Source organism: Pristis pectinata, chromosome 31 (assembly GCF_009764475.1).
Source record: "Pristis pectinata isolate sPriPec2 chromosome 31, sPriPec2.1.pri, whole genome shotgun sequence".
NCBI classification, from domain to species: domain Eukaryota; kingdom Metazoa; phylum Chordata; class Chondrichthyes; order Rhinopristiformes; family Pristidae; genus Pristis; species Pristis pectinata.
In genome coordinates this window covers 7,353,636-7,425,724 of record NC_067435.1, presented here as the reverse complement: position 1 = coordinate 7,425,724, position 72,089 = coordinate 7,353,636, and the positions used below count along the sequence as shown (strand labels likewise).

General features: G+C 45.3%; 1 protein-coding gene across 1 annotated transcript; it reads right to left on the bottom strand.

Annotated features, from left to right (window-relative positions):
* Nucleotides 1-15,148: 15,148 nt before the first annotated feature.
* rab3da (RAB3D, member RAS oncogene family, a) lies at nt 15,149-68,268 on the bottom strand. The gene is made up of 5 exons (XM_052041981.1): nt 68,128-68,268; nt 46,251-46,478; nt 28,215-28,333; nt 23,578-23,702; nt 15,149-20,380 (listed from the first exon to the last, which is right to left on the bottom strand). The coding sequence occupies exons 2-5, from the start codon at nt 46,476-46,478 to the stop codon at nt 20,196-20,198; spliced, it is 657 nt and encodes a 218-aa protein (XP_051897941.1). The 5' UTR covers nt 68,128-68,268; the 3' UTR covers nt 15,149-20,195.
* Between the last annotated feature and the right edge of the window lie 3,821 nt (nt 68,269-72,089).

The following is a 72,089-nucleotide window of genomic DNA, read 5'->3' as shown; positions in this document are numbered from 1 at the left end:
CCTAAACTCCAGTGATCACAGGTCCAGTCTACTCAATCTCTCCTCACATGGTAAACCTGCCACCCCTGAAACAATTCCAGTGACTGCACTCCCTCCACGGTCATTATATCCAATTATAGATATAGTCACCAAAACTGTGCACAACACTCCCGGGGCAGTCTCACCAAGGCCCTATATCATGGCAGACAGGAATCTTTAGTCATGTCCTCAAATTCTCTCATAATTAACACCAACATACCGTTTGCCTTTCTCATCATCTCCTGCACCTGATGTGATGTGTGTACAAGGACAGTAATGAACATCAGCATTTCCCATTAACATACCCTGTGTTTCTGTCTGTCCACTAAGATGGATAACCAGATTTTTCCTCATTATATTCCATCTGTCCTGCTCTTGCCCACTCACTCAGCATGTCTATATTCCCCTGAAGCCTCTTTATATCCTCCTGACTCACAATCCCATCTGGTTGTGTATCAACAAACTTACAAATATGACATTTTGTCACCTTGTCATTGGTTGCCCAAGCACTTCTCCCCGTGGCGTGGCACGTTCCAGCCAACCTGAAAATGATCCGTTTGTTCTCGCTCCTTGCCTTATGTACAATAACCAGTTCTCAATCCACTTTAGTGTATTACCCCTAGATCCATGTTCTCTAATCTAATTTGCCAGCCTCCTGTGTGGGTCCTTATAGAAAGTCTTCCAAAAATACCAATGTGCCACATCCACTGGACCCCAGTTTTCTGTTTGATTTGTTGTACCTTGATCTTCAACCCTCTTCTTAAGACCACCAAAAGTGGTGCTGACGCACTGTAGGTGATGGTGAATTCCACCATTGATGTTTGCTTCTGCTGAGAGGTGGCTTCCAAGATATAGGAATTAGTATCAGGAGTGAGGCCTTGTTGTGCAGGAGGGGAAGATTGGTGGAGAACCTTTTCGACACATTAAGTGTAAGGCTCATTCTTACACGTGCCTCATTGAATGAGCCTCCAAATGTGTGCATGTGCAAGCAACCTCTACATGCTGCAGTTCAATGACTGAGGTTGGATTGACCTTGGATCTGGAGTGGGGACAACACTGGGTGAACAGTTCCTCATTTGTCCTGTAGATTAACTCCATTCCAGTGAGCAAGCTACTGGAGGTGAGATGCAACATTACAGTGAGAAAGGTTGAGGCAAGTGATGGGGCGATGACACAGTCTTGCACCGAGACGAATCTCTTATGACTGTGTTGGTTAACATCACCACGTGCACACCAGCGTGTGGCAAATGTAAGATAGAGAAACATTCTGAAGGAAGCCAAATTTGAGAAGAACGCTCCACAGCCCCTTTCAGATCTTTTGTGAGGTCAACAAAAAGGCCGTGGACAGTGGATGATGCTGTTGCTTACATTTCTCTCAGTTGCTGCAGAATGAAGATTATGCAGAGGGTTGTTAACACAGCCCAGTCCATCACACAAACCAGCCTCCCCTGCAGTGACTCTGTCTGCACTTCCCACTGCCTCAGGAAAACAGTCAGCACAATCAAAAACCTCTCCCACCCCGGTCATTCTCTCTTCTACCCTGTCCCATTGGACAAATACACACCATCAGGCTCAAGGACAACTTCTATCCTGTTGTTATAAGTCTCTTGAATAGACCTCTTGTACGATAAAGATGAACTCTTGATCTCTTAATCTACCTCGTCATGACCCTTGCATCTTATTTGTCTACCTGCATTGCACTTTCTCTGTAACTATGGCACTATTCTGCATTCTGTTAGTGCATTTCCCTTTGTACTACTTAGATGTACTTATGTTTGGAATGATCTGAATAAGATAAGATATCTTTTTTAGTCACATGTATATCGAAACACACAGTGAAATTCATCTTTTTGTGTAGAGTGTTCTGGGGGTAGCCTGCAAGTGTCGCCACGCTTCCAGTGCCAACATAGCGTGCCCACAACTTCCTAACCCTTACGTCTTTGGAATGTGGGAGGAAACCGGAGCACCTGGAGGAAACCCATGCAGACATGGGGAGAACGTACAAACTCCTTACAGACAGCAGCCAGAATTGAACCCAGGTCACTGGCACTATAATAGCGTTATGCTAACCGCAACACCACTGTGCCTGCAAAACAAAGTTTTTCACTGTATCTTAATACATGTGACAATAGTAAACCAATTAGCAATTAGCCAATTACCAATTTTGCCCCCATATGGATGGAAACCACACTGCAGTTTAGGGAGCAGGTGGATGAGGAAGGGCTGTGGCAGTGACTTTCTCCATTGCTGACTACCACTCTGTAGTTACCCTAGTCATATTTGCCTCCTTTCTTGAAGCTGGTCCCAGTCATTACATCTCTATGGTACCTTGGCGTGTCTTCCTCTTTCCACCTGTGAGAGCCGAAGATGCAAATTTGTGTCTTAACTTCCACTTTACCAAGTTTTAGAACTTCAGAAGGAATATCAAATACTCCTGAGACCCAGTTTTTCAGTTATCATGACCTTCTCCAACTTTGTGTCAGGTGGCAGCGAGGCTGGGGCGGATTGTTTCGTCATTTGTTTGCGGACCTAATGCGGGCAAATAGGATTAGTGTAGATGGACAAAAAGGCTGGCATGGACAGGATGGGCTGAAGGGCCCATTTCTATGCTGTGCAACTCTGGCTCTATGAAAGGAATCAAGGACACATGTTTCAAAGTCCCACTTGGGACTCCTTCCAAGTCTCTTTCTGGCAGGGTTGGGCTGGCTCTCCATCCATGATCAGCTCTCCTCCGTTCTAAGTCCTCGCAAGCAGATGGAGCCTTTGGTCTTTGGGTTGTAGCTGGTCTTAGCTGCTATCTACTACAGGGTTGAAGAGTTTTCTGAAAAAAACATTCTTTTCTCATTTCAGTTCCATTGCTGTGGGTTAAAGAATTACACAGATTTTGAAGGATCATACTATCAAATACAAAAGGGACGTTTGTACCCTAAGAGTTGTTGTCGAAACCCATTTTCTGCTGAATGTGATGGAATAGCCATATCAGAGGATATTATTTATACAAAGGTACAAGCTCGGTGTGAACTGTTGAGAAAGTCTAGAAAGATGGAATTGATATCCAGGTTTTTCATTGTTAAATTGTATGAAAAAAACATACCAATTTTACTATTTATATTTGTTTTAAGGGCTGTTTTTCTTATGTAACCTCAATGATCAAAAGGAACAGTTCTGTTATTGGTGGTGTTGCTATAGGAATCAGTATAATACAGGTAAGATGTGACAACTGCAGTCAACAAATGAAAGGGCTGTATCTCCCCCAACGTTATTGGTGAAATGACAGGGTTAAAGTTCCACCTTCCCACGTTGTCCTGCCGACAGCTGAATGGATTTCGATGCGGGGGGGGGGGGTCTCTGGGCTGGGCAGAGGGAGTTGAAGCTACATTTCAACATCTAAAAGCAAAACTAAAAGCAGGAGCCCATCTGTGAGGACCACAGACTCGGGCCCTGTAATTCTCAGTGTGGTGCACCCAACGGTGGCAGGGATAAGGTCCAGAGGACATTTGAATAGTCACGGCACAGAGAAAGAATGTGCAAGAGCTTTGGCGGGAAGTGACACCAGCAGTCAATTGTCCAACACCAGAACCTGTTTGGTGACCTCACCAGGCTGGCCAAGGCACATGTCCAACCACATACTGGGATGTGACTGCATGGAGCACTGCCACACTGTCCTTGACTGTAGTCAGCAGAAATCCCTGCCCATCTCCCTAATGGGGTACCTCGCCGCTCCTACCATCCCATTGGTCTGAGAGCCAGCATAGACTGGGTGGGCTGAATGGCTTCCCTCCATGTCACAAGAAAATACGAAATAAATAAATATCACGTCCCAGATAATATTCCCTGCAATGTTGGACCAGAGCAGGAGTAACAGAGCGTTCACAATGCAAGTGAGAATGTCTGCAGAAAACACAGGGCCGGAATTTGCTCTCTCGATTCCACTTGCTTTGAAGGGCAATTGAAACCCTTTTATTGGTGTAAATGCTACAGAGGTAGGAAGACCGGCACCCAGCCCCTCAGCAGACACGAGGAGCGGGTTCTGCCTGATGGAGTACTCAACAGTGTGCGGGAGACGGTGTCTGAAGGACAGCTGCCAGTAATGGGAGGGAGCACTTACATTTTGCTGCCAGCAAACATCGTAATGAATTGAAACACAACCTATTATTACCCAATCACGTCTCCTGATTCACACTTCAGTCAGTACCTTTTTCAGATTCATTCCCTTTGTTCCAGTCACAGATACTGGATCCAAACGATAGATAATTTTATAACTGGGGTGGTGAGGGGATGTGTTCCTGTGCTGCTTTATTTAATTCTGCGGAGGTGAGCTTCCAGCGAGTCTATCAGACTCCTCGAGAGGAAATTACAGTGACCAGTTGTCAGTTCAGATGGCCTCTCTGCATCAGGTAACTTGCCCAACTAAAAACAGGAAAATCTTATTTTTTTTGCCCAAATGTGGCCCCAGTATTGGTCTGAGGACCAGCAGAAACTGCATGAGCCAAATGGCTTCCTTCTGGGTCACAAGAAAATATGAAATAAATAAATAACATGTTCCAAATGACATTCCCTGCAATGTTATTTTTCCTTTTTTTAAATGCTCATAATAATCATCCCGTGCCATTGTCAGCACTGCCTAATAGCAGGGATTTGGAAAGAAAACCTGAAAATATTCAATACGTTAGCTATTGATGTCGATAAAGTCTAATTTCACAACTTGAATTCCCTGTTAGCATCATCTGGTAAAGCTTCTTAACAGCAGGCATCATCAACAAATTGTCATCATTAGTCTGCACATTTATCTCCATAAACAAGGACATCCTTTGCTTTTATCATTCTGAAGCTACTGGTCCCTCTCAACTGTATCACCGTTCCCGCAATTAAGGAATCTCCGAAACCCTTCTCTTGTTTGAGGTGATGGCTGGGAACTTGAGGGAGATGCAAAGGCTGAAGTGTCATTGCTGGAAGTTCTATCAGTGTCTTTATTTCCACTTCAGCTTTCTCTGCATCATCTCAATCCCTCTCACAAAACAGAGCTTTTTACTTGAAAATGATTTGGGGAACAATTTACAACGGTGTTCACTTTCCCTGTTGAGAAAAGTTAGGGAAGTCTATTTTTGTTTGGAGTTGGAAAAGATAAAGCAGCTCATTTTCTATCTGAACACTTGTAGGAATCCTACGTCTCAGCATCAGAAGCTCAGGTATGTCCTGTTTCATTGTTTTCTCACCTTTAATTGAAGGGCTGCAAATCAATGCACTGAGATACTGGTGAGTGATCCTTATGTGCAAGGCACCTTATCACCAAGATAAGTTCAGGAAATCCTCCCGACCAATGCCTGCCCCACTGCAACCCTGCAGATTGTTCCACAGACCCAGGAATCATTTGCCCAACAGTGAGACTGAGTAAGAACCACTTGACTTTTTATATTGAAGAGTCAGTTCTGCACCAAATCCCACCGCAGAAAAAGTACAGATTTTGATGGAGAATCAAAAGTATAAAAAGGTTAAAGAAACCTAGATATGAAAGAATTGTTCTTTAACAATTGATGTCATTTGGTTGATAATCAACAGATGACCCTGAAACAAAAATAATTCAAAGAAAGATAGTAAAATGTGACAAAGGCTCTGCACCCAACATATTATCCCAGCATCTGGAAGAGAAATGATAGTTAATCGTGGAAAATAAACATCAGGCCTAGCATTTATATTTATGTTTTAAATTTATTGGCTTCTTTTAACAGTGAATGCTACTTAATTTGAGATCATTAACATGGTTTCCTTTATTTTCTTTGTCTAGCTAATGGCCATGGTAACTTCACTGACATTATTCATCAACCTTTACCGCAATGTTATAGAAATTTAGAATATTAGTTTTCTATTGTAATTCCTTTGATATGTTAAATAATGTAAATAAAGGATTGATAATATAGATAAATAGAAACAGTAAGTTATAATAAAATCTCTGCAAAGGATTCTAACGCTATTAAAAACCACTCCAGCATCAGGCTAAATGTTTAATGCAACCTGTTTTCATTGCAACTCTCTTTTTTTATAAACCTTTTTTAAATATCAGGAGTAGTCCTTGTGACATTTATATGTTATTCATGAAGTTATTAAGGAAGTAATTTGTCATATCATTACTGAATGATTCAAGGAAATCAGCCTGCAGTGTATAACTAATAGCACTGCTCTATATTAGACACTTCATTAAAATAGAACCATGCCTTGCCAGTCCGGAGAATCATCATACTCTTTGTAGAATATCAGTGATTACCTATTTAGTAGTCTGCTTTTCTACAGACACCCACTTCAAAATTTTGACCAGATATAAACAAAGCACCAAGAATAAATACAAGGCAGTTCAAATGCAGAAAGTTATGATGACTCAATTGGGAAATGGTTATGTTCTCATTAAATATGATAGAATCTACAGAGCACTGCAGAGGGATGAGTGCACTCAGGAAGCTTTTGACTGAGTCTTTTCAGCTACACTTCTTTCAGTCTGCTCTTGCCACTTAACACTTCGAATGTAATTAAACTTCATATAGAAGTTGTATTGGATTGTCGCTACCAAGTCATGAATATGAATATTGCTGAGTGGAACATGATTTTAGTGCAGTTGGATAATACCACAGGTACATGTGGAATTATGGATGGCTGGGAATTATAATATGATCAGGAGATTCCAGTGTCACAAATTACATCGACTTTGGATCAATTCTTTTGTCATCCCAAGTAGAAATGAAATTATAGTCTTCTACCATCGATTATTATACGAGTATATTTCACCTAGTGTTTTCATAAATACCATGATTTTAATTTAAGCAGAAAGCACCTATTAATAAATAAATACAATTATATTATTTTATACTTATAAAAAGCTTTTCTAATAAATTTATTTCTGTATTAATTTGGAAGTTGACATGACACTTGTAGCTACAGTGAATTCTTTACTTTTTACACAGTCTAATGTCTGGGACCATGATCAAAAAAGGTTTAATTATTACAAAACTGACAATCGTCCTGGATATTAGACACAAAAAATAAGATGTTATTCAAAATTGCCATAGCTCTACCTTCCCCATGGATTTTGGATTCTACTCCATGTATGAAGGGATATAGAACAAAGAACATACAGCACAGGAACAGGCCCTTCAGTTCCACTCAGACTACGATGCCAAATTAAACTAATCCCATCTATCTGCATGTGGAGACACAAGAGACTGCAGATGCTGAAATCTGGAGCAAAAACAAACTGCTGGAGAATCTCAGTGGGTCGAGCAGCATCTCGGAGGGAAATGGACAGTTGAAGTTTCATATTAAGACCTTTCTTCTGTCCATTTCCCTCCACAGATACTGCTCGACCCGCTGAAATTCTCCAGCAGTTTGCTTCTTTTTCTCAATTCCCTGCCTGATAATAATGTGGGTTTTCCTCTCTCGATCATTTACAGTTCTGAGCCAATTTTTTGTTCTCTGTAAATGCCACTTTTACTGCATATTTTGGAGGAATAATACAGCCAATAAAAAAAAACTCCAGAATTAAAGCTGTTCACATCACACGATGCTTCAGTATCCTGGCCAACAGACCCTTGCTGCTCCCTACTGATATAAACAGAGACTACATCATCTGCTGCCGATTATTTACAGCAGAAAAGATTTGCATTTCTGTAGCATTTTTCTGAAGCTCAGGACGTCCCAAAGTACTTTCCAAATGTGGTCATTATTGTCACATCAGAAAGACGGCAGCCCTTGCTCACAGCAAGTTCCCAGAAGCAACAATACAATTAATGATTAGGTCAGGCTACCCTCGGGTCAGGAACGCCTGACTTGTGGACACCCCGACGTATAAGTGAGCTAAAGTAATCTTATTAAATTCAAAACTCTGACAGACATTCGTCTCTACGAATGGTAGAACTAGTTTCCTCTCTCTCTCAACTTTTAGTAACTGTTCTTTCTTATCAGCCTGATGCACTTTAGACACCATTCATTACAATACTGTGAAGGTGTGGGTTACTGTAGAGTGACTTTTGTGTATATTCCAATTTATGGACAAAATCGACTTATGGACGTCTGTAAAAACATTACCCATTCATCACCCAGGGGCGATTGTAATCTGTTTTGGATGTTGACTGAAGGGTATATATTGGCCAGGAAACCGGGGAGTACTGTCCTATTCTTGGAAGTACCACCTTGGGAAGTACGTCCTTATGGGAGAGCAGACAGCTTGAGTTTAACGTTGCTTGTGATTTTGAGATCTCACCTCCAACGGTGCAGCACTAAAGTGCCAGAAGAGATCTTTGTGATTAAATCTCTGGAGTCGGGCTCAGAACTGTGACCTCTTGACTCAGTGGAAGTGCAAGCTACTGAGCCACAGCTGACAATGTATTTTCTTTGTTCACCAGCATTATACTAGAGAATGTAAATTTCTTGAAGGATTCTGCTCCTTGTCCACTGTAAGTTTGAAGGAAGAGTTGTGGAAACCTGGAAATTAAACCCTGAAAGTTTATCCCCGTTTTTCTGGGATTTCAATGATTCTTCTGTCAGAATGTTATCCCTACTGCACAGTTTTCCCTTTCCGCTCCCCTTCCTGTAGACCCCCGCTAAGGTTTCAGGTTGAAATCACAGGCCATCAGTATGGACCTAGTCAGTGTATTTAAATTACACCAAAAATACACTTCCGGTCCATCTCCCTTCAACTTCGTGAGGTGTGACAGAAGATGTTGTCTGGAGCCAAGCAACCTCCCCCTGTCCAATAACGATTCCATAATTCCATAACATTTCATCCAAACCAGTTGGCCTCCTGCCCAATGCCAATGCTCTCCCGCCAGGAGGAGCCTTACGCAGAGAATTCCGATCTCCGTTCCTCTCCCACCATGTGAGACTGATCCCGGTTGTAAATCTTCCCGCCACCACCCTCAGTTTCCTCAGCATGGAGCAGAGACGGAAGCTGGGATCCTCCTTCCTGGGATTAATCAGCATCACAGAAGTTGGTGCACTTATCCTTCTCAACCAAACAGAACACCAGATGGAGCTTCCTCAAAGCTCCAGCCAGCCAGCACATCCCCTTTCCAAACTCTCCACGATGTGACTGCGTGATTAAAGATTAAAAACAAGAGCTTAAAGCCACACAGTTCTTCAACGGATCCACATGGTGCTTCAGTGTACGAAAAACTGAGAAACACACCGTAACATTCTCAGTGCATAACCAACAAGTGTTTGAGAGAACGATCTTCTGTTTATTCATCAGTTTACAATGGACATATTTCACAAAGTCACTGCACACATTCAACACAGGACATACCACTGTGCAATAAAAGTCTCCAACCCATCAGTTTGGAAGTGACCAGCAGTGTGGGAGTGCCATCACCAAAAGGGGATCAGCAGTTTGACAAAGTGGCTCACCACCCCTTCTCGAAGGTGACTAGGGTTGGGTGGTAAACGCTGGCCTCCCCAGTGACGTCCACACTGCATTAATAAAACACATTGGTATTTGATGAGCTCTTTGGAAAGTTCACCTGTCCTAAGGCAATGCAAAGTAACAGGAATCTGATTCTCAAAGGAAGGAGACGGAACCCATCACCTGACCCCCACCAACTCCCTCACAACCTCCACCCCAAACAGGGAAGCGTGGTAAAGTAAGATCGTCATAGAGTCGTAGAGTTATACAGCACGGAAACAGGACCTCGGCCCAACATCCGTGCCTATCAGCTCCCTACCTGAGCCAGTCCCATTGCCCACATGTGGCCCATATCCTTGTAATCCTTTCTTATCCATGTACCTGCCTAAATGTCTTTTAAACCTCTGGCAAGTGAAGACCTCAAATATAAAAATAAATAGTTTTTATTCGATAATTAAAATGGATGTGGAGACAGTAAAAAACTAATGTCTTTCCTGTGTGAGCACTGCAAAACTTCCCAAAACCTCTGGATGAGAGAACTATCTGGGTCAGGGATTGGGAGGAGGGGGCTGGAGGAATCTTTCATAAAAATATTGCAGCAAACAAGCTAAGTATTTCGAAGGTGGATTAAATGTAACATTTTCTTTAAAGCACCAAGTTGCTTGGACATATTCCTCTGAGAGAACTCCTGTCTATTTTCAACCAGTAACTAGTGAAGCGGTTCTTTAAATCTTGGTCGTGGCCAAGCTCATTAGATTTATCTCCCAATCAGAAAATTGCCCGAATATTTTGTGCTGATCGGTTACAAAGACACTTTCCATAGAGCTTAAAAAATGTTCCTATTCATTCACATTTCTCAAATTGTTGATACTATTTACTCAATCTTCTGGGTTAGGATTTAACGAGTCAACAGCAGTAAAAAGACCTTTATCCAAAACTAGCTTAAAATACAAAATAAACCATAGATGTCGGTGTAAACAGGCAAGGGTTCAAGGATTGCAGATTTGCACCAGCTGAGGTAAAAGGATTTTCTCCATGTGTTTTTCAATGTGACGTGGAGACCAGTGTTGATCGCCCGACACTGATCACTCTCGGGAGGCTGGTGTGGAGCCACTTCCTCAAACTGCTGCACCCCTTCTGGTGATGACACCCCCACACTGCCGTTCCCTGCCGCAGCAGGTGGGTCTGGAGACTTTTAAATTACAATGATAAGCTCTCTGCACTTCAAGTATTAGGCAAAACAAAAGGAGAATATGAAACCCTGGGAAAGTACGTTGATTTGTCCAAAAAAAATGGAAGAAATTGGCATGAGAAAATGGCATGTTCTAAGAATTGAGGGCTGCTTTTTGTCTTAATAAAAGTGTGCTCATTATTTAAGAATTATTCTATATATTTGCACCCAGGTGGGCTCAGTGTGCATGCCTCTCAGCCACAGCAGAGGATCCAGAGGTAATGTGACTGAGAAATTGCCCGATCAGGATGTTACCCGACAGAACCACCTGGTGGTGCTAAAGCAGAGGATCAGCTGGGCCTTGGATCTTTCTGCAGCAACAATCCCATAATCTGCAACCTGACCATTTGGAAATCCTGATGGTTCGGATCTGCCCCACCAGGTGACGTTTGGCGCACCCCCCGTTCACTCACCGCGGCCCAGTTCCCATGACCCCACCTGTCCATCCACACTCCAGGGCTGTGGTTCCTGGGCTCCCATTAAACTCACCTGGTTCTGTTTCCTTCACTTCCCTTAAACTTACGGGTCCACTGGAAGATTTGTTATTCTACTGTGTAACATTTAAAAATAAGTGACCTAAAAGTGCATTGCAGTATTATTAGAATAACATCCAATATCAGGAAAATTGGCCAGTCTGACACCACCAAAGTCCTGAATGTGCAGGATTAACGGAGTATTCCTCCACCTTTATCCCCTCCTTGCCCTTCAGACATCAACAATGGCCGCAGGTCTCTCCCATACCTTACCCCTGCTTGCTTATGTTACCCGCTATTGAAACAGCATTGGACTTGCGACACACAATCCCCACACCGTAATTCGTGAGGGAGTGCTACGTCGCCAGAGGATGAGACTTGAAACCAGGGCCTCGTCCTGAGAGGATGTCAAAGATCCCTTGGCACTCTGGTGAAGAACAGCGGGGGAGCCCTGAGCAAAGTACCGGTCGGTGAAGGTACAGAGCCAGACTTTGCACCGTATCCAGCCCCACTGCCCATGGGTCAGAATGCCCACCTCACCTAACTCAGATGCAGAGGACCATTCCCACCTCCTCAAGCATGGGAGGGTGAGGTCTCAGTGGAACTGGGCTGCAGGGCACCTGGTGCGGAGACCCCCAACCCCGGGAGGTCTTTGACAGAAGGAAAAGCTGGAGGTGGAGCTTTGGTCAAAGCTGTTATTAAAATTAAGTTTTTATACGGCTCAGAATTCCACCGAAATAATTAAAACATTAAAGTAAATGAATAAACAATATTACCTTCCATTTTGCCTCCTAATCCTGGCAAAGGTGTGGAGATGAAGGGTCTTGACCTGAAACATCGACTGTCCATCTCCCTCCACAGATGCTGCCCGACTCGCTGAGTTCCTCCAGCTGTTTGTTTTTTGCTCCAGATTCCAGCGTCTGTGGTCTCTTGTGTCTCCCAAGGTTTGGAGACACAACTTCCCAATGGAATGCAGGACAATCCCTGACCAGGCCTTGCCGCTGGAGTTCACATGGCTCACGGTGACCCCACCATCTGTCCCTCCATGAGGCTCAAATTTCCACCTTCGACAGCGCCTGCATCAAAGTCCAAGTTCCCTAGTGTAACGTTGGCTGCTCCAATGTCACCCAGCAAGATTCGGCTCAGTAAACTGTCATACTGGGTGTGGCTGCGTCCGTAGCACTCAGAACCATGGAAGTTTGCAGCACAGTAAGAGGCCATTCAGCCTGTCCTGTCCATGCTGGTCAGAGGTAAACCAGGTTAATTCTCACTTCCTGCATCCCTGCAGGTCACATAATGCATCCCTCAACTCTGTCTGTTTCCACCAGCCTTTTATAGAGTCATAGACCATGGAAGCAGGCCCTTCGGCCCAACTGGCCTATGCTGACCAAGATAGTCCCATTTCTCAGCATTTGGCCCATAACCTTCTAAACCTTTCCAATCCATGTACCTGTTCAATTACCTTTTAAAAGTTGCTATTGTACCTGCCTCAACCACTCCCTCTGGCAGCTCGTTCCACATACACACCACCCTTTGTGTAAAAAAGTTGCCCCTAAAGTTCCTATTAAATCTCCCCCCCACCCTCCACCTTAAACCTGTGCCCTTGATTCCCCAACCCTGGCAAAATGACTGAGTGCATTCACCCTTTCTATGTTTGACCAGTGAGTTCCACACACCCACCACTCGTTGACTCAACTTCCCTCTCATCCTTCCACCAATTAACCTTAACCTGTTCAGCCTGATTATCTCCCTGCTAAAGGAAACAGCTCCCCCCGTTTACCTTATCTTGGCCTCTCAGCTGTACACACCTCAATTCAATCACCCCTCAGTGTGGTCAAAGAAAACAAACCCAGCCCAGCCAGTTTCTCCTCATGACTACAATTCTCCAGTCCTTGAAACACCGTTGTAAATCTCATAACACAAAGTAAATGGGTTCATGTCCCCCTCGGGACCCACACACAAAATCTGCTGCTGTCCTGTTGTCAGAGGCGGTGCCTTTTGAATGAGACATTAAACAATTTCGGGCGGCGCAGTGGTGCAGCTGGTCGAGCCGCTGCCTCACAGCTCCAGTGACCCGAGTTCAATCCTGACCCCACCCCCCGTGCTGTGTGGAGTCTGCAAGTTCTCTCTGTCACCCCATGGGTTTCCTCCGGGTGCTCCAGTTTCCTCCCACATCCTAAAGACATGTGGGTTCATCGGCCTCTGCGAATTGCCCCTGGTGTGTCGGTGAGTGGGAGAATTGGTGGGGGGAATTGGGGAGAGGGAGATGATAGAAACATGGGGTCAATGAAATGGGTTGGGGTAGGATTAGTGTAAGTAGTGCACGATGGTCGGCACGGACTCGGTGGGCCAAAGGGCCTGTTTCCGTGCTGTACGACTCAATGAATCAATAGCGAAGGTCACCTCTCAAGCAGATGTGGCCCTGTTTTCCCAATGAATTGTAGAGTGCTCCCCACTGTCTGATCATCACTCACCCCTCAAACAGCATCACTGACAGACTACATCATCATTGACCTCTTTGCTACCTGTGGGATCTTGCTGTGCACAGCTGGCTTCCCCCCTTTTCCGACATCACAGCACATCGACATCTCCTCATGAGTTCCTGAAGTTCTGAGGGTGACATAAACTTTATAATATTCATCCCTTTAAATGGGGATTACCGGATTGTGCAAAGGGTTCGAACTCCAGATGACCTCCTTCCCTGAACCCCAGGGCAGATGTGATCAACGGACAACTCTCGGTCAATACACGTTTCTGTACTGCAGGCCCTCCCTGGGTTACCAATGCCTGACCTATGGACACCCTGTACACACGAGCGAGCTGCAACAATCGGGGGCTGGATGGAGACGAGCTGAGCCGGGAGCACTGAGCAGACTCACTGAGACTCGTGGCCGCTCTCCCTGCCCCTGCTCGCTCCCCCCCCCCGTCACTGCTGTTCCTGTGACCCTCTCCCACACACCTGTCACCATTCGTCTTCGACTTACAGACAGTTTGGGTAGCGAACAGTTCTCAGGAAGGGACCCCCTTGCTATAACCTGGGGACTCCCAGTATAAGGTCACGAGAACACCGATGTACCATTCATCCCAACAGGTCTACGTCCAGGTATCTGCTCCACACAAGCCTCCTTCCGAAACGCACGTAACTCCCCATCACCCTTGCCTCTCCCGGCTCTATCACCACGTTTCGAAACGCGGCTGTTGGTCAGTTGTCTTCGTCTGGAACAGACCGTCATATCAGCCCTGCCCCCACCGATGGCAAGGTTAAGGGAACCAAGTGGCAATGACAAAGGACTCAGATTGTGACACAGTTCCTGCACTGAATCACTCTGCACTGTGTGACCTCACTGTCCCTTCAGTCCATAAACTTACACGGTACCTTATGTGCTCACACCAGTACGTCAGACAGAATCACACCAGTACATCAAGGAGGGAAAGGTTAGTTGGAGAGCAAATCGTCACTGACACTCTAACCTATTTTCCCTGCTCCTGAAAGATACAAAAACATCCCCAACCAACCTTAACTACCTTAAGGCTTCTGATCAGCCTCACGTTGTTGCTGTGCAGACACTGGCGGACATGTTTCATACATTACAAATGTCCTTCATTGGCCTTCAAACTGCAGACATCCAGAAAGTGACAACATAAATACAAGTTTCGTGCTCTTTCCCTCTCGGCTCTTGTACATTGTGCAAGTGAAATGAATGGTAGTGCAGTGATTATTGGTGCTACCTCACAGTTGCAGAGACCCGAGTTCGATTCTGACCTCAGGTGCGACCTACGTTTGCAAGTTCTCTCTGTGATCGCTCTGGTTTCCTCTCACATCCCAAGAGCGTGTTGGTAGGTTAATTGGCGACTGCAAATTACCCCTTAGTGTAGGTGAATGGCCAAACGAATCAAAAGGTCATGTGCGTGTGAGAGAGAATGTGAAGGGAAATGAGCCAGGGAGTGAGACTAACAGGATTACTGCCCTGGAGCTGGCATGCACTTGATGGGCTGAATATCCTCCTACGGTGTATTTATAAGTACAACAGAGAAACAGTATTGCTTTTTAAATATCAATATTTATTTCTTTCCGGATGTTAAACACACAGACATCGCTCAACACAAGCCAAGGTCCCAATGAAACATTCAGGTACAAGATAGAAAGGTCCATATTCACAGCGTCTTTTTCTCTTCCCAATACAGACTTCCTTCTCCCAAATCTGGCGTGGAATTAACAAAATTTATCCCAGCAACACAGGAAAAGTCTCCTTGTGGAATTTTAAAATCTACGCATACAGTAGAGATATATTTGAAGCAAATCAGCACTTGGTACAGAGTATGGAAGGAAGGAGAGAAGCAGGAAGGAAGAACAAGAGAGACTCATTACACTTTGAGAGGATAAAAGCAGTGGAGCATGGATTGGAAGGGTGTTGGAGAAAGTACCTTCACCCAGGAGAGTAGGAGATGGATGGGGGCTTGAACTCACTCCCTGAAAGGGGTGGTGGTGAGAGAAATCATCATCAGGTTTAAAAAGTACCTGGATAAGTACCTGAAATATCGTAACACACAGAGCAACATACTGAGAGCTACAGTGGGATTAGCTTCAACAGATTTTCCCTTAGCTAGCATGCACACAATGGGATGAATGGCCTCCTCCTGAGGCACCAACATTGGTGGTGTTTGGTAATCCCAGAAGCATTTGTGTCAGTACAAGCAGGGGGTAGACTGTGGAAGGAAAATGCCCCCAGTGAAAGGTACAGTGCAGGAGGTGGCCTTTCTGCCATTTGTGTTAATACTATCCCATCACAAACACACTGCAGAGAGGCTTGATCTCCCAACAGACGATGAACAACTGACTTACCACCTCACAGTCAGCACAGTGCTGACTCGAAAACTAAGCTCTTGTCTTGCTGAGGAGTTACTGCAGCCAGAAGTAATTGCCACTGCTGCCTTTGGAAGGACACTGTGTATGAGCCAGCTTCTGCCACCCAGAACTCTGAGTGGGAATAAAAGGAGTCATATTTAATTCCTTTCCCTCCGTCCACTCTCCTGGTCACAGGTCACAAACAGAGCTGCCCAAGTCTTTGTTCCTTCCACTGACGACATTCAAAACCATGAACAGGGAGAGAGCCAAGTCAGTAGTGAGTTCTCGTCCTGGTCACAGTACTACGACGTACAGCAAGAGACCATTCATCCTCCTGTGCTGACCCTTCTTAAAAAAAAGCTATCCAATTAGATCCACTCCCCAACTCCTTCCTGCTCGCCCTACCGATATTCCTTTTTCAAGAATTTTCATTTGTTCAACGGCATTAATATTGAATTCTCCCACTTTAGGTAATCCCCACAAACGTCCCCTTCCCCCACCATACTTCTTTTCTGCCCTTTCCTAGCCTTTACTCTCTCTCTCTTCTTTTACCCATCCCCTGGTGGATCTGCTCTCCCGCACCTGCCCATCACTATCTCTTACCTGAATCTACCTATCACCACCTTGTGCCCACCCCGCCTCCCCTCTTTTGTCCACCTTTAACTGCTCTGCTTTTCCCTCCTATATACTGGGCTTCCCCTTTTCCTATCTTCAGTCCTAAAGAAGGGTCCTGACCAGAAACGTTGACAGCAGCTTTTCTCCACGGATGCTGCCCGGCCTGCTGAGTTCCTCCAGCATCGTCGTGTTTTTCATCTGGATTCCAGCCTCTGCAGTCCTTTGTTTCTCCATTTTCATTCATTTCCCTTTGCAAGTTATATTGAATGAGTTACACACGCACACACAGAGTGCTGGAAGAACTCAGCAGGTCAGGCAGCATCTATTGGAGGGACTCAGGAGCAAGTTTCTGCTCTCCTTTAGGGTGGCACCTCAGGGACTGACAATTTCCCCAAACATTTAAGAGATTTAAGAGACTCTTAGATAGACACATGAATGATAGAAAAATGGGGGACTATGTGGGAGGGAAGGGTTAGATAGATCTTAGAGCAGGATAAAATATCAGCACAACATTGTGGGCTGACGGGCCTGTACTGCGCTGTAGTGTTGTATGTTCTATTAACAATTATTCCATTTTATCTTGCTCAAGACTATGGGCACCTCAGCTGGCTTCTATGTCCCCCGCCCCTTGTACCTTCCCCCTCTTCTCCTTGTCTTCCCCTCCCCCTCCTTTCCTCCTCTGTCTCTCCCTCCCTCCCTCTACCCCTTGCTTCCCTCCTCAGCTCCCCTTCGCCCAGTTAGAGCCGCTGCCTCACAGAGGTTAGATCCTGACCTCTGATGGTGTCTGTGCCGAGTTTGCACATTTCCCTGTCACTGCATTGGTTTCCCCCCCCAAGGCGCTCCAGTTTCCTCCCACATCCCGGAGGCTTAATTATCTCCTGTAAGTTACCCCTTCAGTGTAGGTTAATGGCAAAAAGATTCAAAGGGAAGTTGCCGGGCATGCGTGAGAGAGAATCAGTTGCAGGGTACAGGGAAATAAGAGAACGGGAATGGACCTGTTGGGCCGAATGGTCTCTTTCTGTGTCATGAGATAATTAGTATGTTCACATGTAATGGGAATCATCAAAACCTAACCATCCCAAGTTCAAACAGATCACTACATGCTAATTGGTTGGGTGGCATCAACCTGGGCGAATGGCCTTTTACCAGTGTGACTCTCACCCAATTTTAAGCCTGAGTGATATTTGGCACAGTGTAGCATGAAGATGCGAGAAAGGACACCCATTGCGGGCTCCACCTCATTTGCCATTCAACAACACACACAATGGCACATCGCTGGCCACAAAGTCCTTTGGATTGACAAGACGATATGAAAGGTGCTGTGGAAATGCGTGTCCTTTCTTTAAGTGTCAATCAGCTCTCAAGGCCACAGAAGCTGAACTTAAACATCATAATACTGGCACTGGTCACTGCCTAGGCAAATAACCGGCAGGGTTATCCATGGTTATGTGCAGGTACCCGTGAGCAGTGGAGGTTGACGACAGCTGATACTGTTGGTGTTCACACTGCATCGCAAGGGGAATGGAACAAGCAAGGTGGCACCTTGCACAAAAAAAAAGTTCCTCTGAGAAAGAGAATTTGAACCCAATTCCATGCATCCCAGTCACAGGGCCAGCCTGAATCTTTGGGTGAATCTGCACATACTTTCCCTGCTTGCTTACATTCTGATAAGGTTGAAGAAGCCACCCTCGCACTCACTTCCTTTGATTATTTAGAGCAACGTGCACAGGTCTGGTCTCTGTCCATGCAACTGTTCTAGGAGAGATACAAAAGAGATTTACAAAGGGTGATTTTCCTTTGATTCCGTGCAAAAGGCAAGGACATTATCAGGACCGAGAAGATGAAGTAGCCAGGGAGACAGAGCTTATTCCTCTGGAAAAGAGAAGATTGAGCTGGGGTCAGTGGTAGAGGGGTGGTGATAAAAGGCCTTTGAGATTACAAAACATTTGTTTGGGTAGATGTGGGCAATACCATTCCACATGTGAGACTCGAAAATTTGGCGCCATTGAGATAAGAGCACTTATAAATCCAGAGAAACTCAGGAGAACCTCTGAACCTGGAAAGTGTGACCCTCCCTCCCACAGTGGTCAAAGAGAATAGCAGAGATACCTTTAAGGAGAAACAAGTGGGAGGAAATGTACAGATAGATCAAGTATGGAACTTAAACACTGGCACAGGGCAGTATTTAAGTTCCATACTGCCAGGACAAATTAACACTAACGTGGACTGGAGGGCTTGAGTTATAAGAAGAGAGTGGATAACCTGGGACTGTTTTCCCTGGAGCAAAGGAGGCTGAGGTGTGACCTTAACAGAGGGTTAAAAATTATGAGGGGCATAGATAGGGTAGTCAGTCTTTTTGCCAGGGTAGGGGAGTCTAAAACTAGAGGGCATAGGTTTAAGGTGGGAGGGGAAAGATTTAAAGAGGAGCTGAGGGGCAAGTTTTTCCACACAGAGGGTGGTGGCTATATGGAAGGAGCTGTCAGAGGAGGTGGTAGAGGCGGGTACAATTACAAACGTTTATAAGGCATTTGGAAAGGCACACGACCAGGAAAGTTTAGAAGGATATGGCCAAACGCGGACAAATGCAACTAGCATAGACAGGCATGTTTGGTCGGCATGGATGAGTTGAGCCGAAGGGCCTGTTTCCATGCTGTATAACTCTATGGAGGAAGAGCAGTGAAAGCTAGTGGGAGACAGACATGCACCCTTAACAGCAAGGAGTCATAGAAATAATGCACTTCCAGAGACGAGCTGACGTGGGTGTCACTGCCAGAAGGAGTATACCTCCTGGACGGAAATCAGAACCACATTCACAAAAGCCTTGATGCATAAAACACTGATTCGGCAAGTCCGAATGCAATTTTTCAGTTCAATTGCAGAACGTGGCAGCATGCAGGTGGAAATATTACTCCAGATGTGGGATTAATGCTGCAAGGTAGGGTCTGCACTAACGTCAGCACTGCAGTAACGGCTGAGCACGGCCAGCTGGGTTTGTCCCATAACGTTCAGCTGGAGGACGGGGAGGGGACAGTTGGTGAGGCTCGGTGGATGGTGCTTCCTTCTACACCCCCTGATTATACATCTCACCTCTCACCAATCAATAAGGAGCAGAGGTCTCCCTCCAGGTTAGGGACAACCATGGTGGTTAATGCCTGCACCGATCCGATCCTCCAACAGAACAACAATAAAGTTCCAAACATGTGACCTGTTTTAATTTTAATATTTCAGTCCCAATTGGAACCAAAGTTTTCAATTTCAGATTTGGAGGCATCCCTCCCAAAAAACGGAAGGCAGAAGGTGATTGGTGCAGATATCACTCACCACGGTAGAGCAGAACTTTGTCAGTCAGCTGGTTCTTCCTAGCGTGCTCTTGGTGACTTTACAACGGGTGCTTCAGATGGGTGAGCATAGGAAGGAATTCCTTAACTGGATGGGTCAATGGATTTTGTCACCTCACCATCATGTAAAAACGATTGGCCAAATAATTAATAAAAAAACAAAACACAAGTTTTAATCCTGAATCTTACACATATTCTGAAGTCAAATTTCACCCCTTCCCCAAACCCATTCTTAACCATGTGACATCTGTGGTAGGTGATGTAGGTCAGAGGTCAGAGGTAAGGGATCCTAGCATGCACAGCTGCCTTCCTGTGGTTGAGGGTTCTCAGCGAGAGAGGAGTTCTTGTTGCCGAGCATCGAGGGATCAGCTTCAAGGCTTTCAGACATCTTCACGCAGATGATGTCGACCAGGCGTTCAAAAACCTGCTTCACGTTAATGTTTTCTTTTGCACTTGCCTCGAAAAACTCAAACCCTGCCCAAAAAAAGAGAGAAGAAATTGAGAGTGTCGACCTAAACCCTCCTCTCTCCCACCAACTCACTGAAGTCTGTTCCCCAGCTCAGACAAGGAGCTGGCGTCATGTTCAGAGTTTGGGGCAATTCACTTCTCCATAGAGAATTTATTCCAATGCCCTGTGTAAACCTGAGCTCATCCAAAACCCTGCTGCCCGTTCCCTAATCCCATCACTCTTCTTCTCACCAGCCTCCCAGACCAGTGTTATAATATTCTGTAGGTGACTTTACAAGACTAAGAATTGTTGTGATCCTATACTTCAACTCCCCCGGTGGCTAGATTAAAAATAAAACGGCTTTGCAGAGAGAACAGGAGCTAGGCAGCTGAACTGTGAGGATTGTTCACTCAATGCTGAACGATGCCATCATGATACATATAATCTCTATTTTAACATTTCCTCAATCTCACTTTTCTTTGTTCTATAACTGGCAACTCCACCTTAAGCTGCTAAAACCCTAAAGCTCTAGAATTCCCTCTCAATTCTCCACATACTTCTAAAAGCTCCTTAAAACCTTTGGACAAGTTTATGGTCACTGTTTCTCATACATGGCTCCACTCTGTTTGAAAATCAGTCCTCTGAAATGCCTTGAGTTGTGCCATTTTACTCTTATTCCTTACCATCTTACTCCTTTTACTCCCTATATACTCATGATTGTAGGGATAAATTTTGCTTGAACTCCATCAACATGTTTGCAGATGACACCACGATAGTGGGCCATTCTCAAACAATGGAAGTACAGGAAGGAGATAGAGAGTGTACTTTCATCGTATCAAGATAACAATCTTTCCCTCAATGTCAGCAAAACAAAAGAGCTGGTCACTGACTTCAGGGAGCGAGGTGGGGTACATGCCCCTGTCAGTATCAATGATGCTGAGGTGGAGATGGTTGAGAGTTTTAACTTCTTAAGTGTAAACATCATGAACAATTTGTCCTGGTCCAGTAATATGGACCTTATGACCAAGACAGCCTCTAATTCCTCAGAGAGCTAAGGAAATTTGGCATTTCCCTGATGACTTTCACCAATTTTTACAGATGCACCACAGAATGCATCAAATCTGAATGCATCACAGCTTGGGATGGCAACTGCTCTGCCTAAGACTGCAAGAAATTGCAGAGAGTTGTGAACGCAACCCAGTCCATCACACAGACCAGCCTCCCCTCCACTGACTCTGTCTACGCTTCCCACTGCCTCAGGAAAGCAGCCAACATAATCACGGACCCCTCCCACCCTGGTCACTCTCTCTTCTCCCCCTCTCCCATCGGTCAGAAGGTACAAAAGCTTGAGAGCACGTACCACCAGGCTCAAGGACAGCTTTTATCCCTCTGTTATCAGACTCTTGAATGGACCTCTTGTAAGCTAAAGATGAATTCTTGGTGTCTCGATGTATCTCATCATGGCCCTTGCGCTTTGTCTACCTGCACTGCACTTCCTCTGTAACTGTAAAACTATATTCTGCATTCTGTTTTTTTTCTTTTTGCACTACCTCAGGTATACTTATGTATGTAACGATCTGTGGATGGCATGTAAACAAAAGCTTTTCACTGTATCTCAGTACATGTGACCATAATAAACCAATTACCAATTCATGATTTATGAAAAGATTACGTTCCTGGAAAATGTTTCATTGAGTACAATTTTGCAAATGGAAGAGACTAGGCAATTGCATTTTAGTACAGTGTATTCCTGTGGGCTAGTAAGAAGAACCTTCATAAATTGAAGACACATATCCCAAAAAGTCAATGGCATTATAGTGAAAATTCAGAAATTATACATTCATAACTCAAGGAATGATTGTAAATATAATTTAAAAATCAGGAAATTCTGTAAATACTCAACAGGTCAGGCCACATCTTTGGGAAGAGATTCAAAGTTAATGTGTTAGATTGAAGACCTTTGTCCGAACTGGGAACGAGATAAAAGAAGCTTGTTAAACTGCAGGGAAGATGGGGGTGGGGGATGTCTCTGATAGAGTAAAACCAAGGTGACCATGGGCATAAGCTGAAAACACAGTTATCTGGTCAATGAGTGAATGGGAGCAGTTAGAGAGTGAGAACATGTGTACCTTTCCCTTCCCAATATATAGATAAACTGCAAAACCCAGAGATCCAACTGAATTCCATCGGCACTGTAATCTGGCCACTTGATTTAAACTCAGGGAAAAAAATATATCCAGAGGAAGAATATCACAAGCAGGGTCACCATTATTTACATTTCCTCTTAGTTCTGGGAGTGAGACTTAATTCAGCGGTAAAATTCATCTCTCAGAGTCAGAATGTTATTGTTTTGAGCCTTTGAACCACGAAACGCAGCACTGGAGATGTTTTGGTGCTGTGAGTAATGGGTTTGCATTCAACCAGATACCCACACAACACGGGAACAGAGTGGGGTGGGTGTGACGGGAAATACTTCCTCTTGTGGGGACTTAATGAGCCAGGGTAACAGCCTGTCTACATTTTAAAAGTTGGGTCTTCGGGAGACAACTCAGGATTGGAAGTGAAATAATGGAAAGAAACAGGTAAAAGTTAGAAAGAAGAATTGTTTTCAAACCATGGATGGTTGGAGCTTGGAACACACCACCTGGGAGAGTGGTGGAGGCAGAGACTCTCATTACACTTACGAAATATCTAGACAAGCACTCGACTCGCCAAGGCATAGAAGGCTATGGACCAAGTGGTGGTAAATGGGATTAGTGGAGATGGGTACTTGATGGTCAGCAAGGACATGTTGGGCCGAAGGGCTGTACGATTCTATGACATCAATGGAAAAGAATAGTTGTTTCATCATCCACTAGATTAAGAATAATTTGCATGTATATAGCACCCTTAATGTCGTAAAATTTCCAAAGAAGTTCATGTTATTTTCACATACTTTGCATAGGGAATTGAACTGATAACTTCTGACTCAAGAGGTGCAAGTACTGCCACTGAACCATATCTCACTCCAGAAATAGTTCCCCGGTGACACAGCAGAGGCCCAGCCAGAACAAATCCGTCTCCTTTGAGGAGACCACCCCAGAAACCTTGTCTCAAGCAGCCAGCTGAAGGACGTGGATGTACTCCAACTGTTACGGGGGTGAGGGCATTTGCCAAGCATCTCCCTGTCGGAAAATGAACACTGTAAAGAAACATAGTAAATGATTGAGACTGTTTTGCGTACCTAACTCATCAGCCAATCGTCTTCCTTCTTCTGTGGGTACAACACGTTCATCTTCCAGGTCAGATTTATTGCCAACCAGAATCACCTGAGCATTGTCCCATGAGTACGTTTTGATCTGTGTGGCCCTGTTGAACAATAGGACACCAGAGCTATGAAGAGACCATGGTTAAACAACACTACCTTGATCACTCCACTTGGGCCTAATGCAGGGTAAGAGTGGAATGGCTCCAAATCCTCTAACACAAAAGGTGGCTCCTGAGCTCACCATGCCCACGCCAGTTATTCCAAAGAGTTCTCCAAACGTCAAACTTTTGACCTCTGTGGCACATCCATTTGAATCCAATTCACCATCGTTTTTTGAATGGTCTTCCCAACAATTATTTCCCCACCAGTTTTGACATCCTCTGATGACTGAATCATTTGGTACAGGAAATAGTTTAGTTGCTCCTTCCATGCCTAACCAAAGCTCCTGATCCCTGTCAATATATCCCCAAAGAGAACAATCTCACTTTCTTCCATTCCTTTATCCAGGTAAATCACCACAATGCTTCCCATTCCAACTAAAACACAGTGCCCAGAATTATACACAAGATCAGCTGAGGCCAAGATAGCTATTCAAGGATTTAGCACGGCTCTCTTATCCTTTTGCACTTAAGGCTGACTTTCTACAAAGCCATGAAACCCATATCCTCAAGAAACAGCACCTCACCTTCCCACTGGATATTTCACGGCCTTCCAGACTCAACAATTCCAGCTAATTAACAGTTTCTATTTCCAGTAACTGCAGGGTTTCAGAGTTTGCTTCTCCCATCTCCACCTCCAGAGCCATCTCTGGTATCTGCCATCCCTTCCTTCTTTCCCCGGTACCAACAACGCACACCAACACCTCTAATTCCTCAGAAGGCTAAGGATACTCGGTATGTCCCTAATGACTCATAGATGCACCATATAAAGCATCCTATCTGGATGCATCTCAGCTTGGTATGGCAACTGCTCTGTCCAAGAAATTGCAGAGTTGTGAACACAGCCCAGTCTATCACACAAAACAGCCTCCCCTCAGACTATACTTCCCGCTGCCTCAGGAAAGTAGCCAACATAATCAAGGACCCCTCTCACCCAGGTCATTCTTTCTTCTTCCCTCTTCTGTTGGACAGAAGATACAAAAGCTTGAGAGCACAAACCACCAGACTCAAGGACAGATGCTATCCTGTTGTTATCAGACTCTTGTATGGGCCTCTCACACGCTAGAAGATGAACTCTTGATCTCCCAATCTACCTCATCATGGCCCTTGCACTTTATTTATCTATCTGTACTGCACTTTCTCTGTAACTGTAACACTATATTCTGAATTCTGTTTTCTTTCTCCCACCTTGATGTAATTATAACACGGTCTGTCTGGAAGGCACGCAAACAAAAGCCTTTCACTGTGCCTCGGTACCTGTGACAATAATAAACCAACCCAATCCTGCAGTTTCCTTGTTCTTGCTTCCCACCGTCCCATCATCCATCTCTCTCCATTCCCCACTTCTTCCGCATCTTCCAAACACGTTTATCTCCAACCTTTCCCAGTTCTAGTGCCAGTTCACTGACCTGAAACATTAACTGGCTCACTCTCCACAGATGCAAGCCTAGCTGCTGAGTAATTGCAGCAATTCCAGTTTATATTTAGCCAAGTGCTTGCCTCACTGTTTTATCAGCTTGTCCTACCACTGCCTAGGGTTTGTGACCAGCCCTACTCAGATCCCTCTCTCCCTGCTAACACTATTACCAAATTACTAAGATAACCACAAGATGCATATTCTCATATTTTTCCTGCAACATTTAGCCCAATGAGTCATTGCTGGTTCTCAGAAGATTCCCATTCCTGCACTTATTTCCCTATGACTATCCACATGCCCTGACTCTCCTGCCACTCTCTTACGCCGGAGGTACCAAACCTACCAACCTGTATGTCTTGGGAGCAAACAAGAGTATCAGAGGGGACCCGGAACAGTCACAGGGTTGGTTGGTGAACGGGCTGCTGTAAATTGTAAGCTCCATACAGAGAGCAACCGAGATCAGGGTAGAACCCAGGTTATTGAAGCTGTGAGGCAGCAGCCCTACTAGTTGTGCCTCCTGAATGATATCAGATACTTTTAAACCTGAGCCCTCATTATTGGTTGCTGAAAATAGACTCTGCTACATTAGCAACACACTTGAGCTCATAGCATGCATCCCATCCAAGTACCAGGGACTACCTCAGTGAATTAAAGTGGACAGCAGATCCAAGACACACACCATTCCTAGATTTGGTTGATGGAAGGATCCCACACCCAGATTAATTAATGGGAGTCACAGTGGCGCAGCTAATAGAGCTGCTGCCTCGTAGCTCCAGCGACCAGAGTTCAATGCTGACCTCGGGTGCTGTCTGTGTGGAATCTGAACGTTCGGCCTGTGACCGTGTGGTTTCCTCCAAGTGCTCTGGTTTCCTCCAAGTGCTCTAGTTTCCTCCCACATCCCAAGGATGTGCGGGTTGATTAATTAGCCAATTTGCCCCAAGTTGTGTGGGCGAGTAGTAGAATCTAGGGGGAGTTGATGGAACGGGAATGTGGGGAAAGAATAAAATGGGATCAGTGTAGGATTAGTGTAAATGGATGCTTTATGGTTAGTATGGGCTGTGGGCCGAAGGCCCTGCTTCCAAGCTGTGTGACTCCATCACTTTGGATCGGAACTTGCAAAGGTCTGTTGGATTCGACTGTTTTAAGTGGTTTTTTAATATGTATAGTGTTTAATACACCTCGTGGCTGCACAAGGAATGGCCGCTTCCTAGCTTATTGGTTCGTCCATCAGGTGAATATGTGTTTTCTCACTGGTTGGCTTTGCCACAGTTATCTAATAGGTTTCCTGATCGGACTATTGTTAGCTAAGGAGTACCTCTTATCTCAGTTATAAAAGGTCGTTTTTTTTGTTAATCACACTCTTGCTCTCTTCCACCCCCCCCCCACCCCCACCCCCCAGCCCTAGCTCATCTTTAGTTCCTTTTGTCTCGGCTCATCTCCTAGTAGTAAAGCTAGTGCCATGTGCTCTGTGACTGTTCCTATGTTTTAAACTTTTCCAATAAAACATTGCGAAGCACCAAGTTGTTTTCAACTCATTCTTTGACTCCTGAAAGAACCTGCGGATTTGAAAATAACCGGATCCGACAGGTCTTGCCAAAAATATTCCAATGTTTAACTCCTCTTGTGTTCACATGAAAGAGAAGCCTACAACTTGAGTCAATTGGAACAAGCAAGGACTTGAAAAAAAGATGATACAAGGAGTACCAAAGGGCTGTTTTCCTTTGTTCTTTCACAGCCTGTAGATGTCATTGGCATTTGGTGTCCATCCCTACTTGCCTGAAGGCCTAGTTAAGACTTTGATGGATCTGAGTCACGCGTAGGCCAGTCAGGATGGTTTTTCACCCCAAAGTTATAACAGCAAGCTTGTGAATAGGAGCTGTGGGCAGTGGCAATGGAAGGAACAGACACATCCCTCCAACAGCTAAAGTATTCATCAGTCTGAGTTCACAGAGCCTGCACGCCAACACCAGTAAAATCGTTTCCCCAGCAGGAATCACTGCATGCCTGTTCCTTCCAGGATGAATGGAATCTGTTCTTTCGTCTATCAGCCTCCAAGGAACCCCTCCCAGAGGGCACAAGTAGCCCCGCAAACCTGCACCAGTCAGCACTCACGGAGCCATAACCCCATGGCCAGCCCCCACCTCTTGATGAGAAGTAAAGGGGCATTGTGGCCATGGAACCTGCACTCATGCACGAGTCACACCCGTGAGAGAGAGTGGTGTGATTGGTGCGTGTAAGATAAACCAGAGACACAAGAGACAGCAGATGCTTCAATGTGGAGCAACCAACAATCTGCTGGAGGAAGAGATGAGATGCTGGATGAACTCAGTGGGTCAGGCAGCATCTGTGGAGGGAAATGGACAGTCAACGTTTCGGGTCGAGACCCTTTATCTGGATTCAAAACGTCAACTGCCCATATCCTTCCGCAGATGCAGCCGAACCCGCTGAGTTCTTCCAGCATCTTGTGTGTTGCTCCAGATTCCAGCATCTACAGTTGCTTGCGCCTCCAATCTTTGGAGGAGCTCAGCAGGCTGAGCAGCATCTGTAGAGGGGGTGGAAGGAACTGTCGACGTTTCAGGTCAAAACCCTGCAGGACTGAGAGTGGAGAGGAGAGATGGCCAGTAATAAAGAGGAGAGGGGAAGTGGTGAGACAGGAGACAGAAGTAATAAACCATACAGACAACATGAACTGGATGGATTAAACTACAGGGCGAAGGCTTAAGGTGAGAGGGGGAAAGTTTAAAGGAGATGTGTGGGGCAAGTTTATGTTTTACACAGAGGGTGACGGGTGCCTGGAACGGGCTGCCAGGGGAAGTGGTGGAGGCAGATACGATAATAGCATTCAAGAGGTTTTTAGATAGACACACGAACGTGCAGGGAATGGAGAGATATGGATCACGTGCAGGCAGAAGGGATGTTTAACTTGGAGTCATGTTCAGCACAGACATTGTGGGCCGAAGGGCCTGTTCTTGTGCTGTACTGTTCTATGTTCTATGTACACGAGTTTGACCTGCGTTTTAGAAGTACAGTGCACTTACCAGTCATGTACGGCACCAAAGGAGTCCTGGTTGGTGATGTCATACATTAGCAGGAATCCCATGGCGCCCCTGTAGTAGGCTGTGGTGATGGTGCGGTAACGTTCCTGGCCTGCTGTGTCCTGAAGAGAATAAATTCAGGGATTCCATCAGAGCCAATCAGAGCTCAAAGCCACCAAGTGTGAAGCTGCCATCTCCTTCCCCCCCAACTCCCTCAACCCCACCTCCCCCACCCACCAATTCTCTCCAGCCCTGTTCATTCTTCTGCTTCACGAGGTTTGGTTCCACATCACTGACAGAGCGAGACTGGGGCTTGACCAACTGCACCCAAAGGCCATTGATGAAGCAAGAATCAGTCAGTGGTAGTTAAGGGCAGAAACCTGGGCTGATTGACTGTGGGAGGAGGAATTAAATCAATTGTACAACAGTAACTTACGTATGTGCAGCACCTCACATGTAGGAAAGTACCCCAAATGTATGTATGTGTGTGTGTGTGCAGATGGTCGGATAGAAGCATGGGCAGCCAGATAGGTACCTAACACAGACACACACACTGCCATGTCAGACACAGACACACACACTGCCATGCCAGACACAGACACACACAAAGAGCCATGCCAGACACAGACACACACAACTTCCGGAATGAATTCCTCCAAAGCAGAACCAGCCTTTGAATGCTGACCTTGTCACTCTTATGGCAGAATCTGGTTCTGGAGATAAACCAGTCAAATTTTCACTGCTGCCACTCCACACAATTCTCTGTAATATTTTCTATGTTCAACACAATTACTGCTGGATGGCGATTGAATTATTTTAAAATATACATCGAGATAATCCTGCCCTGTGTATCCTGGGAACTTTGACAGTGCTCTGTGGTGCGTTAAGTGGTTGGAATTCCCACAATACCAAGTCCTTCCCAAGACCCCTCACCTCGGGTCTTTGGGGCTAATTAGGTAGGGTCACACCTATGATTTTAGAGACAGTCTTCACTTACTCTGGAAACTGTGTACTCTGCAGCATCTCAGCTTGAAGATTCAAACAGGAAGGCAAACACAAATACACTTACCACAGAATGCAATAAATCAGATTAAATCATCGGGCTCCAGTCCACTGACTTCTGCAATCCATCACGTCAGATATATTTAATGGATCTGAGGCAATTAGGAGATGATGCAATTTGGCTCTGCATCTAACTGCCCATCGCATTTTCTTCCTGCATCTTGTTAGAGCAGTAATAGCTGCCAATTATAATCCCTTCTTCCCTACTAGAACTATGCTTTCACACAATGCACTGCACAATCCCACAAAACCACAAGAAAATAGGAATGGGAGTAGGCTTTAAGTCTCTTCAAGCCTACTTCCTCTATCAAATGGCATAGCTGATCTATGCTGGCCTCAACTGCTCTTGTGTGCCACTTTTCGTTGCCCCTCTCCTCCTCAATCTATCAATTATTATCCACCTCCATTTTGAACACTTCTAATGATCCAGCTTCCACCACCCACCGGGTCAGAGAATTCCCGAGATTCACCACCTCTGTGAGAAGAAATTTCCATGTACCTCAGTGTTAAATGACCAGCTCCTTATCTTGTAGTTATGTTCCTATGTTTGAGAGGAATATAGGCCCAAACTATTTAGCTTTCTTGGAAGGAAAACCCTCTCATCCCAGGAATTATTCTGGTGAATGTCCTCTGTACTGCCTCCAATGTTACAATTTCTATTTTAGGTAAAGGAACCAAAACTGTATGCAGTATTCCAGGTGTGGTCTCACCAACATTTTGTACACTTGCAACAAAATCTCCCTGTTTTTAAATTCCATCCCTTTTGCAATGAAGGCCAAAATGATATTTCCTTCTTAGCTACTTGTTGGACCTGCCTGCCAGCTGTTTGTGATTCATGCACTAGAACACCAAGATCCCTCTCTCTCCATTTAGACAATAATCCGCCCTTTGATTTCTCTTACTGAAGTGCATGATCTCACACTTCTCATTAAACTCCACTTGCCAGTCTTTAGCTCACTCACTCAATCTATCTACACCCTGTTGCAGAATCACAGTATCCTTATCATGACACACCCTTCGACCTATTGTTGTGTCATCGGCAAACTTGGAAACTTCCATGCTGTTCCTTCCTCCAGGTCATTAATATAAATAGTGAACAATGTGGGCCAAGGACTGATCCCTGTAGTACTCCTCTAGTTACCTCCTCCCAATCTGAAAAGGACCCATTTATTCCAACTTTCTCTGAGATCGCTAGTTTTCAACCCACGCTAACACACTTCCTCTGATACAATAGCCTTGTAATTTATGCATCAGCCTCTTATGTGGCACTTTGTCAAATGCCTTTTGGAAATCTAAATACACTAAATCTTCACATTCCCCTCTATCAACCCTCCCTGTTGCATCTGCAAAGAATTCAAGCAAGTTTGTTAAAGACGATTTACTTTCACAAACCATGTTGACTAGGTTTGATTATATTCCGCTTTCCTAATGATTAGTGATTTCCTATTATTATTGACTCTAGCATCTTGCCAATAATAGTTGTTAAACTAACTGGCCTGTAGTTCCCCATCTTCTGTCTTCCTCCCTGTTTGAACTTTGGCAGTTTTCCAATCTTCTTGTACCCTGCTGGAATTTAGCAAGTTTTGATAAATTTCAACCAATGCGTCCACGCTCTATGCAGCCACTCCCATTAAAACCTGAGCATTGCAGTCCATTGGATCCTGGTGACTTGTTTCCCTTTGGCCTCCCGAGTTTCTCTAACACCGCCAACTCCTAACACTTGGGTCCTGTGTATTCTCCATGAAGGCCACCCCAATTACATCGTGTTCTCAGCTTCCACCTGCAGGCTTCATCTGGCATTGCCCTTAGGTAAGACAAAGTCACTTGTGAACCCCTCCTTCCTCACTCCCCCTCATTACCCCAGCTTCCCAGCATACACAACTCTTCACCAGTATCTGCCAAATCCATCATTTTATAATCTGGAAGGTCAAGGGCAGCAGCTGCAGTATGGAAACTTCCCACCAAGTCCCACATCTTGACGCACAAAATGGCCATTCCTTCATTATGCATGGGACAGTATTTGGGAACTCCCTACCCAACAGCACAAGGAAAATATTGCATCATTTACCAGAAGTTGGCTCACTCCCATCTTCAAGCACAATGTGCCATAAATGAATGATTTTGGGGGGAAATTCATCTATGACCTCCTGATCTTACTCTCCACACACACCAAAGCACTTTACCCCTTCTCCCCCGGGATTACCTTCAGCCCCTGGCCCCCAATTTCTGGAATCCCCTCTCCAAAGCTCTCTGCCTCTCTTCTTGTTCCATGACACATCTTAATACGCACCTCTCTTGACCAAACTCCTGCCTCACCATCGCCCACCATGGCATGAAGACTCACTTGCAACACCATCCCTTCCATCTGGGTTAACAATGCTCACCTAAACTTTACCTTCGGGGACAGCAGGGCAAGGAAGGCACGGTGGTGTAGTAGTTAGCAACACTGCATCACAGCTCCAGGGATCTGCGTTCGATCCTCAGGTGCTGTCGTGCATGTTCTCTCTGAGACTGAACAAATTACCTCCACCCTGCCTGCCCCCTCGAAAGGAAAGGTATGGAGGGATAAGGGCCAAATATCAGCTAATGGGACTAGCTCAGGTAGACAACTGCGTCAGAATAGATGAGGTGGGCCAAGGGGCCTGTTTCCGTGCTGTATAACTCTATGACTCTATCCCAAAGATGTGGTGGTTGGCCACTGTAAATTACCCCTGAGTGTAGGTAAGTGGGCAGAAAGGGCTAGAATAGTTGATGAGCATGTGTGAGAGAGATTAAGTTGCAGGGTGCAGGGAAATAAAAGGGGAAATGGGACCGATGGGATGGTTCTGCTGGGAACTGGCACACACTTGGTTGCTTGAATGGCCTCAGAGTCACCATAGAGATAATGGAGACAGGCCCTTCTGCCCACTGAGTTTATGCCAACCATCAACCACCTATTTACACTAATCCCATTTGTAATAATCCTACATTGATCTTTATTTTTATCCTCCCCACATTCCCATTGACTTCGCCCAGATTCTCACGTACACACTAGGGGAAATTTACAGCAGCCAATTAACATACCAACCCGCACGTCTTTGAGATGTGGGAGGAAACCGGAGCACCAGGAGGAAACCCAAACGGTCAAAGGGAAAACGTGCAAACTCCGCACAGACAGCACCCGAAGCCAGGATTGAACCTGGGTCTCCCGCACTGCGAGCCAGCGGCTCTGCTAGCTGTGCCACTGTACCACTGCTTCTGTGTCACATTAATTAAGTAAAGCTAAGGATCCCACAGATGCTGGAAATACTCAGTAAATCAGTCTGCAGGGATGTCAGTAGTTCAGAGAAGAGCTGCAGACTCATTAATCAGAACTGTAAGTGATTCACACTCAGAACATTAACCATTCCTCTCTCCAGAGACGCTGACTGACCAGCAGAGTGCTTCCAACAGCTAAGAGACCTGCACATCTGTTTGAAGTAGAGTGGTGGAAAACCTCTAATTCCTTGCTTAAACTGTCCAGCTACATGTATACAACAACAGAAAATGCTGGGAACACTCAGCAGGTCTGTGAAAAGGGCGAGGACTTAATGACAGGAGAAAGAATGAACAATCCAGGCCCTTTGTCAATTCTGAAATGTTAGCTGTGTTTCTCTCTCCGCAGATGCTGCCTGACCTGCTCAGTGTTTCCGGCATTTTCTGTTTTTATTTTGGATTCCCACATCTGTGTTTTTGTTTTATTTCCAGTCACTTGCTAGCTGTATTTGCTTTCAACGAAGCATCCTGAAAAAAGGCTACAATCTCCAACAATGGAAGGATGCGTCTCGCACCTGTACAATGGCAGCAGCCGTCACTGAACTGGTGGGAGTCTGCAGCTGAGCAGTGCCTGATATCCTAGCAACAATCTCTGGACTAAGTGCAGAAAATAGCACATCGGCGTCAGGCCCATTGAAAACTGTTCAGTTGCTATAGGATTTATCGAGGTAGATTGACGCAGAAGGTGTCCACTCCATACGTAGTTGCCTGAATCAGCCTCCCGAGTGGAAACGTCACTTGCTTTAGAACAGAGTTTATAAAGGGAAGCTGAGTCACTAAGACACTGAACTGCAAGGACCTGAGAAGGAGTATGTAGACACTTATAAGCATTTTTAGAAAACATCTCACACTTACTAAATCCTTGCACGTCAATGCTATCTATTCTGATGAAAGAACATGAAAATGAAATGTTAACTTTCTCCACAGTTGCTATCTGACCTGTGGAGTACTTCCAGCAGAAGCTATTACCATTTCAGATTTCCACAATGTTCTTACAAGACAGAAAGAGACATTTGGCCCATCGAGTCTATGCCAGCTCTCAGACCATTCCCATTGGTACCATTACATGGAACACAGCACAGAACAGGCCCTTCGGCCCACAATGTCGTGCTGATATAGCTATTCCCTCCTACCTACAGAATGTCCATATCCCTCTATTTTCCTCTCATTCATATGCCCATCCAAGCCCCTCTTAAAAGCCCCCAATGAATTTACCTCCACACCCTATCAGGTAATGCATTCCAGGCATCCACCACTCTCTGAGTAAAAAACGTACTCTTCACGTCTGTTCTGAACCTACTCCCTCTCACCTTAAATGCATGCCCTACTAGATATATTCTCTCACAGTCCTATCAACTCCCCCCACCCATTCTCCTGCCACCCATCACCAGCAGTGGCCAATTAACCAACCCGCAAGCCTTTGAAAAGTGGGAGGAAATGGGAGTATGCAGGGGAATCTCCCACAGTCACAGGAACAACCTGTAAACTCCACATAGACATCACCACATCAGCAGCTCTACTGCTGCACCACTGTATTGTGCTGTCTGCAGTACATTGCTTTTGCAAGTTGGAGTTAAGCCAGTAATAAAATTTGGTACTGCGCCACAAGGACAGGTGATCAAAAGTTTTGTTAGAATTAGATTCTGAGGGGCATCTTTAAAAACGGACAGATGAGGGAGGGAATTCCAGGGCTTGGGAACCAGGCAGGTGGAAGTATGGCCGCCATTGGTGAAGCAATTAATATTGTGGAGGGTCAACAGTCAGAAATGGAGAGCACAGAGAGGCGGTAGGATTGGAAGAGATTGTGGAGATTTGCATTGTACTGTTCCTTGTGTAAAACATACCAACCAGTCCAACACACCCACATTCAAGAAGCCACGATGTGGAACATGGGCTTAAATCGGACAAGGAGCCAGCATGGGTACAAAGGCCCAAATGGCCTTCCTTCCATGTTGGAAGCTTCTGTGATTCCAAGATTAAAAATGTTGATATTCAGCTACATGTCTAACAGCCTCAGCCAACAAAGCCATATAGGTTCCACTGTAGTCTGATAAACTTAGGGCTCATTCAGAACTAGCTGTCCTTCTTTCTTTGGCTTTTGTTCCAAAATGACCATCATTTGGTATAAAAAAATGGGAATAATTGGGAAAATATTCACCCAGCATCCATAATGGCACAAAATCCCCTTGATCTTTGGCACACTTGCAGAAATAGTGTGATTTCTCTGCTGCTGTGAATACTGGGTAAAGACTCCTCCATTCTTCTGAGCAGGAGGTGAAATTAGTTCTTTAAAAAAAACAGAATTTCTAGCACCTTGTGCAACCTCAGGACCGAAAAATCTTTACAGCAAATGGAGTAAACATTTTTGAAGTGTGGGTAGTGTAATATAATAGCCAAAATGCACAAAGCAGGGTCCAGTAAACTACATTAATATGTAATATAAACCCTCATGAAAATTTATAGCTGTTCCTTTGCTTCAGTAATTATCACCATCATGCAGATGTTTGCTCAGAGATAGTACAGACCATTTCTTATCAGTACAGATAATGTACAATAATGCTACAATAAAACAAAGACTTGCATTTATATAGCACTTCCTGTACTCTCACAATGCACCAAAGCTAATTAAATACTTTTTTTGGAGATAAGTCATGTAAAGTCAGAAAGATGGATGCCAATTCACTCTCAGCAATTTGATAATAATCGGAACAAGTGTGAATCCGTGTTAATGGAATAATGTTGGCTACGATATTGAAATAAACTATGCAAGCAGTCTTTATACTTGCTGATAGTGGTGTTATCTTAAGAACTACCTGCTATTCCTCGTTCTTCAGTGTATGCAGAATACAGTACTGCACAGATTGGGCAGACAGAAGGTGGGTAGAGGTGGAGGCTCCCATTCAGCCTTGGGCCGGTCACGGGGGACAGGGTGGTCCTCAACACCAATGGTCCCTGCCAAAACACAGCTGCAGGATCTGCAATATCCTCAAAGCTGCAATTTAAGTAGGGCTTTATTTATATGTCTTAGTTTAAAGATTATAGAAACCAAAAATGAAATTAAAATTTGCATTCTATTGCACATCTTATCCCCAAGATGTCACAAAGAGCTTAATAGCTAATTAAGTGTTCCGAAGTGCAGTCAGTTTTATCTTGTCTATATGCACAGGAGCCAGGAATGGGCTAAATGGCTCATTTATCTGAATTCGCTGTGTGAGACTTAATAAAATTACAGCAAGATAAAACATCCTGTCGGGAACTATTGTCAAATCCTAATTAGTAAAACTATCAGTAAACTTAGCTCGGAATCTACTGTTTCTCTAGATCAGTAAGTGAAAACATAAGGAAACTGCATATACTGGAATTCCAAAAGAAAAAGAACAGAAAATGCTGGAAATACTCGACAGGTCTGGCAGCATAGATGGGAAGAAAAATAGACAATGTTTCAAATCAGGTCCCTTCTTCAGAACTGGGAAAGAGAAAGAGACGGGTGGTGGGATGGATAGAACAAAGGGAATATCAGTGATAGGGTGAGACCAGAGTTGCTGAGGGGATAAGTTGTTAACGGGGCATTAAAAACAGAAAATGCTGGGAAAACTCAGGTCAGCCAGCTTCTGTGGAGAGAGAAACGTTCATGTTTCAGATCAAAGATCCTTCTTCAGAACTGAGACAGAGAAAAAGCAATGAGACACAAGGAGAGGTTGGACAAACTTGGGTTGTTTTCTCTGGAGCATCAGAAGCTGAGGGGAGACCTAATAGAAGTTTATAAAATTATGAGAGGCATAGATTGAGTAGACAGTCAAAATCTTTTTCCCAGGGTAGAAATGTCAAATACTAGAGGATATACATTTTAGGTGAGAGGGGGAAAGTTTAAAGGAGATATGCGGGGCAAGTTTTTTTTTCACATATAAACGTAGAGAGTGGTAGGTACTTGGAATTGGCTGCCAGGGATGGTGGTGGAAGATTGACAGTTCCATTTAAGAGGCTTCTAGATAGACACATGAATATGCAGGGACTGGAGGGATATGGATCATGTGCAGGCAGAAGAGATTTAGTTTAATTTGGCATCATATTTGGTACAGATATTGTGGGCTGAAGGGCCTGTTCCTGTGCCATACTGTTCTACATTCAAGTTAGTCCAGGTAGCACAGGTGGGGGAGGGCAGTGAGTGAAGCAAGGGGAGCATCTGTAACATGGTGAGATAATGTAGCCATTAAAAGGGTGTAAAACTCCCTTGTCTGTGTTTCACCCAGTACCCTAGACTCTGTGCTACCTAGACTAACTTGGTTTCTCTCTTTTGCAGTTCTGACCTGAAACGTCGACTGTTTCTCTTTCCACAGATGCTGCCTGACCTGCTGAGTTTTTTCTGCACTTCCTGTTCTTATTTCACCTTTCCAGCACCTGCAGTTTTTTTCATTGTTAACGAGAGCAACAAAGAAATAATGATGTGCTGCAAACAGCAGGTCAGGGTGTGCTAATGGTGAGGGAATAAGTACCCTGAGCCAATGTCACAGGTGGATTAGTTACGGCAAATAATGTCTAGTTCGGCTATAGAAAGAGGAAGTGAGTTATTGGAAGTTGCAATATTAAGTCCAGAAGGCTGAAGATGAAGACCTGTTCTTCAAACTCGTTGCAAAAATGCAGGAGATAACTTATAGAGTGTGAGTGAGATGGAGATGGAGAACTTTAGCAATCACTTAATCCATGTCATCCCTTACTCCAAAAACCTCTTGATCCAGTCTCAGAGCCACTGATTTGCAATTCAATCATTCCGTGGATATCTCCTTCTTCAATGGAATCATTTGCTATACACACACCTGGCATAACAACAGCAGCTGCATATATAAGTTACTACACACAGGTCCTCTCCTATCTGCAAAGTCCTGTATAATAGGACTTCCAGCCTAGACCAACTTGTATACAGGGCCTTTCAAAATCAGAAAACTGTAGGTAGTGGAAATCTGAAATAACAACAAATGCATGATGAAGGGTATTCAATCTGAAATGTTAACTCTGCTCCTCTCTCCACAGATGCTGCCTGACCTGCTGTTTCCAACATTTTTTATTGCACAGAAGGACTCCTTTGAGATCACTGTACTTGTTTCAGTTGAATTGATCAATAAATGTTCTGAGGAAGGCCCAAGATCCCTACCCTCCAACCTTCAGGTTCTTCCTGGTCAGTAAAGAGTGCTGTTCTACTCTGAGGAATAACAAGCTGCTTTAAACTGCCCAAACAAGGCATACCCAGGACCAAACCTCACCTAGCAACTAAACCGGTTTATCTCCATTCACAGCTAGTGCATACCTGCATTGGGCAAAACCTTCCCCCTCACCTGCATATATCAGCATTCTTAAAGAGCTGATCATTTCCATTCCTGGGGGAAGGCCCCTTAGAAGCACAACCACTGAAAGCTTCCGCCATTGGAAAGAAGTCACACTAACCCAGGGCGTGGTTAGTCTCGGTTGATCTGTTCTTAATTTATTCATTATTTGAATCTATTGTGAGAATAAAAAAAAATTAGGTTGGTGTAAATGCACGGTTGATGGTCAGTGGGTCAAAGGGCTTGTTTCCGTGCTGCATGACTCCATGACTATTATTTGTTCAGGGGTAATGGGAATCGCTGGCAAGGCTGGTATTTATTCTATAAAAAAATAAACTGCAGATTTGAGAAATCTGAAATAAAAGCAGGAAATACTGGAAACCGTTTCCCTTTCCAGGGATGCTCTGACTTGCTGAGTTTTTCTCGCATTATTTGCTCTAATTTCCAGAATTTATTCTGCATCCTGATGGCCCCTCAAACAGATTGGATCGCAAAATCAAAGAAATTCAGATGCTGGAAACACTCAGCAGATCAGGCAGCATTTGTGGAAATACAAACAGTTAACTGATGTAAGGTATTTGATCTCAAACATCAACTCTGCTTCTTTTTCCACAGATGCTGCCTGACCTGCTGTGTGCCTCCAGCATTTTCCATTTTTATTTCAGATTTCAAACATATGCAGTTTTGTTTTACTTTAAACTTCCGAGACGTAAACAGAAGTGGCTCCCAGGCCAACGGCTAACACGAGGCGACATAACTTTAAGGTGATTGGAAGAAGGTAGAAGGTAGAAGGGAACGTCAGGAGTAAGTTTTTTTTACAGAGTGGTGGGTGCGTGGAACGCACTGCCGGCAGAGGTTGTGGGGGCAGATACATTGGGGATATTTAAGACACTCTTAGATAGACACATGAATGATAGAAAAATAGGGGGTTATGTGGGAGGGAAGGGTTAAATAGAGCAGGATAAAATGTCGGCACAACATTGTGGGCCGAAGGATCTGTACTGTACTGTAGTGTTCTATGTTCTATGTAGCTACAGGGAAGTGCACTGCAGGTAGACAATAAGGTGCAAGGTCAAACAAGGTAGATCGTGAGGTCAAGAGTCCATCTCATCATATAAGGGAACCGTTCAATAGTCTGATCACAGTGGGGTAGAAGCTGTCCTTGAGCCTGGTGGTATGTGCCCTCATGCTCCTGTATCTTCTGCCCGATGGGAGAAGGGAGAAGAGAGAATGCCCCTATTGTGTAGATGAGCAGTTGAATGCGGGGGAAGTTGATCAGAATGTGGGGAGAATAGATTACATGGAAAATAAGTGGGATAATGGGATTGCTCTGTGAGCTGGCACAGATCTACTGGGTCGAATGGCCTCTTTCTATGTCATAACTATGGAGGTTTCTCCTGAAGTTGCTCACTATCCAGCTAGTCACTCAGCTTTGTAAAGAGTCACTTTTGATTGCCCTTCAACCAGACTGCTGAGCAAAATTATCCAAATTACTCTGCACAACCCCAGATTTTATTCAACTGCAGCAAATCCTTCCCAAGTTAGTGAGCACACAGTGAACCTGGAATTTATCCTAGCCCATCGCACCAAGGAGAAGGGAGTGGAGTGTAAATCGTGCCTCCTAAGACAGGTGTCACACTTGACCCAGTCCTTGGCTATCCACTCTCTTCAACTGTCCCTGGAGCAAATAAAACGTTCCAGGTCGAGACCCTTCATCTCAACCTGAAACAACAACTGTCCATTTTCCTCTATGTATACGCTCGACCCGCTGAGTTCCTCCTGCAGTTTGTTTTTTGCTCCAGATTCCAGCATCTGCTGTCTTCCGTGTCGTCAATCTCCAAGATATCGCTGGGAACTAAATCCCAGGGAAAAATAAACAAGGTATTAACAGAGTGTTTCGCTATTTTCCTTCAAGAAAAACATTTTTTTTAATTTGCAAGAATATTATGTGTGGGATTAAGGCCATTTTGAATGAGTCACAAAATGTAATCACTTAACAATTGGCTGGGGAAGGCAGTAGCAAGATGGACATAGTTGAGTAACCAATGGTAGGACATATAATAAAAGCTCCAGTAATGTGCCTAATATTTTGGGCTTCCCCTTTTCCTATCTTCAGTCCTGAAGAAGGGTCCTGACCTGAAACATTGACCGCCTGCTTTTCTCCACGGATGCTGCCTAGCCTGCTGAGTTCCTCCAGCATCACCGTGTTTTGCATCTAGATTCCAGCATCTGCAGTCCTGATGGCTTCAATGTCGATTTCTCTAACTTCTGATAACCCCACCCCTTCTCCACCATCCCCCCCCGACTCTTTGACTTCCCTTATTCCTATGGCTCCCTTCCCCTGCCTTGATGACCTGCCCATCTCCTCTTCTCCCCTCCTCCCTCCTTTATTTCATGGTCCACTGCCCCCTCCTACCAGATTCCTCCTTCTTCAGCTCTTCTACTCTCAGTTTATTACATCTTTAACCCCTCCCTTACCGACCTACCTTCCCCCTCTCACCTGGACTCACCTATCACCTGCCTGCGTGTGCTCCACCCCTCCCCCCACCTTCTTATTCTGGCTTCTGCCCTCTTCCTTTCCAGTTCTGATGAAGGGTCTCGGCCCAAAACCTCGACTGTTTATTTTCCTCCATGGATGCTGCCTGACCTGCTGAGTTCCTCTGGCACTTTTCGTGTATTGCTCCAGATTCTGGCATCTGCAGAATTTCTTGTCTCCCTGATCTGCAGTCCTTTGTTTCTCTATGCGCCCAATCAGAGCTGGAAACCCTAGTTAGATTAAAATTGGGTTTCAGTCATAATAACTGTCTTGGTTACTGTCCTAATATTGGCATGAGCACTTTCATGCATTATGAATATTGCCATGGAGACAAGAGACTACAGATGCTAGAATCTGAAGCAAAAACAGCGGATCAGAAGATTAGTGAGATCCATTTATCTCAATTTCTACCATTTTAGGATCCCATCCAATTTTTGATGCCGTCCGTACTGCTGCCAGGAATGTCCATCAGTATTTGGTTAATTACATGCTCTGATTGTATTAAGATACCCAAACAATGCATTGACAATGTTTAGTAGTTGCTGGAGGACCTCAGTGGGCCAGGCAGCATCTTGGAGGCAAAGGGACAGTCAGCATTTCAGGTCAAGACCCTGCACCAGGACTGGAGAGTATGGGGGAGAGAGCCAGCAGAAGGGGAGAAGCGAGGCAGGAAAGTTCCCACTTCAGCAACTGTGTTTAAGCTTTACTGGATGCACCAACATTGCATCCTGGAAAATACCTTGGTCAAGCTGCATTCAAATTTAAAAAGAAAAGGAAGTAAATTTAACTCTGCATGGTTCTATTTTCAAAACCTGATAAGATTAATTTCAACCCATTAACTTAGAGTGCAGCCGTCACTGTTTATTTGCATGCCAACCCACCTATTATTGATTAGGTTGGTGCCAGTAAAAGATAGCGCAGCATGAAATGGGGAAGGTTACAATGCCCAATCTCTTCTACTACCTCAAACCACCGAGGTCAGGGATGTGTTTACACACACATCGCTGAAGGCCAACATACAATCATAGCTGGTGATCAGGAAGGAAAGTGGTATATTAGCCTTTGTAACAAAAGGATTCGTGTACAGGAGTATCTTACTTAGATAAGGCCTTGGTGAGACCACACCTGGGGTATTGCGTACAGCTTGATTCACTATCCCTAAAATCAGGGTGTACTTGCAATGGATGGAGTGCAAAGAAGATTCACAGTCCAGATGAAGTATCTCGACACAAAACATCGACTGTCCATTTCCCCCTACAGATGCTGCCTGACCTGCTGAGTTCCTCCAGCATTCTGTTTTTTTGCTAATGATTCACTCGACTGGTTTGAGGATGGAGGGTTTGCTGTATGAGGAGAGACTGAGTAGACTCTAGAGTTTAGAAGACTGAGCGACATCGTTGAAACTTTAAATTCTTACACTGTTCAATGGGCTGGATGATGAGAGGATGCTTCCCCTGCCTGAGGAGTCTAGAACGAGGGATTAGAGTCTCACAATGAGAGGCAGTTTAGGTGTGCAATGGGGAGAAATTTCTCCATGCCACAGGCTGTAGAGACCAAGTCTGAGAATGAGAGAGTTCAATAGATTTTTGGATTGAAGGGAAGCAGGGGATATGGGAAAAGTGCAGGAAGACAGGTGTCGAAATAGAAGATCAGTCCTGATCTTGATGAACGGTGGAGTGGTCTTGGAGGGCCGGATGGCCTACTCCTGTTCCTGTTATGATTAGTCTAGCTTCCAGACCAGTCTCTCTGGAACGCTGGCCTTGAAACATTATCTAACTATGACCAATATTCGTGGGAGGAAAGGAATTGTCGAAGTTTCATGTCAAATCCCTGCATCAGAACCATCAGGTCCTGTTGCAGGACTTTGACCCGAAACATCTACAATTCCTTTCCTCCCACAGATGCTGCTCCACCCGCTCAGTTCCTCCAGGAGATTATTGCTCCAGATCCCAGCATCTGCAGTCGTTTGTGCCTCCATATGACCAACGTTCCTTTCGGTGGGATTCAGTGACCCTTACTGCAGTCATAGAACATAGAATGGAGAACAATACAACACAGGAACAGGCAGACCATGAAACCAAACTAACTTAATCCCATCTGCCTGCACATGGTCCATATCTCTCCATTCCCTGCATGTTCTTGTGCCTGTCTAAATGCTTCTTCAGCGTTGCCATTGTATCTGCTTCCACCACCTCCCCCGGCAGCACGTTTCAGGCACTTACCACTCTCTGTGTAAAAATACTTGCCTTGTAACTCTCCTTTAAACTTTCCCGCTCTCATCTTAAAGCTCTAATATTTGACATTTTCACCCTGGGGAAAAGACTCGACCATTTACCCCATCCGTGCCGTTCATAATTTTATAAACTTCTCCCTTCAGCTTCCGTCGCTCCAGAGAAAACAATCCAAGTTTGTCCATCCTCTCCTTATAGTTAATACTCTCTAATCCAGGCAACATCCTGGTGAAGCTCTTCTGCATCCTCTCTAAAACCTTAACATCCTTCCTGTAATGCGGTAACAATACTCCAAATGTGGCCTCACCAAAGTTTTATACAACTGCAACACAACTTCCCAACTTTTATACTCAACACCTTGACCAATGAAGGCAAGAATGCCACACGCCTTCTTTACCACCCTATCTACTTGTGTTGCCACACAGGGAGCTGTGGACTTGCAACACAAGATCCCTCTGTACATCAAAGGTCCTCAGGGTACTGCCATTTACTGTATACTTTCCTCTGAAATATCCATTTAAAAATTCCATCACAGCTCCAGTGACCTAGGTTCGATCCTGACTTCCGGTGTTGTCTGTGTCGAGTTTGCATGTCCTTCCTGTGACAATGTGGGTTCCCTTAGGGTGCTCCAATTTCTACCCACGTCCCAAAGACATGCAGGTTGATTAATCGGCCACTGTAAATTGCCCGTAGTGTGTAGGTTAGTGGTAGATCTGGGACCTATTGATAGGAATGTGGGGAGAATAAAACGGGATCAGAGTTAGTGGTTGGCATATCCCAAAGACAAAGAAAAGTAGATGGGCATGTGAGAGAGGTTCAGGGAAATATGTCAGGGAATGAGACTAAAAGGAATACTCAGCGCCAGCGACCCGGGTTCAATTCCGGCCACTGTCTGTAAGGAGTTTTTACGTTCTCCGTGTCAGCGTGGGTTTCCTCCGGGTGCTCCAGTTTCCTCCCACATTCCAAAGACGTACGGGCTAGGAAGTTGTGGGCATGCTATGTTGGTGCTGGAAGCGTGGCGACACTTGCGGGCTGCCCCCAGAACACTACGCAAAAAGATGCATTTCACTGTGTGTTTCAATGTACATGTGACTAATAAAGAAATCTTATCTTGTTCTTTCTGCTGGAATGGTCTTGATGGGTGAAAAATGGCCTCCTCATATATTGTAAGAAAATATAAGAACAGCGGCTTATGTTGAGTAAACTCCCGTCACACAGAACAAGGATTTTAGCTCCATTCAAAATTCCATTCCACGTCAGCAAGCGTGTTCCTTTCCAGTGCACCTCACCAGCCCTCGTTAGGAAAAGGACTCTACAACGGCTACCACCAGTAGGACTGGCAGTTTCCACTCTTTCCGCTAAATGCCTGTCTGCTATGAGCAGGGCGGATCGCTGGTGTTCGGGCACCACTAGTCATTGTCCCTTTGCTGTATCAGCACTGTGATTAATGTACAAGCTACATCTTACTAAAACAAGCCTTTTATTGCAAAGCACTCTAAGTATCTATGGCACAGTGCCAAAGTAATTGCCTGAGAGCAAGTCCCGAATCGGGAAAATGGAACAGATTCATTTTAATCTCCTTGCACCTGATCTATTTCCATTTTTTTCCTTAAAACAAAAAGGAGGCCATTTGATCCATCAAATTTATGCCAGTTCCTCTATCCAATCCCATTGCCCTACTAATATTCCCTGTAACCTATTCTCCCCAGATTCCCATCAATTCTACCCACCTACACTAAGCGTAATTTACAGTGGCTAATTAACCAGCATGTTTTGAGAGGTGAGAGGGAACCGGGAGCACCCAGAGGAAAGCCACGCAGTCACACGGAGAACGTGCAAACTCCACACAGACAGCAGCGGAAGTCAGGATCGAACCCGGGTCTCTGGAGCTGCGAGGCAGCAGCTCTACCCACTGCGCCATCGTGCTGCCCCTTGCTCGGGAGATGTGCAGAAGGCAGCTTCCTCTGCAACACCTCCACCCTCTCTATACAAACTTGCAGGCTCCATGTGTGCAGGAGTGACTCATCCCCGATTCACACACGGCCAATCATCTAATGTGGGCAACGAGCAGTTTACTTTCTGGGTGGGTCAGCGGTGCTTGAAGTTACTGGATTGCACCAGCACTGTTATTATCCAAAATACTTAAAATGCCTCCTATAGTCACCTGCTTCTAATGAAACCTCTGGGCTCATAGCAACCATTAAACACAACACTCATTGCCCAAGGAATACAGCAGAGTGGTGGGGCAGGAAACAGTTGGATGCAGAGATCAGATGGCACTCTCCCTGCAAGTCAGTACTACATCCTGGGGCCAAAACAAAAATCACAGCTAAAAGGGTAGTATGACTGGGTTACTGAACCGTGTGTGTCTATGGTACTTTTATCCCACTCTATAAGCTCTACCGTAGGTGAGAGGCCTAGAGCAAAGTTGTAAAACAACAGTTCAAATATCTACAGTAGCAGACAGCTGCAGCAGGTGGTGTTGCTTCCTCCCTGCTTCAGTGACCCGGGTTCAATCCTGACCCCCTGTGCTGCCGGTGTGGGGCATGGACATTCCGTGACTGAATGGGTTTTCCCTGAGTTTCCTCCCAAATCCCGGGTTGGTAGGTTAATTGGCTACTGTAAATTGTCCGATTGTAGGTGAGTGACAGGAGGGTTTGGAGGGGGGGCGGGGGGTAGGTTCGAAGAGAAGGGCTAATAAACATTTGAGAAGGTAATCAGGATCAGGTTTATTATCACTGACATATGACGTGAAGTTTGTTGTTTTGCAGCAGCAGTACAGTGCAGACATAAAGTTACTATAAATTACAGAAATAACACTGTGGGCCGAAGTACTGTGCTGTAGTGTTCTATGTTCTAAATAAATAGTGCAAAACAAAAGGAATAACAAGGTAGTGTTCATGACCATTCAGAAATCTGATGGCAGAGGGGAGGAAGCTGTTCCTGAATCATTGGGTGTGGGTCTTCAGGCTCCTGTACCTCCTCCCTGATCGTAGTCACGAGAAGAGGGCATGTCCCGGATGGTGAGGGTTCTTAGTGATGGATGCTGCCTTCTTGAGGCAAGGTGAGAGAAATGGTAACTCACTGTACAGCCAGCATAGACGTGATGGGCCAAATCCCATGTTGTAAAGAAATGTGGGAATCTGACCCCAAGACTTATGCTGCAACTCTTCCGAACCATTGTTTCCTATTTTCAAAGGCGTCGCTGAAACCTCAGAGCACACTCTTCCCTCGAGCTCCCCCCTCCCTCACTGCAGGATCAGGAGGTCCACGGTTTAAGACACATCACTTCCTCACATAATTCAGACTGATCTCCCCATCCCCACCTCCACACACAGTACGGAAGGATTGCTGAGCTGCTGGGAGCAGTGTCTTTCAGACATTAAAAAGAGGTCCCAATTACTTATTTCAAACGCCCATCATCTGCCCCACCCCTGCCACCCATCTACTTTGCCACCGTCTCTTTCTGGTGCATGGTTCTATTGCTACTACCTTTGAACAATTGGCATTCCTTCCCAACTCACGTTAAATTCCCTCCTTCTGGAAAGACAGAAAGAAAAAGCGAAAAAGGAACAGGCGCGAGTTTAAAAACACGTACCCATATCTGAAGTTTGACCCTCTTCTCATTTCGGTAGACTGTTTTCACCTTGAAGTCGATGCCCACGGTGCTGACAAAGGCAGACGTGAAGGAGTCATCCGCATATCGGAAGAGAAACGAGGTCTTCCCCACGCTGCTGTTGCCGATGATCAGCAGCTTGAACATGTAGTCGAAGTTCTGGTCCGCTGCATCTTTCTGCACCTGTCTGGTGTCGTTGGCAGAGGCCATCTGCAGGAGGCAAAGGCAAAGCGTCTGAGCGTCACTGTGCACAGAACATCAGGCAGTTTGCCTACACGGTGAAGGTAGCCGCACACTCTGTCGAGTGTGCAGGAAGCTGTAACCTTCTGCACTGAAATTAATGGCAGCAAAACACCAAAACATGCTGAGAGTCACAGTAAAGCCACCACAAAGCCTTTGTGGGGAAGGACCACAGTCTAAGGTCCTCAGGGGTCTGCGCCCTGTGTAATAGCCCCACAAGCATTTCATGGGCGCATTGTTGAAAGGGGGTACATAACGCACTCACCAACTTTTATCACTCACCAACTTTTATCGTTTATCATTGCACCATAGAAAGCATCCTATCTGGATGCACCACGGCTTGGTACGGCAACTGCTCTGCCCAGGACCACAAGAAACTGCAAGAGTTGTGGAGACAGCCCAGCACATCACAGACACCAGACTCCCCTCCTTGGACTCTGTCTTTACCTCTCGCTGTCTTGGTGAAGCAGCCAGCATAATCAAAGACCCCACCCACCCGGGTCATTCTCTCTTTTCTCCTCTTCCAACAGGTAGAAGATACAGGACGCTGAGGGCACATACCACCAGGCTTAAGGACAGCTTCTATCCCACTGTGATAAGACGATTGAATGGTTCCCTTATACGATGAGATGGACTCTGACCTCACGACCTACCTTGTTGTGACCTTGCACCTTATTTCACTGCACTTTCTCTGTAGCTGTGACACTTTACTCTGTACTGTTATTGTTTTACCTGTACTACCTCAATGCACTCTGTACTAACTCAATGTAACTGTACTGTGTAATAAATTGACCTGTACGATCGGTATGCAGAACAAGTTTTTCACTGTACCTCGGTACAAGTGACAGTAATAAACCAATACCAATACCAAAAGAATGTACTGGCTTAACAACACAATGAATGTAAAATTCTCTCTTCCACTTCCCCCCTCTGTCCCATCAGGCAGAAGATACAAAAGCCTGAAAGCACGTACCACCAGGCTCAAGGACAGCTTCTACCCCACTGATATAAGACGACTGAACAGACCTCTTGTACGGTAAGATGGACTCTTGACCTCACAATCTACCTCATCATAGCCTCGCACCTTATTGTCTACCTGCACTGCACTTTCTCTGTAACTACAACACTACTTTTCTTTCTGTTATTGCTTTTCCCTTGTACTACCTCGATGTACTGATGTAATGAAATGATCTGTATGTTCGTCATGCAAAGTTTTTCACCGTACCTTGGTACATGTGACAATAATAAACTAATTACGAATTAAAAAGCAGGTACTGACCGTGTTGTATTTTCTGTGTATATTTATAATAATAAACTTATATTTGAAACAAAAAAAACCTCCTCCTCATGACCGCTGTATCATTCTACAGTAATTCCACACTTTACTGGGAAATGTTTCCTAAAGCAACATTGCAGAGAGCTGGGCAAAATGCATTGCTGGAAACTGAGGAATTACTGAACTGAGTTCTGGTCAACACACCATCGGTAGGATGCGAAAGCACTGAAGAGGGTGCAGAGGAATTTCACAAGGTGGTTGTCAGGGCTGTTGAATTATATTTAGGAGGAGACTCTTGCCTGGGGCAGTTTTCTCTGGAACAAAATGAGGCTAAAGGGAGATTTAATGGAGATGCATAAAACTCTGAAAAGGCTGAGACAGGAGCCATTGACCTTAATTGAAAGGCCTGTGATTTAGGGGCATAGATTTAAGAATTAGAGGGGAGTTCAGAAAAAGGTTATTTCACTCAATGTGATGGAAATTGGAACTGACCGCCTGAAAGGGCAAAGATTTGGAAACCCTTGCCCCACTGAAAAGGTACCTGGATGGTCTCTTGGAGCCATGACCTGCAGTGGTACACGGAGAGCACCCAAGGTCAGTACTGAACCCAGGTCGCTGGTGCTGTGAGGCAGCGGTTCTAAGAGCTGCGTCACTGTGCCGCCCTAGAGTGCCAGACTTGAGAAGGTTAAGGGGAGTTTTGATGGAGGCCTTCAAAACCTAGAAACAAAACAGGAGAAACATTCCCATGCAGGGAGCTCGGTAACTCAGAGAATGTGGATTTAAGGCGATTGCAGGAAATAAAAACGGATCAGGAGGATAATTGAAAGGGTTACCTTGACCTATAAAATATCAGTTAAAGAGATGGTGAAGCAATCAGTCATAAAGTACAGAAACAGGCCCACCCTATCCATCCGACCATTGACCCCATCTCTACCATCCAGCACAGCAGGCAAAATCCACCAGAGAAAAAGACTGAAAAACATGATGATGCTGGAGGAACTCAACAGGTCAGGCTGCATCTGTGGAGAAAAGCAGGCGGTCATTTTATCCTGCTCTAAGATCTATCTAACCCTTCCCTCCCACATAGCCCCTATTTTTCTATCATTCGTGTGTACAAGATGATAAGAGGCATAGATCGAGTGGACAGTCAGAGACTTTTTCCCAGGGCAACAATGGCTAACACGAGGGGACATAATTTTAAGGTGATTTGCAGGAAGGTATAAGGGGGATGTCAGGGGTAAGTTTTTTTTACACAGAGAGTGGTGGGTGCGTGGAACGCACTGCCGGCAGAGGTTGTGGGGCAGATACATTAGGGACATTTAAGAGACTCTTAGATAGACACATGAATGATAGAAAAATAGGGGGCTATGTGGGAGGGAAGGGTTAGATAGATCTTAGAGCAGGATAAATGTTGGCACAACATTGTGGGCTTAACGGCCTGTACTGTGCTGTAGTGTTCTATGTTCTATGTTCAACGGTTCGGGTTAGGACCCTTCTTCAGGACTGGAGATAGGAAAAAGGGGAGCCCAATTTATAGGAGGGAAAAGCAGAGCAGTGATAGGTGGACAAAAGAGGGGAGGCGGGGTGGGCAGAGGGTGGTGATAGGTAGATGCAGGTAAGAGATAGTGATGGGCAGGTGTGGGGGAGGAGGGGAGAGCAGGTTCACTGGGAAATGGGTCAAAGGTAAGGAGAGAAAGGAAAAAAATGAAAAAAAAGAGAAAAAAGGGCTAGGAAAGGGAAGGGGGGTTGGGGAGGGGGGTGGGGGAAGGGGATTACCTAAAGTGGAGAATTCAATGTTCATGCCATTAGGCTGTAAGGTTCCGAGATGGAAAATGAGGTGCTGTTCCTCCAGTTCGCGCTTGGAATTCTCCTGGCAGTGGAGGAGGCCGAGGACTGACATATCAGTGATAGTGTAGTGTGGGAGGGGGAGCTGAAGTGACTGGCAATGGGGAGATGCAGGTTGTGGTTACTGACAGAACGCAAGTTACACAAGGGCCTATATCCGTGAGTGAGATGATGACAGAGTGGTCTGGGCTCAGACTTATATGTCTGTAGCAATGAACAATCTGCTGGAGTCCTGATGCAGGGTTTCAATCTGAAACATCACCAACTCCTTTCCTCCCACAGATGCTGCTTGACCCCCTGAGCTCCTCCAGAAGACTGTTGCTCCAGATTCCAGCATCTGCAGTCTCTTGTGTCTCCATCTTGCATTTTTAAAGTAACCTCCAAAAGGGAATTGAATAAATAACACAAGAGGAAAGATTTCCAGGGGTACTGTGGAAAACAAGCGAATGGGATTGATTATACGATAGAGCTAGCACAGACACAATGTACCTAGTGGCCTCTTGTGCTGCCTTGTTCCAGGATTCCATTACTGTTCCCACTCTGAGGCCAGACACTCTGTCACCATCTCACTCACAGATATAGGCCCTTGTGTAACTTGCACTAACCTCCCCAATTTGACAATCTCACTTCTCTCTGTGTAAAGGACCCCTCACGTGTCCCTGATCTGATCAATCAATGGCCACCTTCTGTCTCTGTCACATTGTTCTAGGGGAGGTCCACAGGAGGTTCACAACAATGATCCCAACAATGAAAGGCTTAATGTATGAGGAGCATTTGATGGCTCTGGGCCTGTACTCAATGGAGTTCAGAAGGTTGCGGGAGGATCTCATTGAATCGGATACTGAAAGGCCTGGATAGGGTGGACACAGAGAAGATGTTTCCATCAGTAGGAGAGTCTAGGATCTGAGGGCACAGCCTCAGAATAAAGGGATGAGGCTTTAAAACTGAGATGAGGAGGAATTTCTTCAGCCAGAAAGTGGTAAATCTATGGTATACCTTGCCACAGAGGGCAGTGGAGGCCAAGTCATTGGGTGTATTTAAGGCGGAGATTGATAGGTTCTTGATTGGTAAGGGGGTTAAAGGTTACGGGGAGAAGGTGGGAGAATGAGATTGAAAAAAATATCAGCCATGGTTGAATGGCAGAGCACTCGATGGGCTGAATGGCCTAATTCTGCTGCTACATCTCATGTTCTTATGACGCACGAAAATACTTTCTACACTTGGTGAAACCCCTTTATAACTTTAAGTTGGCCTTCTCTTCAGGAAGGAGGGAGCAGCCTCACTTTCTCCTGCTTTCAGGAAAGAGGATGAATTCCTGATTCAAGCAACCCGCCGGAATATTGAACCCGTCACACACCCATGATTAAGTTCCCCCATGAACTGAATGCCTAATGCTTTGGCCTCTTACAATTGGTACAGATTCACTTGGAATGACACATTGGCTTTTGTCCGGAGAGATCATATGGGCTGCAAATCCTGATGCATGGGCTGGTCTGACAGTCTGCAGTGAGGCAGGCTGCCAGTCAGTTGGCTCACTCCACCACCTGCAGTCTGGAGAAAGCCTGATTCAAGCAGAACTTTTTCCTGATTCAAGCAGAACTTTTTCCTAATAAACTTTTTTTTTTGGCAGAGTCTCTCTGCATCACTGCGGAGTCACACAGGCTAATATTAAAAGTAAAGAGCAGCCTCCTACCCCTGATACCAACACAGTTACAGACCCGTCACTGGGGTCTACAAGGGAGGAAATGCGAATTAAGAATATAAACATTCCAAAAGTTTTGTTACAATGACCTACACTTTGAATTATTGCTTCTGAATGCTGCTTTGTCCATTTACAATTGACAGGAAAATCAATCCATTATTGGGATGGACAATTCAGCACCAGTTTTACCAAGGACTCACCAAAGTAGATAAAACCAGAGGACTATGATGTAGGGTCAGGGGCAAGAGGTTTAGAGGGGATCTGAGGGGCACCCTTTTCATCCAGAAAGTGGCGAGCACCTGGAACGCACTGCCTGAGAGAGTGGTGCAGGCAGAATTGATGACGGTATTTAAGAAATGTCTAAACAAGCACTTGAATTGCCTAGGCATAGGAAGCTGTGGACCAAATGCTAAAAGATATGGAGGGTGCAGCTGGTTGCCATGGATTTGATAGGGTAAATAGTCTGTTTCTATGCTGTATGACTCTACGAATCAAGTCTTGTCAGATCACTACAGGGATCCAGAATACAGTCACAAACCACAAAAACAGGCCCTTCTGCCCAACCCATCCATACTGACCCATACCCATCCATTCTACCTAGCAAACCAGGCAATATCCATCAGACAAAAGACTTGCATTTGTTTAGCAAAAAACAATCTGCTGGAGGAACTCAGTGGGTCGAGCAACATCTGTGGTGGGAAAGGAATTGTTGACAGTGTTTCGCCTCAAACCATCGACAATTCCTTTCCCCCCCACAGATGCTGCTCGACCTGCTGAGTTCCTCCAGCAGATTGTGTGTTGCTTCAGATTCCAGCATCTGCAGTCCCTTGTTCTCCATCTTGCATTGCTCTAGCACCTTTCACCGAACATCCTATTCAATGCCTGGTGGCCAATGGAGGACGTTTTTGATGTGTAGTCAATATTGCAATGTAGGAAACAAGGCAGCTAACTCTCCCAAGAATAGCAATGGGAGAACGAGGTTGCTTGAGGATAGAAGTGCCCACTTTGAGATAGCACCAGACCCTCTGCGTGGACAGGGTCTCAGCTAAGTACCTCCCCAAAGCACAGTGCAGCAGTGTCATGTTGGAGACCCAGTGTCGGGATAACGTTTAAGTCATGGGTCACCCCAGTGACTCAGAGACAAGAATATTTCCCACTGACCCATCAGTTGTGGCTCAACAGGCTCCTTCTATCTCAAAAAAAATTAAATTCCGTGAGTGCTCCTTGGAAAAATGGGTTGTGGAGATGATATTTAAGTGCCTCGTTTCCCTAAGGCAGCGCTGTGTTTGCTATTATTGTGTGATATTTATACTGTACAATGCATTTTGTTTACTTTCACTTCCACCAGCGCAGTTAATGACCAGGTCACCTGACTTCACCAAGATAACCAAAGGGCAAAAGAGAAAGGCACTCAGCATCCTTTCTCTGATGCAAGAGGCATCTCACTAGGAATCACGAGCAACGTCAGTGGCACAGCCCCATCCATGTGAAGAAGCCCAGTAAAACTATCCAAAGCTTGGCAGGACCTCTTCCTCCAGTTGCTTTGAAACCTCAACCTTGTTTTCTTTCCCCAGTTCCATTCCTGAAGACCCTCCTACACCCCTCGGTTGCCCCAGCTGTCCCTCCGGGCATGATGCCCACATACGCCCACCAGCTTTGTAGTGGCACCCCAGCAGAGAAGGGCTCCCTGGTTATAAGCGCTCACCCACCTTTTATTGACCCCCTGGAAATCCTAACTGTAATCAGCTACTTTGGGGCTTAAAGATCTCTCTGACTCACTCACACAAGGCACTGGACATCTGTACCATCGGAAGGCTGCACTGTCAACAACACCACCTTTTGGCTCAAAGTCTGCTTGCTCCAGTTGGCTTAAAAGACCCCAACTGCACTTCTTCAAGAAGACCGAGGAGGGCTTCCCGGCATCCTTGGGACAATAAACATTCCTCACATCATGGAATCTTGCTGTGTAAATCAGCTACCACATTTCCAACAAAGCAATAGTGACCGTACTTCAAAACTGGACTTCACTTGGGAACGAATGGACATAGAACAGTATAGCACAGGAACAGGCCCTTCGGCTCACGATATTGTGCCAAACTAATTAAACTAGTAATTAAATGTCTAACTAAACTACTTCCTTCTGTCTACACAATGTCCATATCCGGTAACCCCACACCTTCTTTTTCTCCCCTCCCCCTACTCCTTTGTCTTCTCTTATTTCTGTGGCTCCTTTGCCCCACCTTGATGACCTGCCCATCTCCTCTCCTCCCCTCCCCCATCTTTTATTCCATGGTCCACTGCCCTCTCTGACCGGAGCCCTTTGCCTCTTCTACCTATCACCTCTCAGCTTATTACATCTTCACCCCCTCCCCCACCCACCTACCTCCCCCCTCTCACCTGGACTCGCCTATCACCTGAACTCACCTGTCCCCTGCCTGCGTGTGCTCCACCCCTCCCCCCACCTTCTTATTCTGGCTTCTGCCCTCTTCCTTTCCAGTCCTGATGAAGGGTCTCAGCCCAAAATGTTGACTGTTTATTTCCGTCCATGGATGCTGCCTGACCTGCTGAGTTCCTCCAGCACTTGTGTATTGCAATATCCATATTCCTCCATTCTCTGCACATTCATGTGCTTATCTAAGAGCCTTTTCATATCTGCCTCCACTACCACCCCTGGCAGCCACTTCCAGGCACCCACAACTCTTGTGTAAAAAAAACTTTCCCCGCACATCTCCTTTGATCTTTCCCTCTCACCTTAAGTGCATGTCCTCTAGTATTAGACATTTCAACCCTGGGACAAAAGATACCGACTGTCTGCCTATGCCTCTAATAATCTTATAAACTTCTATCAGGTCTCCCCTCAGCCTCTGCCACTCCAGAGAAAACAATCCTAGTTTGTCCAACCTCTTTTCATAGCACATGCCCTCCAATCCAGGCAGCATTCTGGAAAACCTCTTCTGCACCCTCTCCATAGCCTCCGCATCCTTCCTATAATGGCGTGACCAGAATCGAATGCAGTACTCCAGATGCGGCCTAACCAGAGTTTTATAATCACGAAGAAACACAGCTCTCTCTTTACAAGGAAGAAACCAAAGCATGAGAAAACACTCGCAGGCAGGCAGGCAGGTTTATTACCTGCACTGACAGTCCCTCCTGCTCAAAGTGGGTAGCCACATTAAAGAGGGTCCCCGCAGCATCTCACGTCGAGTACTGGGGTAGACCACTTGGCCAATCTAAATGGAAATCACTCTGGGGATTTCATCATGGGACCACCCACACCCAAACCCCTCATGCCAACCACCCACTCCCCCTCCCACTGTTGGTTGCCATCACACCCTTCCCCAGTGCGCCTTGCTCATCAGAGGCGGTGTAGCCTGGGTTCCCTGGGCTGGTTCCTGTGACTGGTGTTGGGGGACGTGGGGGAAACCAAATGGCGTACACTCACTGGCAAGTTCAGCAAAAGAAGGATCCCATTGACACAGAAGGTTCAGAGAGGGAGCAAGAGGGTTGTTGTTGTTTCCTCAGCCGGAGAGTCCAGGACCTGCTGGCTGTCAGTCTCAGGATAACGGATCAAGCATTTAGAATTGGGATGAGGAGAACTTTAGTCACGGCATTGTAAATCTTTAGAATTCCTTATCCCAGAGAGCCATCAAAGGAAAAGGCTGAGTGATCTTTGGAATCCTGGGAGAAATGGACAAATCAAAGGACGGCCTGTTAGTGCAGCGGTGAGCGTAACGCCATTGCAGCGCCAGCCACCCGGGTTCAATTCCCACCACTGTCTGAAAGGAGTTTGTACGTTCTCCCCGTGTCTGCGTGGGTTTCCTCCGGGCGCTCCGGTTTCCTCCCACATTCCAAAGATGTACAGGTTAGGAGTTGAGGGCGTGCTATGTTGGCGCCGGAAGCGTGGCGACACTTGCGGGCTGCCCCCAGAACACAAGAAAGATGTATTTCACTGTGTGTTTTGATGTACATGTGACCAATAAAGATCTTATCTTATAAATCAGAAGGTGCACAATCGGGCTTGACCTTACCAGATGGGGCAGTGGTCTCGAGGGGCTGTAGTGACCCCTTCTGCTCCATGTATCCTATTGTAACACGGACAGACACTTCATTACCTGATTGGATGATTCTCAACCCAATCAGCCTCCCTGCTCCACTTCTAATACTCAAATGAACAAAGAAGAAATATTCAAAATGAAAAACAAAATTAAATAAAAACTGTCCTCTGTTGTTTCTTCTGGGTTTAGTTTGCATCAGTGCCCTGTGGAGCTTGCAAACTTCCACCAGAAGAACATTTCTCGCTGGCTTGTGTGTGGGTGAGTCTGCTTCCTGACACAATTCACAGGGAGGATCACTGACAAAAGTTTGTTGGCAGCAGCTGATGACTGATACACACCCACACACAACAGGCAGAACCAACAGCCAACGTTTCAATCCACAGTTGCTCAGCACAGCCAATCAATTCCAACGAGGTGAGAATATGAGGTTGCTTTCAGGAAATGCTGAGATTCTGCCATTGACCAGCAGTGGTGCATTGTATGGTCTGGTCACAACTCATTAGAGCAACAGCCCCTGACAACTGCAAGGGGTGTAGTCATTCCTGTGTCAAATTCAGTGCTGGAATCAACTGAGGGCAAAAGGTTCCAGGCATGTCCTAGAAAATCAGGAAAAGGGAGAGGGAGAGGTTAAATGGTTGGGATTACTCAATAATCAATCCTGTGATTAGATCTCGTCTGGATGCAGAGGCAATATTAACGTGCAAAAGGGAATTGTATAAATTCTCATAGAAGATTGAAGGGCTATGGAAGATGGGAAAAGAATTTATTGGATGGCAAGCAGCTTCATATGGGGTGGGTTTCCATTGTAATGCAAAGTTCTTTAATATAATAAGATGCCACAGAGTCACAAAGTAGAGAAACAGGATCTCTGGCCCACCAAGTCAATGCCAAACATCACTTAGACTAATCCGACACTCATCCTATTTTATTCTCTCCACATTTCCCTCAATCCTCCAAGATTTTACCACTCATCTACAGTTTACTGTAGGGAAATTTACTGTGGCCAACTAACCTATCAACCAGTACGGGAGGACACCAGAGCACCCGGAGGAACCCATACATCACAGGGAGAACGTGCAAACTCCAGACAAGCAGGATTGAACTTGGGTCTCTGGAGTTATGTGAGGCAGCAGGTCTACTAGCTGCACCAGTGCGTCGTCCTAACTGTATTAACACACTCGAGGTTTTATCCCATCTTGTGTGAAGTGAATTGGAGACCCAACTATATGAACCTCATGGTGCATGCATCTGAAAGAGAAGATTTAATTCAGTGCTCAACAGCAAATCAATTCTCAGTCTGTGACCAGTTGCTTTCAAAGCCGTGCACAAACTGAGGAAACCAATTTATTCAGCAGCATCACTATAAGGAGTGTTTAGCTCACGGCACGTTAAGGCAACATGCACATCTGGTACTTAAGAGACAGACATGGTAGAAGAATTTGCCTACAGAAATAAACATGTTGAGGCTGTGGAAATAATCTGTCTTCAGTAAAGAAAATGTCCTTAGTCACAACCCTAGATTGAGTCTCAGCCTTGCCAATGTACAGACTTCCATCCAGCTAATACAGTGCCACCTCACAGCTCCAGTGACCCGGGTTTGATCCTGACCTCCGCTGCTGTCTGGGTGGAGTTTGCACATTCTCCCTGTGGATGCATGGGTTTCCCCTGGGTGCTCTGGTTCCTAAATTGTGGGGGGGAGTTAAAATGGACACTGTAAATTTCTTCTAGTGTGTAGGTGAGTGCAGAATCTGGGGGAGTTCATGAAATTTGTAGCGGATACAAGGACACAATAGAATTAGTGCCAATGGGGACTTGTTAGCTAGCACAGAATTGGTGGGCTGAACAATGTGTTTCTGTGCTGTATAACTCCACAATTCCAGAAAAGATGTCTTAATGCAATTATATAGCCCTGGCAAGAATGGATCTGGAATACTGTCTGCAGGTCTAGTCTTCCTACCCAAGGCAGAGTAGATTTTCACCAGAGTGATTGCTGGGATGAGGAGGGGTTACCACATGAGAGATTAGACAGATTAGGCTCTTCAGAGTTTGGAAGAACAAAAGGTGACCACATCAAAATGTTCACAATTCTCACAAGGTTTGACATAGAATGTGTAGGCCTCAAAACAATTATTTAGTTTATTCAGGATGGAGATGAGAAGAAATTTCTTCACCCAGAGTGCAATGAATTTTGGTACTCCTCATAGAGGGGAACAGAGGCTCCAGTCGCTGAGTATGTTCAGGACAGAGCTCGACAGATGTTAAGGGATATGGGGTTAGTGGAGGGGTAGAAGATTAACTATAATTTTACTGAATGGTGGAACAAGCACGAGGGGCAGAATGGCCTACTCCTGTTTCTAGATTCCCATCCAGAGCTTAACAGTTTTATAGAGAGATCTAAAGATACCTGGCATGAAAGACAATATGGCATTTCTAGCTCGGACTCAAAATGAGGCCAGCAGAACCTGGTATTCAAAATATTTGCATTTATATAGTGCCTCTCACTAACATTATATGTCCCAGTGTGCTTCATATCTTGAAGTGAAGCCAGTTGGCATGTTATAATGTAGAGAAACACAGCAGCCTATTTGCCCGCTCAGAGTGGGTTACAGGTCGGCAAGACATTGCCCGGGGCAGTGGTTCATCTCATTTAGTGAAATGAGTCAGAATTTTAGACGAGGCCTAAATAAAAACACGTGCAAATGGCCAAAGACGTTGATGAGGCCGCATTTGGAATATCGTGTTTGGTTTTGGTCACCCTGCTATAGGAAAGATGCTATTAAGCTGGAAAGAGTACAGAGAAGATTTACGAGGATGTTGCCGGGTCTCAAGGGACTGAGAGATGGAGAGAGGTTGAGCAGGTTGGGACTTCTTTCACTGAAGCATAGGAGAATGTGGGGTGATCTTATAGAGGTTTATAAAATTATGAGGGGCATAGATATGGTGAATGAACAGTCTTTTTCCCAGGGTTGGGGAAATCAAGAACTGGAGGGCATAGGTTTAAGGTGAGAGGGGAGAGATTTAATAGGTCCCTGAGGGGCACAATTTTCACCCAGAGAGCGGTCATTATATGGAAAGAGCTGGCAGAGGAAGTGGTTGAGGCAGGTACATTAACAACAAAGGTACGTGGACAGGTACGTGGAGAGGAAAGGTTTAGAGGGATATGGGCCAAACACAGGCAAATGGGACCAGTTTAGATGGGAATCTTAGAGAAACAAAGGACTGCAGAGGCTGGAATCTAGATGAAAAACACGATGATGCTGGAGGAACTCAGCAGGCCAGGCAGCATCCGTGGAGAAAAGCAGGCGGTCAACACTTCTTCAGGACGGGAATCTTGGTCGGTATGGACCAGTTGGGCTGAACGGCCCGTTTCCGTGCTGTATGACTTTATGACAATAAATGATGCCCTAGGATTCTGACTCAGTAACTGGAGTTACCCCAATGCAACTTAGTAACATTGAATTTATTCAGTCCCGGGATTGTGGCCGTACATCAAAAATCCATGGTCAGGGGAGAATGGGTGAGGTGCAGCACGATTCAGAGGCCGGAGCTGTTGGTCAACAACTGGTCTTGGTTTAAGTGCTTCTCTTCTGAGGCAAAGTAGGCCTAATGAAGCTTGTGAGGCGGGTGTCATTTTGGCAATAACACCGGTCATTTATAAGGTGTTTTTAATAAGGTAAAAATATCCCAGGGCATTGCACTATTAAATGGAAGTTGACACTGAACCAAGGAGATGTCAGGACGGGCTGAAACTTGGTCAAAGAGAAACGTGTCAGAACTGGAGCGTGTAACTCCCACCTTGCACAAGTTGTAACGTGATGGTGACTATCCCGATAGAAGTCCCACCCACCAGGATGCAAACACTTCCGGGCTTGACCCACCCCAAGCGCAGCCAATGTTTCCGTAGTGTCATTCATGCGCATAGTGACATCATCAACGTGTGCTTGTTCACCTCTGCCTTAATGACACAACAGCGTTCAACCCAAGACCTTTGTTCTTACCTCTCAAGGAGCGGGTAAATCAAAAGCTTGTGACTGGGGCGTCGGTGTGTCGCTGCCTGTATCTGCTTGACCAAGTACTCATTACTACATAGTTATTACATCAATTTGTCGGGCTTAATGCAGGCTCCTTCTTCCTTAATTACAAGCCAGCACTTTGTAGTCATAAGAGTCATCGAGTAATACAACACGGAAACAGGCCCTTCGGCCCAACTTGTCCATGCCGACCTAAACTAGTCCCATTTCCCCATGTTTGGCGCGTGTCCATCTAAGCCTTTCCTATCCATATCCCTATCGTGATGTGGATCTGTTTGACAAATGGGACTCAGTACGAGGAGATGACCACAGTGGGTAGAAGTGTCCACACCCGGGGAAAGACACCCACCACCCCTCCACCTATGCCCAGCTGAGTTTGCCATCTTCTCCATGGCTGCCGTAGAGAGGAAGGTTGGGCCTTACCTCCTGGGCTGTTTGATGACAAAGCAGGACAGCTGCTCTGGAACCACACGGGTTAGCTTTTAACACTGGACGTCAGTGTTAAACGCAGCACTTGTTCCACGCACCAAATAATGGTGAACTTCAACTTCTAGACAAAGGCATTGAAGCCGGTGGTGGGATGGAGGGTGAAGAGGTTAAGGGAGGGGAACAATCGCGGTACCATGCCACTAATGCTGATGCAATGTGTTTCATTCAATAGTTAACAAGGCCTCTGTTTACCCATCACCAAAATCATGAGGGGCATAGGTAGGGTGAATGAACACAGTCTTTTTCCCAGGGAAAGGGAATCAAAAACCAGAAGGCATAGGTTTAAGGTGAGAGGGGAAAGATTTGAAAGGGACCTGAGCAGTAACTTCTTCGTGCAGAGAAAGGATGATGTTTATATGGAACGAGCTGCCAGAGGAAGTGGTTGAGGCAGGTACAATAACGTTTAAGAGAGACTTAGACAGGTGCCTGAACAGGAAAGGTTTTTAAGAGGTATATGGGCCAAATAAGACTAGCTCAGATGGGCATCTTGGTCAGCATGGACAAGCTGGGCCGAAGGGCCTGTTTCCGTGCTGTATAATTCTACGACCCTACCACTATCACCAATGTATTAAACAACAAGGCAGTCACTTCTCTGCTAGCACACTGCAAGGCCTGCCTATAATCTTGTCATGAACTACGTTCATTTTCCAAACCCTTTCAAGACAAAATGGCTGAGAAAGATCTGCTGCCAAAGACAAATGGCATTGATACGGTCAAAAACTCTGTGGGGAAGGTGGCTACAAATCAGTCTATGGAACTTTTTTTTTAGTAGAATGATTAAACAATTGGTTGACCTTCCAGCTCAAGAGACCATGGCTTACTGGCTTCAGGTAGAACAAATGATAGATCCATGATGTCAAAACTTCACAGTCAACTGCTCTAAAGGCGAGTAGGATTGCATATTGAATATGCAATGCTCGATTCATTGATAAACTCTGATAATCTGGCACCTTCAGAACTTTGGTGGTGCCGGTCTCACTGATAGTCCGAATTATTAGATGTTACTCTAGTAATACCCCAACACATTTTTAATTCAGAGAGAAGACACAAGAGACTGCAGATGCTGGAATCTGGAGCAACACACAAAATGCTGGAGGAACTCAGTGGGTCAGGCAGCATCCGTGGAGGGAAATGGACAGTCAACGTTTCGAGTCGAGACCCTTCATCTGGACTGGTTTTCACTTTTAGATGTCATGTAGTATAATAATTTATTTTGGTTAACACGGCAAGTTTAAAGAGAGTGCAATAACCGGGACCCCAGCAAATTCAAGGGGAGTGCAGACACCAGCACTCAGTGAACCAGATACTAAACATCGGGTGGCGGATTATCAGAATTTTACTCTATATCTACTGGGCCATGTCCAGGTAAATCCTGTTGTTTGAACATTCTAAGGAAATTCTTTGGATGGACACATGGAGAGGTCATTTGGTTGCTGAAGCCTGCTCCACCATTCAATAAGATGATGTCCAGTCTCTCAATTTATTCACTTTCCTGCCCACATCCCTTGATTCCCAAAGATCTGTCAACCAGCTTTGAATACATTGCCCTTTGATGCTCAGAATTCCAAGGATTCAAACGCACTTAGTGAATAAATTTCTCCAAACTTCAGTCCTAAATAAAGGGGCTGTGATCATAGGTCTTGACTCACCCACTGGAGAAAACATTTGCCCTGTCAGGCTCCCGAGAATGTCTTAGAACGTAATGAGATTAAAATTTTCAGACAGTCAATGACTAACAATATTCTGACGTAAACTCAAAAGCTAAAAACTACAGGTGACGGAAATCTGAAATAAAAACAGAAAATGAGGGAAATATCATGAGGTCCAGAGGCATCTGGAGAGGGAAGAAAACAGAGTTAGTATTTCAGGTTGAAGAAAAGTCATTCAACGTAAAACATTAACTCTGTTTCTCTCTCCACAGATGCTGCCTGACCTGCTGAGTGTTTCCAGCATTTTCAGTTTTTATTTCAGATTCCCAACATCTGCAGTGTTTAGCTTTTGTAGTTAAAATTTCAAGGTAATTTTCCCCAGTTTTGGACCTCATGATCTGATTTAAGCAGCTTCCCTTTTGGGGTCTTGTTTGCAGGATGCCCAGTGCTAGGCTAGATTGACAGTGTGACAGTGTCAGGGGAACTGTCCATACCAGTGACCCATGAAAACTTGTACAATGGGAAGGTAACATTACTAGTCTAATGATTGAGAGGCCTGGAGTATTGAACTGTGTTCAAAACCACAACCCCAAGGCATTTAAAAGTGCTTAATTAAATAAATTTGGAATTAAAAAAAACTAGCTCAGTAATCATGGTATTGAAAACATACATGGATCTGGTTCAGTCACATCCCTTAAAGAAATTTTTTATCCTTATCCTGACTGGTTATGTGAATCCAAGAGTGAGTCTGTAAACTCTTAACTACACCTCTAAGACATCCTGGAAAAATTACTACAAGACTTTAAAGCAGCAGCTCAAACTAGTAAGCACGGTCACAGTAGACATCTTCACATCGCAACAGTGGGAAGGAAATCTCCTCAAATCTTTTCTCCACGAATTACATTCATCTGATAAGCAACCTAGTCCATGGATTTCTCAGGAGTAAAGATTAGAACCTCAGTAAATCATTTGAAGCTCTTGAAGTTCACTGTGATGAACAGCCTTCAAGATGATGATCTAGCCTCTGGAAGGGGTTCATTGATAAGACCGAAAGCATTTTCGTATTTTTTTTTAAAATGAAGCTGACCTTAGAAATACATTTGCCTGACTCTGGGCATTACAACTGGTAGATACTAGCCTGACCTGGCAGGGTCAGTAGGAAGATATCTTAACCATACCCATTTTACCACGCATTTGTAAAAGGCAACCGGCTTATTCTGGGGTGCAAAGGAAAGACAGACTTCTGACTACCATAGAGTAGGTGGTTGGGCAACGGGAGATAGGAAGCTCCAGTGAAATCAAATACAGCGACATAAGAATAAAAATAGTAGCAGGAGAAGTCCAGTTTCACAATGCACCAAGTTCACGGCTGAACATCTACCTCAGCTCAGTTCCCCACATCCCTTGATTCCTTTAAAATCCAGGAATCTATCAGTGTTTGAACAGAACCAAAGACTTGAGCCTCAACAGCTCTCCAGGGTACAGAATTCCAAAGATCCACAACTGAGTGAATAAATTTCTCCTCATTTCTATCTTAAATGGTCTACCCCATACTCTGAGCCTGTGACACTTGGTTCTACAATCCTTAGCCAGGGGAAACATCTTCCTTCCATTCACCCTGTCGAGACCTGTAAGGATTTGTAAGTTCTATATGATCTCCTCTCATTCTTCTAAACTCTAGGGAATACACTCACAGTCTTCTCATTCTCTCATACAGTGAATCCACTATCCCTGGAACCATTTTAGTGAACCTGCACTGCCCTCCATCCACAGCAAGGACGTTGAAACTGAACACAATACTCCTACCAAGGGCCTGCACAATTTCTGTAAGACTTCTTTATCCTCATATTCAAAATCTCTTGCAATAAAGTTAACGTACAATTTTCCTTTCTAATTGCATGATGCATCTGCATGCTGATATGTCCCCATTGACCCTCACCAATTTTTTATCGATGCACCATGGAAAGCATCCTACCCGGATGCATCACGGCTTGGTACGGCAACTGCTCTGCCCGAGACCACAAAAAACTGTGGGGGGTTGTGGACACAGCTCAGCACATCATGGAAACCAGCCTCCTCTCCATGGACTCTGTCTATAACTTCACACTGCCTCAGTAAAGCAGCCAACGTAATCAAAGATCCCGCCCACCCCAGACATTCTCTCTTCTCCCCCTTCCCATCGGGCAGAAGATACAAAAGTCTGAAAGCACGTACCACCAGGCTCAAGGACAGTTTCTATCCCACTAATATAAGACTATTGAACGATCCCCTAGTACAATAAGATGGATTCTCGACCTCACAATCTACCTCAATATGGCCTTGCACCTTATTGTCTGCCTGCACTGCACTTTCTCTGTAACTGTGACACTTTATTCTACATTCTGTTATTGTTTTCCCTTGTACTACCTCAATGCACCGATGTGATGAAATGATCTGTATGGATGGCATGCAAAACAACGTTTTTCACTGTATCTCTGTACATGTGACAATAATAAACCAATTTACATTTAGTAACTTGTGAACAAGCATACTTGGGTTCCTTTCAACTTCAGCACTGCCCACACTCTCACTATTTAACAGATACTCAGCATTTCTGTATGGTGGATCAACGTGGGATTTTTCTCACAGCATTCCATCTGTCATGTTCTCACCCACTCACTCATATCCTTTTGAAGTCTCTTTATATCCTTCTTCCTAACCAAAATCCTTCCTAGTTTGGTATCATCAGCAAATTTGGAAAGATAACATTTGGTTCCCTCAGCCAAAGCATTAATATAAACTGTGAATAACTCGAGCCCAAGCATTGATCTCTGCGGTATGTCAACACTCACAGCCTGTCAACCCAAGAAGGGTTCGTTTGTCTTTCCCCCATTCTGGGTGTTCCAGCCATGTCAACCAACCTCCTGTGTGGGACCTTATCAAAAGCCTATCAAAAATACCACGTCTATTCTGCCAGTTACATCCTCAAAGAACTCCAGCAGATTAATTAAACATAAATTTCCTTTCATAAAACCATGCTGACTCTGCTCTATCCTATTATTCTATTCTTGTTATTTTGCTGTTACATCCCTCATTATAGATGCTCATCAAACTTACATATAAAGGAACAGGAATGAGTCATCTGGTCCTCCAAGGTTGGAACCTGGGAATCAGAACAAGTGCCCTGTCATTTAGACCTGAGATAAGACAAAATTTCTTCAAAGTAATGCAAATCTTTGGAATGAGAGGGCTGTAGATTCTCAGCATTTTAGGACAAGATTTTTGGCACCCAAGGACTTGTGAGACATGACGGGAGAGAGGTACAAATGGAAGATGGGCGATCGGCCATAACCTTACTGAATGACTGAGCAAATTGAAGGACCAATTCCCAAACAGACAATGGGTATCCAATCAGAAGGCACCAGTTAAGATGGGAAAATATCTACTCTGGTGGCCCAGTTGGGAATGACAGTGCTGGATACCCAACACTTCTACTCTGAACAGAGTTAGTTGATTTCAGCTAGGTTTGATGTTGTAACAGTCAAATTAGCTTCACTGCCCTTAGGCTAGGGAGTGGCTGTAAATTAACCCTGGTCCCTGTCCCTAACCTACTGGCTTCTTCATTGCTAGTTAGTAAAACCAGGTTGGTGCCTTTCAAACACAGGCATAAATTGTTGGTGAATCTTTAAGGAGAAACAGTTAGAGCCATTTTATTAATTCACTGTGATACTGTGATGTGGCGATGTGTCATTAGTGTGCAACATGTCCACAAAGTTCTAAAAGAGATTGCAAAGAAATTAAAAACTGGCATTTCTATAGCACCTTCCACCTCCAGAATGCTGCAGCCCATGAAGCAATTTCTGAGGAGTGCTCTGTGTCATAATGAGGGAAATGGAGGAGTGAATTGACAGGTAGAAAGCTCCATAAAACAGCAATGAGTAGATGATCGACTTCAGCCAGGACACCAGGGAAAATCCCATTCCTAAACAGTGCACTGGGATCTTTTATACTTGTTTGATGGAATGGGTGGGTCCTTCATTTAACATCTCACCCATTAAGGTAATTACAGGTATTGTAAGACATGGTTTGGTGTTAGTAACATGACAGAGGTGGGTGTGGGGGAGTTCCTATTCTAATCCTCTGGTGGGTGGCCCAGTGATGCAGCAGATCGTGCTGCTGCTTCCCAATTCCTGAAACCCAGGTTCAATCCTGATCTCTGTTGCTGAACATATAGTCCGCACGTTCTCCCTGTGACTGTGTTGGCTTCCGCCGGGCGCTCCGGCTTCCTCCCACATCCCAAAGACGTGTGGGTTGTTGGTTCAATTGGTGACTGCAAAAAAACCCTCATGTAGGTAGGTGGATGAGAGAGAATAGATTACAGGGTTATAAGGGGAATGGCACTGATGGGATATTCCATGAGCTTGCATAAATTGAATGGGCTGAAGAGCCTCTTTCTGTGTCATGGAAAATATACTTTATTTGTGGGGAGGAACAGGCGGTTGAGGGAGCAGGAAATGATCAGAAGAAGCTTGTGCCAAACCTTTTAACCCCTTCAATCCTCCAGCAGCCAGCTTTGCAGACAAGGTCAGCCCTCCCTCTTGTACAAAGTGGCTCAATAGATGGAATGGAGCCCTGAGCCAAAGTCAGGAGCTCACTTCAGGGGACTGACTCCAGCCAACCCCTCCAGTGTGGCACTGAGGGAGCACTGTCCTGTGGATGAGATGTTAAGCCAAAGCTCCCCCCTGAACTTATAAGATTTTTGAAAGACAGCCAAGTGGTGAAGGGTTGTACAGTGTGCCAAAGGTTTCTGAAACACCTAGTCGATATCACACTGCTGTCTGTGGGAGCTTGCTATGCATAAGTTGACTGTCACTTTACACCCCACTTCAAACACTTTGCTGGCTGTGAACTGCATTGCAACACCTCAAATCATCTTCTCCTTCCACCCATGTCCAACCCACTGCCCCATGCTCTCCCATCTTCCATAAGGATGACTTCCAGGGTCTGAATGGCAGTCTGTCAGGGAACAGGGTGTGATGGAGCAGGGCTCGGGGAGGGAGGGCAGTAGGACACTGCAGCAAAGTACATGAGGAAAACACACCCAGTATCCGGCAGCACACAGATTAGTCATCCATTGAGAAGATAGTAAAACACGTTGCAGGATTTGGTGCTCTCACTGTGGCGATCAGTGCTGCACAGTAGGCTGGGGAACCAGAGCACAGGGAGGAAGCTAATGAAGCCTCTGATACGAAGCACTGGTGAAGAGACACAACCCAGTGTTCAGCCAGAAACTGTGTAAAGCGGGATATATTTCCCCAGGGTAGGGCAGGGGCTTAAAGGGACCTGAGGGGCAACTTTTTCCACATAGACCGTGGGCCATAATCTGAAACGAGCTGCCAGAGTGCTAGAGGTGGGTACAATTACAGTATTTAAAGGGCATTTGGACAGGTACATGTTGGGAAAGGTTTAGAGGGATATGGGCCAAATGGGACTAGCTCAGTAAGGCAACTTGGTCAGTGTGGCTGTGTTGGGCCAAAGGGGCCATGTCCATGATGTACGCATTTCACTGCGTGTTTCGATGTACATGTGACTAATAAATAAAAAGTATCTAATTCTATCTATGACTCTATCTAAGAGGCTGTGGGAACCAAGGTGAAGCGTAGAGGGTTGACAAGCAAGGATGAGGATTTTAACAAGGTTAGAAGACCTGCTCATCTTATGGAGATTAGCAAGACCTGGGCTACCAGAGCGCTGGGTATCAAAAGAGAGCTGCAGTTCAACAGGAGAGTGTTGAGGCAACAGAAGGGGTAGAAGGTGAGAGAGGGACAGAAAGGGTTCTGGGGTTCAGGGATCACTTTGCAGATTTGCAGCCTGTTTTTCCGTCTAAGAAATGCTCCTCTCATGCCTCTGCACTCACCTCCCTCCCGCCCCAATCCCCACACTCCGTTTGCCATTTATTCATGGGATCTCTCCTTTCCCAGCGCCCGAGCTGCCTCTTCACGCACGCTGCCTTACCCAAAAGCAATTTTCCAGCTATTTCTGCTTTTAATTTAATTTACTCCCTTTCTTTTAAAAAAAAACACCAGATCAACTGAACAATATTTCTGGTCTCTTAATCCAGGCAGAATCCTGAGATTTGATATTACCATTAATACTTTGATCTCATAGTAGAGGCCACGCCAGCACAGAGTAACAGCTGTTGGCATTGTTGACCGTAGACTGCATTATTAAATGTCTCTAAACATATGTGGCTTTCTTCTTCTGTTAAAGCCACCCAGCTGAAGAAGCCTTTTCCCTTTTTAACCAGTCGCTTGGGACGCTGTTCATTTCTTAAAATGTCTTCAAAAAAAATCAATGGCAAGTTCTAGCCTGTAATTACACCGAGTTACAACGCGGGTTGTTTCAATAAAGAACATAATTTTGAAACTATTTCAAAGTATCCAGCTTCAGGTAAATTTATTAACACTTCTTCTGTGAAACATTTCCCCCATTCTTTCCTTGTGAAAGGTTGCATCGCAAAACTGAATCATTATTAAAACTGAGTGCACAACTTCAGTCATTATTGCATATTCAAGACGGAATAGATCGCCTACCTCTCCCGCTGTGAGCCTGTGTCCGTGGTCTGTAAACGCAACTCTCGTCCCCACCCGGATCTGCACACGGGGCTGACAAAAGGTGTGTCCTGACTGTACAGCAGTCCTCAACAATCAACTACCCACATCATCCAACCAAACAAATACACACACACACACCAGCCGCCGTCAATCCAATCAATAAATTACAATAGCTCCACTAGTGGAAGGTCGCTGTGAATCACAAGAACAAATAAATGCCCCAGTCAAGCTCCCCCGAATAGACCCTCCTTAAAGCCAATTGTTTTGATAAAGCTCCAATGAAGACAGAGATCTTCCATATTACCTTATAGAAACAGAGAAAACCAACAGCACAATTCAGGCCCTTCAGCCCACAAAGCTGTGCCAAACATGGCCCTAACTTAGAAATTACTAGGCTTACCCATAGCCCTCCATTTTTCTAAGCTCCGTGTACCTATCCAAAAGTCTCCTAAAAGACCCTATCGTATCCGCCTCCACCGCCGTTGCCGGCAGCCCATTCCACACACTCACCACTCTCTGAATAAAAAACTTACCCCTGACATCTCCTCTGTACCTACTCCCCAGCACCTTAAACCTATGTCCTCTTGTGGCCATCAATTCAGCCCTGGAAAAAAGCCTCTGACTCTCCACACGATCAATGCCTCTCATTATCTTATACACCTCTATCAGGTCCCCCCTCATCCTCTGCCGCTCCAAGGAGAAAAGGCCGAGTTCACTCAACCTGTTTTCATAAGGCATGCTCCCCAATCCAGGCAGCATCCTTGTAAATCTACTCTGCACCCTTTCTATGGCTTCCACATCCTTCCTGTAGTGAGGCGACCAGAATTGAGCACAGTACTCCAAGTGGGGTCTGACCAGGGACCTACATAGCTGCAACATTACCTCTTGGCCACTAAATTCAATTCCACGATTGATGAAGGACAATACACCATATGCCTTCTTAACCACAGAGTCAACCTGTGCAGCTGCTTTGAGCGTCCTATGGACTAGGACCCCAAGATCCCTCTGATCCTCCACACTGCCAAGAGTCTTACTATTAATACTATATTCTGCCATCATATTTGACCTACCAAAATGAACAACTTTGCTCTGGGTTGAGATAGAAAGACGTCATTTCGGCCCATCTAGTCAATGCTTACAGAGCCATCCCATCCCCCCACTAATTTTCCACCTATTCTCACTATATTTCCCATAAGATAAGATTTCTTTATTAGTCACACGTACATCAAAACACACAGTGAAATGCATCTTTTGCGTAGAGCATTCTGGGGGCAGCCCACAAGTGTTGACACACTTCCGGCACCAACATAGCAACCTGGGGCAAATTTAGAGGTCAATTAACCCTCTGACCTTCATGCCTTTGGGATGTGGAAGGAAACCAGAGCAACCCACAGGGTCCCAGGGAGAAGGTCCAAATTCCACACAAACAGCACCGGAAGTCAGGATTGAACCTGGGTCACTGGAGCTGTGAGGCAGGCTGTATTAACTGCACCACTGTAACTCCCTGAGCATGCTGGAAGTAGAACCTAATATCTCAATTGGTTCCTGTAACACTTTGCTGAAACTGCCCCATTTTTATAGACGCACCACAGAAAGCATCCTATCCAGATGCACCAATCGGTACGGCATCTGCTCTGCCCAAGACCACAAGAAATTGCAGAGTTGTGAATGCAGCCCAGTCCATCACACAAACCAGCCTCCCCTCCATTTACTCTGTCTGCACTTCCCGCTGCCTGGGGAAAGCAGCCAACATAATCAAGGAACCCTCCCACCCCGGACATTCTCTCTTCTCCCTTTTCCCGTCAGACAGAAGATACAAAGGCCTGAGAGCACGTACCACCAGGCTGAAGGACAGGTTTTATCCCACTGTTATCAGACTCTTGAACAGACCTCTCATATTTAAAAAGATGAACTCAATCTACCTTGTCATGGCCCTTGCACTTTATTTGTCTACCTGTACTGCACTTCCTCTGTAACTGTAACAATATATTCTGCATTCTGTTTCCCTTTTACTACCTTGATGTAATTATGTATGGCATGATCCGTCTGGATGGCACAGAAGAAAATGCTTTTCACTGTTCCTCAATACATGTGATAAGAATAAACCAATACCAATTTGTTAAAACACTCTCCTGTTCTGGCTCACAGATCCACCTCACCCTTTCCAGCAGCCAACGTTGTAATGATTTTTTTTCTCCTTCATGTGTCGAGGATCTCAAGCTTCAACACAGACTTCAATTTAAACATTCTTCCAAGTCTTCTCCCACCCCCTGTTTCAAAATAAGGGGTCAGCCATTCAGGACTGAGGTAATTTCTTCTCCTGGAAGGTGGTGAATCTTTGGAATTCACTTCAGAAGGAGGGTGTGTGGTGTTTGTCTCAGAGTACATTCAAGTAAAAGATTGATAAGAGGTTTAGATACGAAGGGACCTGGGGTTAGTCCTGGCCTGGCCTTACTCTCTAATCCAGGCAGCATCCTGGTTAACCTTACTTAGTGGGATTGTTTTTGTCTAAGTTGGTTTCCATTTGCCACAGCATCGTCTAATTGTTTCTTCTGCCCCAGCAGCTGGAGCTATCGTCAGGACCTACCTGTTTCCCTGTAGGATTCCTGTCCTTGTGTAGCATCTTCCATCCAGCTCTCTGAGCTGCTCTGGTGGTCTCCTCATGGTATCTAATGGGACCTTCCCCTGATCCTGTAACTGGGTTAAACCCTGGGAAACACCGCTCTTTCCACTCAAATGACTGGAGACACTGGCCCCTGGGAGAAAGACAAGAATCTTTTCTACTTTTGCGTGTTGGTCATTGGTGTGTGAATGTTTTTAAATATGAACGTTTTTACATAATATTTTTACTTCACAACTGTGTACATGAATATTAATGGACTTGATTGCAGTGACAGCTCTGATAGCTGGGGAAACTTGGGGTCGGGGCCTCACCAGCTGTCAAAGCCGTTGTGTGAGAGCAGGCTGCACTCAGATGAGCCCCACACTGTTATGGACCCAAAGCACTTGCAGTTGAAGTGGGGGAATTGGAAAGATATTGGAACCACACTGAACCCAGGGGCCCTTGGCTACCAGTTTTGGGGCAAGAGAAACCTACCCCTCCAATATTCCTTTGAAACTTAATGTTTCCACCTGTATTCCAAACAATGGTGCCCAGCATTGGCAGATGGGTTCTGTCATTTTCCCATTGACCATTGAGCAGTAGGAACCGGTTAGCCTGGTCACTTCGGGACCAGGTATTGTGCTTGCTATTTGCAATGCAAATTATTATCTGAACTACATTGTCAGCTGTTCCCGCTCCAGTCAAGAGCTCAAACGTTGGGTGCATTTTGTAAAAGAGTGGAAGGTTAATTCTTCACTGACGTTAGCAATGGCCTTTACAAATTTCACAGATCCCCACCATCTGGGTCATGCCCTCTTCTTGCTGCTACTGTCGGACAGGAGGTACAGAAGCCTGAAGTCCCACCCCACCAGGTTCAGGAACAGTTACTCACCTACAACCATTGGGTTCTTGAACCAACCTGCACAACCCTAACCCTACCTCAGCAACGGACCACCACGGACCACCTCTCACACTACCGTGGACTTGTCTTCCATTGTGTCTTTGTTTTGTTTTGCACTAAGTCTTGCTTTTGCATAGCCTTATTTTTTCCAGTATCATATAATTTAAGATTTCTTTATTAGTCACACGTACATCAAAACACACAGTGAAATGCATCATTGCGTAGAGTGTTCTGGGGGCAGCCCGCAAGTGTCGCCACGCTTCTGGCACCAACATAGCATGCCCACAACTTCCTAACCTGTACGTCTTTGGAATGTGGGAGGAAACCGGAGCACCCGGAGGAAACCCACGCAGACACGGGGAGAACGTACAAACTCCTTACAGACAGCGGCCGGAATTGAACCCGGGTCGCTGGCGCTGTAATAGCGTTCCGCTAACC

Excerpts from the sequence above, each read along its gene's own strand:
- rab3da (XM_052041981.1), bottom strand. The coding sequence starts at position 46,478 with ATGGCCTCTGCCAACGACACCAGACAGGTGCAGAAAGATGCAGCGGAC. Across the intron at positions 23,703-28,214 it reads TTTGGTGCCGTACATGACTG|GGCCACACAGATCAAAACGT; the intron begins GTAAGTGCACTG and ends ATTGTTCAACAG. Across the intron at positions 20,381-23,577 it reads ACGATTGGCTGATGAGTTAG|GGTTTGAGTTTTTCGAGGCA; the intron begins GTACGCAAAACA and ends TTTTTTGGGCAG.